Raw genomic sequence first — 72,089 nt, 5'->3', positions numbered from 1 at the left:
TGTCCAAAAATAATATAGTATATTCTTTTCAGCCATCAAGGCACTTGCCACTTCTATGATGTGCTTGTTTTTTTCTTACCGTGTGCCACTTCTGCAATGTGCTTGTTTTTCTTTGCAACACCATTCTATTGCGGAGTGTACCTACATGTAAACTGTCTCTTGATTCCCTACTTTCTCAAGAAATCATAGAACTCATTGGAGAAATATTCTCCTCCACCATCTAATCTCAGGCACTTTATTTGCTTGCCTTTTTCCTTCTCGACCAAGGCTTTAGATCTCTGAAAATGAGCAAACACCTCACTTTTCTCCTCCATGAAGTAAACCCACACTTTCCTAGTGTGGTCATCAATGAATGTAACATAATATCTTCAACCTGCAATTGTTGTAGTCTTGGTCGGTCTTCATACTCTTTCAGTAACGTCTCCATGCCCTTATGCGTAACTTTTCTCTCTTTTTCATTGTCTTCATCCTTACATCCCCATACATCTAAAAGTATAACATCTAATGGCCTTGCACTGACATGCTTTTCATGTGGGAAAGCATGTTTGGCCTGCTTTTACCCCAAGATGGCATGCTTCACATACTTTATGCATATCATCAACCTTAAACTTTGGCAAACCTACAACAACAATATTTCGGGCCTACATAGACTTCACTATATGTCCACATAACCAATGCGCTTGTGCCATATGTCAATATCTGCAATCACACATGTTCCATGCGTAAACATGACTGCCTTTATCTCAAGCATGCTCACATCCAACCTGCCATTTATGTTACCCTTTGCAACCAAGCGACACTGATTTTTGAAGTCTTCCACAAAACATCCTTGAGGATTAAACCTGACTTTTAGACCCTGCTCAACCATCTGTCCAACAAAAACTAGGTTCTTTGTAATATTTGGAACATGAAGCACAAATGCAAGTACTTCATTTTGCCATCTTTCATAGATAATGGCACTTTACAAACATGCGTAATGGGATGTGCAGTATCATCACATGTTTCTACATAACCTGGTTTTTTTCATTTTTTGCATGTCTCTAAACCACTCACCATGATTGGTCATGTGTTTAGAGGTGCCAAAATCCATATACCATGTATCTTGAGATCCTAACACATCTCCTGTTATGGAACTGAGCATGTGCTACATCACAAACAATTTCTCACTTCTGTCATCACGTGCCTGTTTACTAGATGATGCATAATTGCCTTGCTACAGCTTTCCACTTTTAATGTTATTCTGTTTTCTATAGCATCCCTTTGCCATGTGTCATGGTTTGCCACAATAATAGCACTCTATGCTATTTGCACTCTGATTTCTTTGCCAACCACCTTGGCCTCTTTGGCTCCCCCTACCTCTAGACTGGCCTCTTCCACCTGTGTATGATTGGGGCTCTATGAATCATTGGACTATTGTTGTCCAAAATTCTGATTTCCTTATCGGCCACCACCTTGGCCTTGACCACGACCTCCACATCTGGATCTACCTAAAGTAGAAGGCATGTTCTAATGTGTTCTTGCTTTGTGAAGAAGATTCCTCACCTAGTGACTTTTCTTCTATTATATCAGCATAGACGCCAAGTTTTAAAGTTGGAAATATTCTCTCTAATCGCAATCGAGGTCTTGAATGGATGTTATCTTTGCCAAGCCCATTCAAACAAACACTCACCAAATCATCATCTTCCATCGATACATTGATAGACCCAAGGGATTCAACAATGCCCTTCATCTTTAAAGCATACTCATTGGTAGACATGCTTTTCTTTTCTATAGTATGCAGCTCTTGCTTTAGCTGCAGTTTCCTTGCCTTTGTGTTGGTCTGAAATATCTGCAACCAAATTCTTCCAGACAACTACTGGAGTGATGGCATCCTATATGTGTCCTATCATTGTGTCTTTAAGACTGATTGAAAGCCAATACATGAATTTCTTTGCACCTTGATTATTCCAATCCGTGAATGCCTTTATGTCTGCTGGAGTGGCATTCTTTTCAGACAACTTAGGAGGCTCCTCATTGTCTCCTTCCACATAGTCCCAAAATCCTTTACCCACCCCACGGAAGGAAATTGGTCATTTTGAACTTCCAAGCACCGCTTCCTTTCCTACTTGCCTCCTTAACTCTCACAAGAACCGGAGCTCTGATACCATAAAGAGAATGCGGGGAAGAGAGAGAGCTTGAGTTCCTTGCACCGCTTCCTTTCTTGCTTGTTATTGCCTCTTGCTTGCCTCCTTAGCTCTCACAAGAATTAGAGCTCTAATACCATAAATAGAATGTAGGGGAGAGAGAGAGAGAGAGAGCTTGAGTTCCTTGCAACAAGCAAACACACACACACACACACACGAGACTACAAGACACAAGTGAGAGATTTCTTCTTTCTTCTTCTCTTCTCTACAACCATATAACTAAAAGATAAGAGCACATACATAAAGAGAAAGTACTCTCCTACAATAATATACAAATGGCCAATCCATAGTGTAAACCTGACTATATGAGTTGGCGCTATAACTATGCAATAACTCTAGTACTCCAAAGTGGCTATCACAGAGCTTGTCATCCACTACTAGTGGCGACATATCAACCATAATCTCACCAACCATGCCAATGGCATAAGTGAAAAAGATATCACCTAGGCGGGTCATCAATGTTCGCCATAGCACTTAGAGTTGAGCTCGATTCCGTTGTAGCACTTATTGAGCTCCATATGTGAACACTCTATGCCCAAGAAATACTACAGCACTTACCCAAATCCTTCATCTCAAACTTCTTCTTCAACATCATGTATATTAGCATCAATATCACCAGTGGTAATCAATTCCCTCTATCTATCTTTTTCACGTAAAAAGAAAAATCTACATTGGATATCAGAAATCCAATGGTAAGATATTCCTCGTTCTTGTTTGACCATGATTTGGATGCTTGCTTCAATTTTGCCTTGCGCTATACAAGGCTTTACATAACAAGTACACAAAATATACATGTGCATTACTCTTATAACCTGGTGGGTGGCTACATCATCTATATACTTCTTCTTGAAAATCACCATGCAAGAAAGCATTCTTTACATCCATTTGATGTAAATATCAACCCTTCACTCCAACCATAGCAATGAAATCTCTCACGGTTGTTATTCTCGCAATCAAGCTGAATGTCTCCTCATAGTCAATGCCATAGGTCTATGCATAACCCTTGGTAACTAGTCATGCCTTATACCTACTCACACTGATCCATATGATATTGGTGCATACCAGCTAATCATCTTATTAAAAACAACATCTCATCTTACTCGCATCTCACGAGTGTAGTAGGGTTATAATGTGTATAATATTTCTACTTCAAAGAATAACCAATGAAGATGCATTTCTCTGCCTTAGATCCAACTCTATTCTCACTTCATCGAGAACATGCACATACATAACACACCCAAGCACTTTCAAGTGAGACATCTAGTTTTATGCCTGTAAACTTCTACTCAGATATCATACCATAAATACCTATAGTGGGGATCTTGTTCATAATGTAAACAAGACCCCCATTGTAGGTATGATACCATAAACACTAGCAGTAGTAGTGGGGGTCATGTTCATAATGTAAACAACAGCAATTAGATGTTGCTTTTGCCCAAAAATAATCTGACATATTTTTTTAAAACATTTCAGATATCAAGGCACGTGCCACTTCTACAATGTGCCTATTTTTCCTTTCTGTAACACCATTTTGTTGCAAATTGTACCTGTATGTAAATTATCTCTTAATTCCCTGCTTTCCCAAAAGAAATCACTGAACTCATTAAAGAAATACTTTTCTCTACCATCTGATCTTAGGCATTTTATTTGCATATCTTTTTTCTTCTTTACCAAGGCATTAAATCTCTAAAAGTGAGCAAACACCTCACTTTTCTTCTTCATAAAATAAACGCACACTTTCATGTGTGATCATTAATGAATGTAACATATAATACATGTAACCTATAATGTATTATATGAAACATTCATTGATGATCACACTAGTATTAAATCTCTTTCCCAAGGCTTTAAAGCTCTAAAAGTGAGCAAACACCTCACTTTTCTTCTTTATAAAATAAACGCACACTTTCCTAGTGTGATCATCAATGAATGTAACATATAATACATGTAACCTATAATTATTGTAGTCTTGGTTGGTCCTCCCCATACATCCAAATCATTGAACTCATTAGAGAAATACTCTCCTCCACCATCTGATTTTAGGCATTTTATTTTTCATGCCTTTTTCTTTCTCAACCAAGGCTTTAAATCTCAAAAAGTGAGCAAACACCTCACTTTTCTTCTTCATGAAATAAACACACACTTTCCTAGTGTGATCATCAATGAATGTAACATATAGTACATGTAACCTATAATTGTTGTAGTCTTAGTCGGTTCTCCCCATACATCCAAATCATTGAACTCATTAGAGAAATACTTTCTCCCACCATCTAATCTTAATCATTTTATTTTCATGCATTTTTCCTTCTCAGCCAAGGCTCTAAATCTCTAAAAGTGAGCAAACACCTCACTTTTCTCCTTCATGAAATAAACACACACTTTCCTAGTATGATCATCAATGAATATAACATATAATACTTGTAACCTCTGTAATTGTTATAGTCTTGGGTTGGTCCCCATACATTCAAATGTATAACATCCAATGACTTTACTCTGAAATGTGTTTCATGTGGAAAAGCATGTTTGGCCTCGTTATTATTGAGCTAGTATGCTTCACACTATTTTTGCATACCATCAACCTTAAAGTTCAACAAGCCTACAATAATATTTTGGGCCTACATAGACTTCATTTGTGGTATGTATATTCACATGACTAATATTCTTATGCCATATGGTAATATCTGTAAATGACACATGTCCCATGTAGGCATGCTCATATCTAAAGTAAACATCCTACAATTTTTGTTACCCTTTGCAAGTGTTTGCAACCAAGCAGCACTGATTTTTAAAGTCTTGCACACACAGCATCCTTGAGGATTAAACCTCATATGTAGACCCTGATCAACCATATGTGTCTAATAGAAATCAGGTTCTTTGTAATATGTGGAACATGAAGTACATCTACCAAGTACTTCATTTTTCCATCCTATATAGATAATGGAACTTTAGCAACATGCATAATAATAATAAAAGACTGATAATGAGAGAGAGCACACACATAAGAGAGCAAACCCTAATCTATTAATATAACCCTAACGATAGAGAGAAGCCATATCCACTCTCACACAATGCATAATATAAGAGAACTACACACCACACACTAAATGTGTTGTGTTCACACATCAAATAACCCTATCTAATGTCCACACATTGTGGCCATCTGGATACGGCCATTTATTGCCTGTCATCGAGCTTGTAATCTCAACAAGCCCTCTCAAGCTCATGATGTACAACCATAGATGAAGAAGATGAGCTTGGACTATCAACACACCCCCTTAAACTCATTGCATATATTCCCAACATGGTACGGAAGTACTCAAACTTCTCTCTCCCAAGTGGCTTCGTAAATATGTTGGCAACCTACTCTTCAGTCTTCACATACTTCAAATCCACTGTACCATCCAACACTTTCTCCCTGACAAAGTGATAGTGGACCTCTAGTTCCGTGCATGAAAAACTGGATTATTGGCCAACTGTATGCTTCTCGTTTTGTCACAGTGTATGAAAACCTTGCCCTCCAATGGGCTCACCCAAATCAACTAGGAGTTTCTTTAACCATACGCCTTCACATGCAACTATGGCTTCTCCTGTGTACTAGATAAAGCAACAGTGGATTGCTTCTTGCTACTCCAACTCACCACAACACTCTCAAATGTAAAGGCATAACCACTAGTAGATCTCCTGTCATAAGAGCTACCTGCCCAATCTGCATCTATGCAGCCATATACATCTAAGCCTTTGCCATGCTCATAAAGAAGACCATAATGTGATGTGGTCTTTACATAATGCATGATCCATCTCACTATGTCTAAATGAGGCTTTCTAGGGCTTTGCATAAACTAACTCACAAGCCCAACAGCATAACTCAAGTCTGGTCGTGTAATAGTCATGTAAATGAGGCTGCCAGCCATCTTCTTGTACATAGATGGATCTTCCAACTCTTCACCAAAATCAGCCCTCAACTTCACATTTTTCTCCAAGGGTGTACTCATGGGTTACACCTAGTCATTCCATATCTAGCCAACATATCTAATGCATATTGACGCTGGACTAGCCATATTCCTCCATGATCTTTGACCACTTAAATGCCAAGAAAATACCTCAAATCACCCACATCTTTCATATCAAATTGCTCACTCAATGCCTTCTTGATATGCATAATATATGTAGCATGATCACCTGTTTTAGAATCAAGTCATCCATGTAGATGACAACCACAACAATCCCATGATCTATCTTCTTCATGTATAGTGAAGAATCTGCCATAGAAACCTGAAAACCAATGGAGATAAGATATCAGCTTATCTTATCACTCTAAGCACGAGGTGCTTATTTCAGCCCATAAAGTGCTTTCTTCAACCTGCATACATGAGTGGGGTACCTTAGGTGTACATAACCCTCTAGCTGCTCCATAAAAACTTCCTCTTACAAATCACCATTTAAAAATGCATTCTTGACATTCATTTTATGCATTTCCCAACCATCTGCTACTACAGCCATGGCAATAACCGACCTCACGGTTCCCATCTTCACCTCATAACGTCTCATCATAATTCAAGCCTTGGGTCTGTGCATAACCCTGAGCAATCAGCCATGCTTTATGATGCTCAATTGAACCATCTGCTGACTTGCATTTCACCTTATAAACCCATTTACAGCCAATGACATTCTTGCCTTGTGGTAAGGCAACCAAATCCCAAGTATCATTATGAACCAACGCATCCATCTCCTCATCCATTGCCTTTTCCCATACATGCTTTCCTATAGCTTTTGCATAGTATGTAGGTTCCACATGCTGTACCAAAGAAGTCATATATGCATAGTGCATAGCATAACCATGGTATGTCAACCTGTCAACTAGATAACTAACTCTCTGTGATCTCCTCAAAACCTGTGGATCACTCTGGACACCTGTCACTCTAGCATGCGGAGGCACATATCTCTCTTGCTTCACACACCTGGTATGCCAAGTTCCTCATCCAAACTCTCCAAACTAGATGACTCTTATCCTTTAATGCCAATACCTTCAACTTTCTTCTTTCCTTTTTCCACAACACTACTACTAGTGCTTGCACCATCATGCCTCAAACACCCTGACCATGGACGTACACTACTACCACTTGACTCTTGTGGCCCAAACATAGAAGTAGAACTTGCTTATGGCAAGTCCACGTGCACATCATCATCACTAGAATCATTGGCATCCTCATCTTTTGCTTTGTACCAACTAGCAAGCTCATCAAACACCACATCTCGTGAAATACTTGCCTAGTATATGGATTATAACATTTATATGCTTTGCGATCCTATGCATACCCAACAAAGATACACTTTTATGCCTTAGGATCAAGCTTCTTCCTCTTCTCATCTAGCACATGCACATAAGCAATGCTACCAAACACTTTTAGATGCCTAATGTCTGGCCTATATCTTGTAAGACGTATCTCTGGCGTACTCTCATGTATGGCAATTGTGGTGTCTTGTTAAGCAAAAACGCCATTGTGGTGCATGCTTCTACCCAATAAAAGTTTGGCATGCCTTTCTCATTTAGCATTTCCCTAACCACATCAACAATGACCTTGTTTTTCCTCTCAGCAACACCATTTTGTTGAGGTGTGTACCTACATGAAAGCTACCTTTCTAATGCCATTCTTCCTCAAGAAGTCCTCAAATGCATGTGAGGTATATTCACCACCTTCATCTGTCCTCAAGCATTTGAACAATATTGTTTTTTTGCAAATAATCATCAATGAAGGTTACATAGTACCTGCTATAATCATCATCCTGCTATAATCATCAATGAAGGTTACATAGTACCTGCTGCCACTAATGGATGGGCTTTGTGTAGGCCCCCATACATCACTGTGAACAATCTTAAGTGGCCTACTACTCATGTTGCCTTTTCTAGGGAATGGCAACCTTGCATGTGAGGTATATTCACCACCTCCATTTGTCCTCAAGCATTTGAGGTAACAACCATATTGTTTTTCTACAAATCATCAATGAAGGTTACATAGTACCTGCTATAATCATCATCCTGCTATAATCATCAATGAAGGTTACATAGTACCTGCTATAATCATCATCCTGCTATAATCATCAAGGAAGGTTACATAGTACCTATTGCCACTAATGGATGGCCGGCCCCCATACATCACTATGAACAATCTTAAGTGGCCTACTACTCATGTTGCCTTTTCTAGGAAATGGCAACCTTGCTTGCTTTCCAAACTAGCAAGCATCACATACATGCATACTTCCGTCATATTTGAATCCGGGCAGCCCACCAAATATGCCTCTTGATTGCATATTCTAGAACTTCTATATGTTCACATGCCCAATCCATTTGTGCCATATCTCAATATCTTGTACCACATTACGGATTTTAGAAAACATAGCCGACTTCAACTCTAGAATACCTGCATATCCAATTTGAATAACTTGCCTTCCTTCTTACCCTTGGCAATAACTCTATAGCCATTCTTAAAGTCCTCAATGAAGCAACCATGCTCGTTGAATTGTACCTGTAATCTTTGCTCAACCATTTGACCAACAAAAGTTAAACTCTTTGTAATGGAAGGAACATACAAAACATTTGACATAGACTTCACCTCCCCATTATGTATCACCAATGGCACACTCCCAACATGCGTGATAGCATGCTGAGTGTCATCACCTTTCTCCACATATCCTTCTTCATCCATTGGTTTCATATGCTCAAACCATTCACCATAAAAATTCATGTGATTTGATGCTCCTAAATCCATATACCATGTATCATCATTATCTATATGTGTCATCATGGAACCCACTACATGCTTCATTGCAAACAAATGATTTGCACTACCATCATAACTGTTGGATGCAAAATTACCACCATGTGATAATTGCCACCATGTGCTCTACCCCCTCTCAAATTGTGCGATTTGTGATAACAATCACGTGCCATGTGACCAACCTTTTAACAATTGTGGCAATCCACATGCTGCATAGATGATTGTTGGCCTTGCCAACAACCTCTTCCACTAGCATTACCACGACCTCTTTGAGGGGTATAACCACGACCACCTCTAGCACCGAATGACGGGGGCTGAAATTTTGTTTGAGACTTTGGTGACCTATCCTGCCATCCACATCCATCTACACGTCCTCTTAGACTGAATCTCCCCCTACCTCTAGCACCACGATAAGTGTAAAATTCTTGATCCCTTGCATTTTCATTTGTGCTAAATGAGGCACCTAATCCAAGTTTCATCTCTTCCACAATAAGAAATGAAATCAGTTCATCAAAGTCTGGGGAGTCTCCACCTCTAACCCTGATAGAGGTTTCAAATGCCTTGTACTCTTTACCCAAGCCATTCAATGTAATGGCTACCAAATCATCATCATCCATGGGGGCACCAACAATAGATGCTAGTGCATTAGCACATGCTTTGATCTCTTGCACATAATCATTTACACTTCTATTGCTGGCGAGTCACACCATGAATCTTCTACTTCAATTGCATCTTCTTTTGTGTTGTAGTCGTATCATACAACTTTATCAAAGTATCCCATGCATCCTTGGGATTATGTGTATCCTGTATATGGCATAACATGGTGTTTGTAACACATATGGAGAAGTAATACAACACTTTGAAGGCCCTCTCTATCCATTTTTGATGTGCTATAAGCTGGGCAGATGTTGCATTCATTTGGGGAACCCTTGGCTCCGCCTCATCGCCTATCACAAAGTTCCATAGGCCTTTGCCTTTGAGAAAATTTGTCATACGGTACTTCCAAATGATGAAGAAGGTATGCCTATCAAGATTCTCACCAACCATTTGATGAGGACTGTCACTTGTTTTGTTTACCACAATGTTCACTAAGGATTTCCAATAATCAATTCTGACATGCACATACATACATAAAACTCGGCACCAATTCTGTCCACAGCTCACAATTTTTTATGGGCGATAACTTCTTGGACTCAAAAACTCTGTTTGCAAAAGCTGAAAAAAAGTTTGCACCATTCACAAATTCTAATAAATGCATCCAAAACAGTCCTCCACTTTTCAAAAACCTTTAATTTACTCGTATTATGCATACAAGATCATCCACATAGCATTTGAGCTCAACTACGAACAGTCCACTTTGCCTTGTTGATTGTGACGGGTTTTGCCAAGCCTTCCAATCTTCCAAACATTGGGAAATGATCAAATCAAGTGTGTGAAAAGATGCAGGGGAGAAGAGAGCTTGAGCTCTTGCAAAGCACACACACACACACTCACAAAACCCTAAAAGAGAACACACAAGGTGAGAGGCTGAAAATCTTCTTCACACAACACTCAACACACCATATACAAAGATAAGAGTACACACTATATGAAAAGGTACTCAACCAAATACATACTAGGGTTTTCTATAGTGTGAACCCAACTAAATGATCTGGCGCTATAACTAGAATGGCTCACACAGCCTGTCATTCCACTAGCTGCATATCACCCATGATCTCACCAACCATGCCAGTGGTGTAAGTGTGGGCCTATCCCCCAAGCGGGTCATCAACAGTGTCTACCGTCTCACTAGATAAGCTCGAGCTCAACTCCATCTCATGTACACCAAGCGAAGCCCTGAATCTGCGGAGCTTCTCTATACCCAATGCTTTGGTGAAGATGTCAGCGACCTGATCCTGTGTGCTGACATAAACAAGGTCAATGTCTCCTGCCAAAACCTTCTCTCTGACAAAATGGTAGTGGACCTCTATATGCTTCATGCAAGCATGAAAATTTGGGTTCCTAGCCAACTGTATACTGCTAATGTTGTCACAGAAAATGACAACATGTCTATCCACTTATAGACCCAAATCTACAAGTAGCTTTCTCAACCAAGCTACCTCACATGCTGCCATAGTAGCACCTCTGTACTCGGCCACATGAAGCCACTAGTAGATCTTCTCACTGAGATACTGCCAGCCCAATCATCAGCATCTATGTACCCATGTACACATATCTTTGTCCCAGTTTCATAAAATAGTCCACAATGCAAAGTAGACCTCACATACCTCAGTACATCCAAATGCAGCTTCCGAGAAACCTGCATAAACTGACTCACCAACCCAACAGCATAGCTCAAATCTGGCCTGGTGATCGTCATGTAGATCCTACTATATGCCTATACATAGTAGGATCCTCCAAAATCTCTCCTGATTCTGCACTCAACTTGCCATTCTAATCCAATGGCACTGAGATAGGCTTACAGGTTGTCATACCATACTTGGACAACTTGTCCAAGCCATACTGTCTCTGCAGTAATCCAATACCATGTGGTGACCTAATCACCTCAATGCCCAAGAAATATTTGAGCTCCCCCCGATCCTTCATCTCAAACTTCTGTCTAAGCAAGATTTTTACATCAAAGATCTCTGCATGATGGTCCCCTATAATGATCAGGTCATCTACATAGATGACAATAAGCACAAACCCTCTTTCACTGTGTCACATACAGCGAGAAATTTGCATTGGCTACATGAAAGCCAATAGTGATAATATATTCAAAAATCTTGTCAGACTATGCTCTTAGTGCTTGTTTTAAGCCATTCAAGGCTTTCTTTAACCTGTAAACATGCTCGGGGTGACTCACATCCTCATAACCAGATGGCTGCAACATATACACCTCTTCCTGCAAATCTCCATGCAAGAATGCATTCTTTACATCCATCTGATGTAAAGATGATTGCTTTGATGCAGCCACTGCTATCACAACTATCACTGTTGCCATCTTGGCAACTGGGCTGAAAGTTTCCTCATAATCAATGCCATATGTCTGTGCATATCCTTTGGCTACCAATCTAGCCTTGCATCTGCTTATGCTTCCACCACTGTTATGTTTTACTTTGTACACCCACTTGCATGCAATGGCTTTCTTGCCTTCAAGCAATTGCACTAAATCCCAAGTCTCATTTCCATATAGTGCATCCGTCTCCTCATCCATAGCTTTCTCCCAACACACATTTCCAACAACCTCATCAATGCATGTGGGCTTTACAACGTGTACAACTTTTGCCATGTATGCATAGTGATGTGCCACATAACCATCATAGGTAAACCTCTGCACAGGATTCTTCACTCTCCCAGATCTTTGCAGCTTTGCATTCATGGCTTCCATATCCTTCTTTACACCAGGTGTTCTCATAGCTCTGGTATACCAAGATCCTTATCAAGGCTCATCTTTGAGCCACTAGACTCTCCATCAACATGAGAATGCTCTGCAGAAATGTCAAGCATACTAAGGGGCTCAATCACTTTCTCTTTGCCTTTATGTGATGTACTGATCACATTTGCAGGACTGGTATTATAACGTAGCCTGCCACTCCATGGTCTATCAACTGAACCACTAGATGAGGACTCTCCTGGTCCACTCAAAGAATCTGATTTGCTGACTTGCATTCTGTGCAACCACATTTCCCCTCACATCAGCCCCAACAGCTTCTTTTTCAGTAGCATACTAGCTGCTCATCTCATCAAAAACATCCCTGCTTACCCTCAACTCACGTGTAGCAGGGTTATAACACCTGTATTCCTTTTTCTCAAGGGAATACCCAATAAACACACATTTTATAGCTTTTGGATCTAGCTTAGTTCTCAGCTCATCTGGCACATGCACATATGCAATGCATCCAAAGACTTTCAGATGAGACAAATCAGGTTTTCTGCCAGTAAACCTCTCCTCTGGAGTTACATCATGTATGGCTACAGTTGGAGTCATGTTCATGATGTAAACTGCTGTAGAAACAGCCTCAGCCCAATAGCTATGTGGCGTATTCTTCTCTCCCATCAATGCTCGCGCAATCTCAGCAATGTGCTTGTTTTTTCGCTCAACAACTCCATTTTGCTGCGGAGTGTATTTGCATCATGTAAACTGTCTCTAAATACCATTCTTCTTCAAAAATTCAAAGAACTCACTGGAGAAGTACTCTCCCCCACCATCTGACCTTCGGCACTTTACATGTTTCCCTGTTTGCTTTTCAACCATAACTCTGAAATTCTGAAAATGAGTGAACACCTCACCCTTCTCCTTCATGAAGTATACCCACACTTTCCTTGTGTGGTCATCAATAAATGTCACATAATACCTGTAGCCTCCCATAGACATGGTCTTCATAGGACCCCATACATCTAAATGCACAACATCTAGTGCATTTCTGCTCACGTTTTTGTCACGTGGAAATATATGATTTGTTTGCTTTCTAAATTAACATGCTTCACATATTTTCTGCATACCTTCAACTTTAAACTTTGGCAGACCTTTCAGTCTGTATAGACTTCATTCTTTGTACGTTCACATGTCCAATTCTTTTATGCCAAATGTCTGTGTCTCCAACAATTCCTGAACCATTTGCAAACATCGCAGCACTCACTTCAGGCATGTTTACATTCAATGTAAACATTATGTCCACTCTGTTGCCTTTTGCAACCAACCTGCACTTGTCTTTAAAGTCTTCAACATAACAACCATCAGGATTAACCGAACCTGTAAACCCTGCTCAATCATCTGGCCAACTAAAACCAGATTCTTTGTTATGTTTGGAACATGAAGTATATCTGCAAGGTACTTCACTTTGCCATCCTGCATAGACAATGGCACATCTCCAACATGGGCAATGGGATGAGTAGTGTCATCCCCTGTTTCCACAAAACTTGGTCTTTCAAGGTTTTTCATCTCCTTGAACCACTCCCCATGACTTGTCATATGGTTCGAAGCATCTGAATCAACATACCATACATCATCTTTATGTGCTGCTTCAACATTTTCAAACATGGCATTAACGACATGCTACATATAACAAACAACTTTTCATTATCCTCATTGTTTCTACTCGAGGATGCATAGTTGTTTTGCTGCAATTTTCCATTTTGCAAGTCAGCCTGCTTCTTTTTAACAATCTGCGTACACATTTCCAGGCTTACCACAATAAAAGCATCCACGTGTATCATTATACTGCCTTTGCCAATTTCCACGACCTCTTTGACTCCCCCTGCCTCTGAATTGGCCTCTTTCACCTACGTGTTGTCGTCGTTGTTGTTGTGAATTCTGGGACTGTTATTGTTGTTGTTATTGGCCATAATTCTGATTACCGATTCGGCCACCTCCTTGGCCGCGTCCACGGCCTCCTATACCTCGTCCTCTTCCTGAACTTGTGTAGAAGGCCTATTGCTCTGAACTGTTTTTGTTTTGTGAAGGCTGTTGGTCTTCACCCAAGCTCTTCTCTTCTATAATAAACATAGACACCAAATCTGTGAAATTGGGAATGTTTTCCCGAGTCTAAATAGACGTCTTGAACGCTTTGTATTGTGGCTCGAGACCACGTAGACAGACTTCCACCTTATCATCATCTACTCATCATCTACTGAAACGCCAATAGATGCAAGGGATTCCGCAATACCCTTGATCTTCAATGCATAGTCATTCACAGACATACTCTTTTTCTCCACAATATGAAGTTCATTCTTCAACTGTATCTTTCGTGCCTTGGTATTTGTTTCATAGAGTTTACCAAGGTGTCCCACGCCTCCTTGGGGGACTTGGCATCCTGTATGTGCCCAATCATGGTGTCCTGTATACTGATAGAGAGCCAATATATAACTTTTATGGCTCCTTGGTTCCAATCCTTGAAGTCTTTCACATCTGCAGCAGTTGGATTGATCTCCAGTATCTCCGATGCCTCTTCATGCTCACCTTCTATGTAGTCCCACAGTAACCCTTTCCAATCAGGAAAGTTGTCAACCTAAACCTCCAAGCATGGAAGTTGTTCTTATCAAGCTTCTCAGAGCAACAATCTGTTTTATGCCATCATTTGACATCTTGCCATACACACAAATTTATCAGAAACAGCACTCTGGTTTGTTCTGCACAAACTGCTGTATTTTCTGCAGCGATACTGTACTACACTCAAATGTCACAACCAGTGACCTCAATGTGCATACATACACCCAATGGCAACTGTTGACCTCCTTGCAGCACACACAATGTCTGCACAACCAATCTGTCTTCCTGCAGTTCTTAAAATAGAGTTCTGCATAGAATCGATGACTTACCTCTGAGTGCTCGAAATTGCCTGCTTTCTGAAAAACGGAGGTCCTAACGCGCCCAAAACGTGTTTTTGGCCGGAAAAATTAGTCCAATAGGACACTATAGTTGCCCTATAGCTTTACTCTTGCAAAGAAAGCTCCTTAATCAGAAATCGTTTGCCGATGCCTCCCATAGAGCTCCCGAGGGTGTAGTCGCTAACACAAATAGGGAAGAGTAGATGAAGCTCTTACCCTCGTACCGCTTCTTGTGCTTCTCTTGCTTGCAGCTCAGCCCTTAGCATGAACCAAGATCTGATACCATGAAAAGATACAGGGGAGAAGAGAGCTTGAGCTCTTGCAAAGCACACACACACTCACGAAACCCTAAAAGAGAACAAGGTGAGAGGTTGAAAATCTTCTTCTTCTTCTTCACACAATACTCAACACACCATATATAAAGATAAGAGTACACACTATATGAAAAGGTACTCAACCAAATACATACTAGGGTTCTCTATAGTGTGAACCCAACTAAATGATGTGGCGCCATAACTATGCCAGTCTCTAGAATGGCTGTCACACAGCCTGTCATCCCACTGGCCGCATATCACCCATGATCTCACCAACCATGCCAGTGGTGTGTAAGTGTGGGGCCTATCCCCCAGGCGGGTCATCAGTGTCCACCGCCTCACTAGATGAGCTCGATATCTCAACAGTGTGGATGATATACATTGACATCCATACATCCTCCATGTAGCAGCATATAAACATCATTCGAGGTCATTACTTGCCAAATGTTATACTCTATTTTGATAAAAACCTATAAACAGTGATTTATAGTCACTAATCCCACTCTAATTGCTTCAAATGAGATCCAAATTCAGGGCCCAGGAATTCATTAGCCCTGTATGATGTTGCTCCACCTCCTTGTGGAATCGATCCAATTTTGAGTAGTGAGTGAGTAATTGATGAATTAGTAAGCTCTATTTTGCTAATTACATGCTTAATCCTCTGTTAATCTGCTCCAAATCAACTCCAAGCTTGTTGTTTCTCACAAATGAACTCCCGAAAGGCTTCTCCAAGCTCTGATGCACACAATTGCTAAGCTTCATATGCATCCAACCACATTATTTAGCTTTGGGAGGCATCAAACAAGTGTAAAATGGTTAAAATCTGCTCCTCCAAGAGGCTGTATTTCCAATGCTGCCTTCTCCTAGTAGGGTTTGGAGAGTTGCTAATCCCTAATGAGCTCATATATGGCTTAGAAATAGTCCTAGGTATGCTCTCCATACATCAAAGCTTGCAATTTGTACATAAATGGGCTCCAATGGCTTCAATTTTAGGCATGTATCCTCTGTTTTTGTGAGGCTTCCAAAATAGTGATTTACCCTCTTTTGCAATGCATTAAATGGCTTCAAATCGATGGTTGCTATACTTGCTCCCGAGTTGCTATTACATGTCACAATGCCAATACATATTTTCCTCTTTCCAATAAAGCTCTCAAGCTTTCCATTAAAGCTTGCAAAAAACTAGAATTTTCACTTGCTTTGGGCAACTCAAATCCTGCTTTGCTTATGTCAAATCACCTACAATCCGCTCAAGGGTGTTTAGCTTTGCTTACCCGTGGTCCTTGGATTTTAGATCTATTAAGTGGATCTAGTTGTCATCAAGCTTGTAATCTCAACAAATAATGGGATGCGTAGTATTATCACCTATTTTTACATAGCCTGGTTTTTACATTTTTTGCATGTGTGCCTCTAAACCACTCACCAAGACTAGGCATGTAGTTAGAGTACCAAAATCCACATATTAAATATCTCCAGATCCTAACATATGTCCTATGTGAAATCGAGTATATACTACATTATAAACATCTGCTCACTTCTATTATCACCTTCTTGTTTACTTGATGATGCATAGTTGCCTTGTAACTTTCCACTTTTGGTATCATTTTGCTTTTTATAGCAGTCCTTTTTCTATTTGCCATAATAATAGCACTCTATGCTCTAATTTCTTTGCCAACCACCTCGGCCCTTATTGCTCCCCTTGCCACTAGAGTGGCCACTTTAACTTGTTTATACATTTGATTCTTGTTATTGTTGATGTGCCCATGATTTATGTTTCCAAAATAGCCTCCACCTCGGCCTCTAGATGATGATTTGCCTCTACCTCTACTTGAATCTAAGTAGAAATCTGCTTATTTGAATTTTTAGAGGATTAACCTCCCCCAATATTCATCTCCTCATAGATGAGAAGAGAAATCACTCCTAAAAATCATGAAAGTTCTCTCAAACTCTAATGTAAAGAGAGTGCAAGGTAGAGAGAGAGAGAGCTTAAGTTCCTTGTTGTTGTGCAAGCAAACATACACACAAAAAAGAGAGATAGATAGCTGATTTTTTTCTATCTTATTCTATTCTCTACAACCATTAACATAAAGAGATAAGAGCATAACCTATGTGGGAAATTACTCTCCTACTGTAACTTACAAAGTTCAGCCCATAGTGTGAAGCTGACTACATGAGCTGGTGCTATAACTCTAGTACTCCAAGGTGGCTGTCACATAGCCTATTATCCATTGGAAACACATCAACCATAATCTCACCAACCATTCTAGTGGCATAAGTGTTGAAATATACAAGTGAATAGGGTGTGTACGGGAACAAGCCCTTGTCAAAAGGTTGTAAAAGAGAAGCTGTAAATGTGAGAGAACCTGTGAAAAGGTGAGAAGAATCTACTGGGAGAGAATAAAGGGTATCATGAGGAGATTTAGGAGGTGTGGAGATATTCTGGGAGAGGTGGAGAGAATCAAGCAAAAGAGGTGGAGTGAATCAAGGAGAAATCAGTCTCAAGCCACTTTAGGCATACATAGCTAACTCACTTATGCTCTAGCCCATCAAATCAGTGTAGCAAACCGCCTACCAGAGCTCCAGATTTTTGCTAATTTGTAAGCGTCGTTTTTCTAAGGAGAAATTGAAATATCTGCTTCATCACATGCAATGGGTCTAATTCCTCTTGACCCTAGGGTTTTCAAGGGTGCTCTACAAGCTGGTGAAGTCAGAATTCGATTTGATCAAGTCTACTGTGAGATCCAAGCTTTTCATCAAATCTGCAGGTGACTCTAGTAAAATAGAGATTAAGCATTCAATGTTTGGTCAAATCTTGTGTTTCTTGGCTTAATCCTCTACTAGACTAATTGCTATTGATGGCCTTGAAAGTATTTGAGCTCATTTGAACTCTAAGGCCTCAGATCTGGACTCCCCGCATACTCTATTTTCTGCACACAAAACAGAGGATTAATTTGCTAATCAGTACTAATCACTATTTTTTGGTGCAATAGAGGGTTCAAATTAACCATTTGGTATTTGATAACTTTAGATTGCAATTCGGAGATGGTTTGATACTCCAACCATTCCATACAAATTGGTTACCCTTGATTTAATGTAATTTTTGGTGATTTTATGCTGATAAATCTGTTGTAATTATCTCCTAAACACCAGATTGAGTTGTAAAAAGGTAGACACTGCCCTTGAATCTTGAAATTGGATCGAGGTAAGACCCCCTTCACATTATCATGAGTACGGCACAAGAAATAGCCAAATTTAATGGGGAGCAGTTTTACACGTGGCAGACAAAAACCATGTATCTGCTCATGAGGAAAAATCTGTCGGGGCTAGTTGAGGGAAGAGATGAATGTCCAGAGGTAAGAGGGGAAAATGAGTGGAAGAGCAGGAATTGAAAAAGATTGGGACATATCGCACTCAGTTTAAATGATGAAATCATTCATCACATCACAGGGATACAATGGGCAAAAGATGCATGGGATGAACTCAATAAATTATTTGGCACACAAGCTAAAAATTCAAAGATAAATCTGTTAATGCAATTTTACAAATTGGATATGAAGGAAAGTGAACTGTTAATCACACACTTGAACATATATAAAAGCATTAAGCAACAACGGCAGCTATTGGCAAAAAAGGTAGAAGATGATGAGGCACTAGCAGTGCTTCTAAAGAGTGTGGACAAAGGTGAATATGAAAACATTGTAGCAACACTAAAGAATGTACCTGAATTGAAGCTACACAAGATACTCTACTAGAGCAAGAGAGCAGAGGCAAAGAGAAGAAATGGCTTGATTTAACAGCAGCAGGAGAAGAAAAAGCATTCTTCACCCGAGGAGGATTCTCTCGAGGGACAAGGACGAGAAAGAGGCAGAGTAGGAGGAAGGACCTTCACTTGCCACCACAACTGTGGAAAGCTAGGACACATGGCAAGAGACTGCTATAGCAAACCCAGTGGAGAAGGAATGACATCAGCAAACTTCATGGAGACTCCTAAGGAAGTGGAGTCGGATCATCTTTTCTGAGAGAGAGAGAGAGAGAGAAACCCCACAACCCAATGTAACCTGCCCCAACAGAGTAAAACCACCTTTGAGCCACCGATGATGTAGGCCATGTGGTAGATGTATGTATGAGAACTTTAGTCAAGGTCATGGGCACTTGTAGTAGCCTTGGACACATAGAGAGAGAGAGAGTGTGTCAAGGACTACGAGTTTAGGGACTTGAGGCACTAGTCGCAGACTATCAAGTAAGAGGGAAACTTGGTATAGGGTCTAGGTGTGCTAGGAGTATTCACTTGAGGGGAGGTGTTGAAATATATAAGTGAATAGGGTGTGTGCGGGAACAATCCCTGCAAGAGGTTGTAAAAGAGAAGCTATAAATGTGAGAGAACCTGTGAAAAGGTGAGAAGAATCTACTAGGGAAGAATAAAGGGTAGCATGAGGAGATTTAGGAGGTGTGGAGATATTCTAGGAGAGGTGGAGAGAATTAAGCAAAAGAGGTGGAGCGAATCAAGGAGAAATCAGTGGGATTGGATGCTTGGATGTAAACTCTATAAATTGAGGCATTGGCCTAATGAGAATTTGCTGGTTTTTGATTATCCATGCTTACATTAAGCTATCAGTTAATTGCTCACTAATCACATCTTAATTATCGTCTAATCTCTTTGTCAATGATGTTGATTCTAGCATTTGATCCACCATAGCTCATCACATTGCTGTAATTTTAACAATAAGTGTAGAAGCCATCACCCAGGCAAGTTATCAATGTTTGTGTAGTAGCACTACTTGACCTTGATATCCAACACTCCCCCTCGAGATCAACTCTGTACACTACACCTCCAAGTTAGCCCCTAAACCTACAGACATTCTCTGTACCAAGTGCCTTTGTGAAGATGTCAGCTACCTAATACTCTATGTTAATATATACTAGATCTACATTGCCCGCTATAGAACCTTCTCCCTCTCATGAAGTAATAATGTACCTGAATGTGCTTCATCTTAGCATGGTATATTGGGTTACTGGTCATGTTGTCATAATGAATGACAACAACCCTATCCACGGGCTCACCCATATCACCACAAGTAGCTTTTGAAACCAATCTACCTCACAAGCTAGCATAATAACACCCATGTACTCTGTCTCTATACTTGACAAGGCAGCTATTGGCTATTTCTTGATCCTCTAGCTCAGCAAAACTCCCTATAGAAAACACAAAGCCAATAGTAGATCTCCTACGTGACACTACCAGACCAATCAACATATGTGTACCCATGTAGCTGTATCTCTATGCCAACCTCACAGAAGAGTCCATAATCAATTATGGACTTTATGTGCCTCAGAATCCATCTAGCCATATCCAAGTGTGGCTTCTTGGGGGCCTGCATAAATTGACTCACAAGTCCAACAACATAGCTTAAATCTGGTCTAGTAATAGTCATTTAGATCAAGCTACCCACTGTACATAGTGGTGTCCTCCAAAAGCTTACTTGTATCTATAGCAAGCTTTGATGAACTGAAATAGGCTTACAACCTGTCATACCATACTTAGACAACATGTCCAAGACATACTTCTCTACAAAAACAAAATGCCACGAGGTAATCTCACCACCTCTATACCCATGAAATACCATAGAGCTCACCAAAATCCTTCATCTCAAACTTTTACTTCAACATCCTCTTGACATTATGTATGTTAGCATCACTATCACTAGTTATAATAATCAAGTTATCCACATAAATCACTAGCATGATCCCTCTATCTACCTTTTTTACATAAAATGAAAAATTTACATTAAATATCTAAAATCTAATGGTAACAAGATACTCCCTAATCTTGTTTGACCATGCTCTGGGTGCTTGCTTGAAGTTATACAAAGCTTTGCATAACTTGCACACAAAATCTAGGTGTACATCTCTCTCATAACCTAGTGGTGGTTGTATCACATATACTTCTTCTTGTATATCACCATGCAAGAAAGTATTCTTTATATCCATCTGATGTAAAGATTAACCCTTAGTTACAGCCATAGCAATGACAACTCTCATGGTTACCATTATTTTATTGTCGTTTTCAGCTTTTTAGATCCTAAAATTAAGATTTTTCCCTAGCCATGTAATAATCTTTTTTAGGAAATAAAAGAAATCTTTTCTTATTATGTTGCCAAGCATTAAATTAAGATGATTATTTATTTCATGAGAATCATGAGACATGGGCATTAAGCTCACAACATTGTAACCCAAATGGAGCCCTTGGATAATGATGTTAAAGGATCACTCCATCTCAAGACACCTTGGAGAGGTAGTGTTAAGCTGGACAGACTCTATGGATGAGTATTTCAATATCAAAGGGTACAATGATAGGAGTAAGATGGCTCTTTCTAGGCTAAAGATTACTACTATGGCCAAAAGCATTTAGAGAAATTATCTTGAATCTAACCATCTTAACTAGGACCAGCTAAGATGGGAGGACATAAAGGACTCTATTCACCCGAGATATTTTATCCCCCTGGGTTTCAACAAGAAAAGATGAATGAATTCTGAGAGCTTTCCCAAAATGGCAAACCCACCGATCTTACGTGAGCCTTGTGTCAAATATGATGTCCTAATGATAATAAGTCTTTTCTCTAAGAGAGCCCCCTCGGATTTTGGTATGCCCAAATCTAAGAGGAATAAAGGTCAAGATTGTAAAGGTCAGGACTTCCCCCGCTACCCTAAACATAATCAAATTTATAATTTTAGCTTAGAAAAGAGTGTAAGTGCTTTAGATACAAGCAACCGGGACATTTTAGATACAAGCAACCGGGACATTTTATGAATGATTTCCCCAATGCTCCAATTGTTGTACTATCCAACTCCCTCATTCTAGGATCTCATTTCTAGAGGCTTGCAGTCTCAATCTAGAGTAATCAAAGGACCTCCCCATCAAAATTAGAGAAACAAGAGGAGGCCCATTATAGCCAAACCAATCGCCTCCAATGTTGTGCTAGTTGTTGTGACCAGGAAGGAGAAGAGAGAGGACAATCCATGCCGTAGTTATAAACCAGGGATTCAGTAGTTCTTAGTGATTTAAGCTCTCAGCAATTTCTGTTGCCATATATATAGGCAGTGATGTGTGTGAACATACTTAGGACCGCCGGGGCACTTTTTCCCTCTTTAGGAGGTTTTTTCCCCCCGGCTTGTATATACGCCCATCATTCTAGGGCTAACTTATCTTTTGTACATTGACACAATCTAATACACTTTGTGTTGTGTGCATTCTTGCTTCTTCTTCTCCAAGCTTTGTGTGCTTTCCTGCAACCCTAATTCCAACAATTGGTATCAGAGCAGGCATCGGCTCCCAAGGCCACGCCGCTGGCACCCTCCGACTCACGTTCTCCGATTGAGGTGAGCTTTCACGAGTGCTTTGCAGGTCCCTATACTCTGTAAATTAACCCGTAGGGCTTTGTGTTCTCAGAAATCCCATCTGAGGTCGTTTCGGGCTCTGTTTTTGCATTGCAAGTTCTACACAGGTGTTTTCGTCATTTTCTACAGAAATTTCGACAGTGCAGTTTTCTGCAAAACATGCATACATATTCTATTGTGGACCGTGCTACATAGCATGATTTGTTCTCTGTTCAGTCTTTGCTTCATTACAGGTATCTTTTGCATCAGTTTCAGTCAGTGGCCATGGGTGGCTGATAACAACAATGATGTATTTTGCATGTTGTCTGCTGAAGACAAACTGGATGGAGACAGCAACTACCCACTTTGGGCATACATGATGCAGCATGTTTTGGTTGCAAAAGGAGTGTGGAACATTGTGCAGGGTATGGATGTACGTCCAGGTTCTGTGGATGTAGGATCTGTTTAGGATGTTGCAGGTTCTAGCAGCTCTACTGTTGCTACTGTTTTACCCACTGCTGAACAAGCTCGTTGGGATGGTAAAGATGCACAGGCTCATGCCTTGATTGCACTTTCTGTCAAACGTAACATCACCCCACATATTCGTTCAGCTAAAACAGCAAAACAAGCTTGGGATATTCTAGCTGGTTTGTATGCAGGTCGTAAAACGAGGCAAAAATCTCTTACCTGCGTAAAGAGCTGGAATCGAAGATTATGCAGGAAGATGATGACATGAATGTTTTTCTTGCTGAGATTAAAGATCTCAAGGAACAGTTGATTTCTGCAGGTGAGATTATTCCTGATCATTCTCTTGTGTAGACTATTCTTGATGCTTTACCAGAGTCATATCAGACTTTTGCTTCCACGTGGAGACTTGTTACTGAGGACAGACCTGATGTTGTCAAGTATGATAATTTAGTCAACAAGCTTTGCAAGAAGCGGAGTCCAAGCAAAACAGGGCTAGGCAGTGTGTAGTTGATCAGGCATTTATTGCTGCCCAGCAGAGAAGAAGTGGTAAGGCAGCCCCTTCCACTGTTTCTTCTCGTATTAATAGGTCTGCAACTTCTTCTCCTTCCACAGGTAGCAACAATAAGTCTGAGAAGGCTCTTGATAAAGGCAAGAAAAAGATCAGGTGCAACTATTGTAAGGCAAATGATCATGTCATTAAGAATTGCCCTAAGCTAAAGGTTAAAGAGGCAAAGAAGAAAGAGTCAAATGCAGCCACAATAGCGAATGCTTCTACAAATGCAGATTCTACAAATGTTGTGCAGGATACAGAATGGGCGTTTAGCGTGTATTGCCAGTATGACCCATCTGTACATGATGCATGTTTGGCAGTTTTTGTTGACTCTCATGTATGGTATTTTGACAGTGGTGCTACAAAGCACATTACCTCACATCGTGATATGTTCACTTGTCTTGAGGCTGTCCCTAATGGGAATACTGTCACATGTGCCAATAATGCTTCTTACCCAGTGAAGGGCATTGGTAAAATTATGCTTACTGCTGCAAATGGCAGCACTTTCACACTTTCAGATGCTTTGTATGTGCCAGGGATAAAGAAGAATCTATTGTCTGTCTCTGTGCTTGCTAGACTTGGACTTGTAGTCAAATTTGTGGATGACAGATGTACAGTTCATGATTTGACTTTTGGTGATACAATTATTGTATTTGGCACCTTGTTTCGTGGGCTGTATAGGCTCAATTCTTATGACAAGTGTGTGGAAGATTCAGCAAATGCAATTTCTGATGAAAAGGCAGTTTCAGACGCAAAACTATGGCATGCTCGTTTTGGTCATCTAAACTTTGCTAGTTTGTTGCGTTTGCAGAAATTTGATATGGTTGCTTCATTGCCCCCTCTTGAGGCACCATTGAAACATGTTTGTGAAGGCTGTATTTTGGGCAAAATGCACCGTTCTGCGTTTCCAAAGGATGGTTCTGTGCGGGCCACTTGCAAATTGCAACTTGTACATAGTGATGTATGTGGGCCTGTGCAAACTTCATCATTTGGTAAACACTTGTACTTTGTGACTTTCATTGATGATTACTCAAGGCATGCATGGGTATATCCACTGAAGGCAAAGTCCGAAGTGTTTTTGTGCTTCAAACAGTTTTTGCTTATGGTTGAAAATGTATCCAATTGTATAGTGGGCACCCTCCGTTCTGATCGAGGGGGGGAGTACATGTCTAAAGAGTTTGATGCATTTCTGGCTAGTCGTGGGATAAAACACCAATGTACAGTGCCATATACCCCTCAGCAAAATGGTGTTGCTGAGAGAAAAAACAGGTCACTTATAGAGATGGCACGATGTATGGTCAAGAGCCAAGCTTTGCCACATGCATTTTGGCTTGAGGCTGTCATGTGTGCTGCATATGTACTCAACAGGTGTCCCACTCTAAGGCCTTGCAGTCTATTACTCCATACGAAGCTTGGCATGGTAGGAAGCCTTCTATTGGTCACTTGCGTGTCTTTGGTTGCTTGGCCTATGCTTTAGTGCCTATGCAACAACGTAGAAAATTAGATGATAAGGCTGTCAAATGCATTTTTGTTGGTTACAGTGCTGAGAGCAAGGGTTACAGATTGTATCATCCACAGTCAAAGCGTATCTTGATTAGTTGAGATGTTGTTTTTGTGGAAGATGCTATGCAGCCTTTGTTATCATGTACCAAAGAGACAGGTGTGAGCTCACGGGATGTATTTGATACGTTGTTGCCTCTATTTACAGGTGGGAATTCAAATGTAAGTCCTAATGAGACAAATACTTAGCCTATGCAGATTTCAAACGACATCATAGATCAGTCTATTTCTGATGCAGATTTACAAGATGTAATCTATGAGGATAGGGCTGAAAATGAGTAGGCTAGAGGTATGCCTAAATGGCTGGTGCAAACCTTGCATGATAGTAAAATTGATGCACCTATGTCTAGTCGTACTCGTTCAGGTTTTTAGCATGCCTCTTATGCATCAGATTGTTATGCTTTAGTTGTGTCTAGTATGTGTGAAGAGGAAGAACCTCTTTCATTTGATGAGGCACAAAAATCAAAAAATTGGTTGGCTGCAATGCAAAGTGAATATGATGCTATAATGAAGAATGGTACATGGTCTTTGTGTGATTTGCCTATTGGTAAAAATGCCATTGGATGTAAGTGGGTTTTTAAGTTGAAACGAAAGCCAGATGGCAGTGTTGATCGCTATAAAGCTAGACTTGTTGTTGCAAAGGGTTATGCTCAAGAAAAGGGCATTGATTTTGATGAGACCTTTGCTCCCACTTGTCGTATGACTACCATTCGTAGCATTTGTGCATTGGCAGCTCATGATGGTTGGAATGTACATCAGTTGGACATAAAGACTACGTTCTTGAATGGAGATTTGCATGAGGAGGTGTATGTATCGCAGCCTCGTGGTTTTGTTCAAAGAGGACAGGAAAATAAAGTGTGCAAGTTGAAAAAGGCTTTATATGGTTTAAAGCAAGCTCCACGAGCTTGGTATGAAAAGATACATGCATATTTGACTTCACATGGTTTTCAGAATAGTCCAACAGAAAGCACTTTGTATGCTAAACGTGTGGATGATGTACATCTAATCATTGCTCTCTATGTCGATGACATGCTGCTCACAAGACCAAATGAGAGTCATATTGCTGATTTTAAGGCTGATTTGAATGCCTCTTTTGAGATGTCAGATTTGGGGCATTTTCATCATTATTTGGGGATACAGTTTAAGCAGTGTGATGGAGGTATTGCTTTGTGTCAAACAAAGTATATTGAGACATTGTTGCGGAGATTTGGCCTTAAAGACTGCAAGCCTATTGCTACTCCAATGGAGACAGGTTTGAAGTTGAGTCTTCATGATGCTGGAGATCACTTTGATGTCACACTCTATCAGACAGCTGTTGGTTGCCTCATCTATGTATGCATTACGAGGCCGGGCATTCAGTTTGCAGTCTCACAGGTGAGCAGGTTTATGCATAGCCCAGGGTCTCAGCATTGGAAGGTAGTTAAACGCATCTTTTGCTACTTGAGTGGCACCATACATCTTGGGTTGTTTTATCCCAAGGGGGGATCGTTGCCGCCAGATTTGCATGCTTTTTCGGACTCTGATTGGGCTGGTTGCTATGACACAAGAGTGTCCACAAGTGGTTTTTGTTTCATGCTTGGTAGCTCATGCATATCTTGGTTGAGCAAGAAGCAACCTACTGTGGCCACTTCGAGTTGTGAAGCTGAGTACAGGAGGGCAGCTTTCACAGCTACGGTTGAGTGTGTGTGGCTCAGATGGCTTATGGTTGACTTGGGTGTTGGACAGGAGTCTGCCACCTCTATCTTCACTGACAGTCAGAGCGCATTGGTAGTTGCGAGAAACCCAGTTTTTCATGCTCGCACAAAGCACATTGAGGTGCATTATCACTATGTCAGGGAGAGACTCTTAGCAGGAGAGATCAACTTGGCCTATGTGCCAACACAGGACAACCTCACCGATCTTTTCACAAAGGCGCTTCCTCGTGAGAAGTTCGAAGCTTTCCGCAAAGCTTTGGGCTTGCTCCCCTTTGTGGATTGATCTACTTTGGGCATGGCACTCCCCTATACGTGAGTGCCAGCTCTCGTTCACACCATCACTCCCAGGGGGGATTTGTTACCATATATATAGGCAGTGATGTGTGTGAACACACTTAGGACCGCCGGGGCACTTTTTCCCTCGTTAGGAGGTTTTTTTTCCCGGCTTGTATATGCACCCATCATTCTAGGGCTAACTTATCTTTTGTACATTGACACAATCTAATACAGTTTGTGTTGTGTGCATTCTTGCTTCTTCTTCTCCAAGCTTTGTGTGCTTTCCTGCAACCCTAATTCCAACAATTTTCATGGTGGTAACGTATTTAAGCTTTTGGTTGATTTAGCCAACACTCGTTCTTTCATTTTTCCAAGATGCATACATAAGTTAATAATCAACTAGACAATGTAAACTAATGCAAGTGGAATTGGCAAGTGGAAAAGTTCTTTTCACATGCCATGAAATAGATGTAATTTAGTTTTCCTTTCAAGTTTAGAGTTGCCCCTTTAGTTGTGTATGATGGAATCCTTGGGATAGATTGGCTCATGTATAAAACCAAGTTGATATTCATATCACAAAGGGACCACCTCTTTCTCAAATCTCCAACACAAAAAAAAAAAAAGTGTAAGGGATTTGAGTAACTAGAACTCCCACCCTACAACTTGACAAGGCATCAAAGTCGTTGAAGGGAGTAATAAATTTATGTTGTGAAGCTCAATCCTATAGGCATAGAGTCGGATACGAAGGAATCAAAATGGTTAAGTGAGTATACTAACATATTCCTTGAGGATTTTATTGAAATGCCTTCATTCATAAGGTTGATCATGAGATATAATTGATTCTCGGAGCTAATCAACTACAAAAAGATCTTATAAGATGGTTATTCTAGAAGCAATTGACCTCATGGAGCAATTGAGGTAATTTTTGGATCAAGGATTCTTTAGGCTTAGTGTATCCCCTTGGGGTGTACTAGTTCTTTTCCAAAAGAAGGGTGGACACTAAGATTGGGCATTGATTATTGTGGGTTGAATCGGCTTACTATCGAGAATACGTATCCTATTCACAGGATAGGTGAGCTATTAGACCATTTGCATGGAGACCATATATTCACAAAGATTTATTTGAAGTTCGAATATTATCATACCAGGAGAAAGGAGCAGGATGTTTCCAGGACAGCTTTCAATACCCAATATAGACATTATTAGTTCATAGTAAGGCCATATGGATTAACAAATGTCCCTACTATCTTTAATCAATTGATGCAAGAAATCTATATCTTGATGATTTTGTTTTTGTCTTCTTTGATGATATTTTGGTTTTCTCTAAGAATGGTATTAATGATGAGAAGCATGTGTGTAAATATTTGGAAACTCTTAGAAAGCACAAACGTTTTTCCATGAAGAGTAAGTGTACCTTCTTTACCAACCAGATTGAATATTTAGGGCTCATAGTGTACCTTCTTTAATAAGATTGCATATTTAGGGTTCATAGATTAGTTGATCCCGCAAACATTGATTGGCCAAAATCAAAGACAGTAAAGGAAGTCAGAGGATTCATAGGACTGACAGGGTGGTATTAGATTTTTATTCCTCCATATGCCAAGGTAGCTTCTCCATTAACGGCACTTTTGAAGAAGGATATTCTGTTCCATTAGTATGCAATGTACCAAAGTTCTTTTGATAAGCTAAAGATTACCTTGATGACTAATTGAGGAGAACGTAGTTGCAGATGCACTTTTAGCAAGAATGATTCCCAATATAACACTGATTTCTAACCCTTTACCTATTGAGATCAAGGAGAAGATCGAATCACATAATTTTTTCACCCAGGTTGTTAAGCGTCTACTAAAGACACAATGGGCCTATGAGACCAAAGTGATACAATAATTTCCATGGAATATTTCATCATGGAACGGAAAATAAAATAGGAACAAAACAAAGCTATCTCACCAGGGTGGTACAAAACTATCCATGGGGGGGATATATATATATATATATATTCTACTAAAGACCCAATGGGTCTATGACACCAACATGTGTTACAACAACGATTTTCCTCTACCTCTACTTGCTCATGTGAATTTTTATTCATCTCATGGATGAGGAGAGTAATCGGTTCCTAAAAATTAAGAATGGAGGAAAGGTTATTCCGTACTGAGACCATTCAAGGTCATCAGTTATCCTCGATACCATATCATCATCATCTAGTGATTTAATAGAAGAAAGGGTATCTACAAGATCTTTAACCTTCATCGAGTAATCATTTATACTTAGCTTCTTCTCTCTGGTCACATTATATATCTCTTGCTTTAGGTGCATCTTTCAAGCTTGAGTGTTTTTATTGTACATCTTCATAAGCATTCTTAGGCATTTGTGCATCTTAAAGATGCACAATCATAAAGTTTGTCACACTAATAGACAACCAGTATAATACCTTTTTGGATCTTTCATGCCATGATTTATATGCTTGTATCTGTTGTGGGGTGGGGTTTTCTTAAGCAATCTTTGGATCCTTTTCAGCACTCCCAATATTCTTTTCACATAAGGAAATTAGTCATCGTAAATTTCCAATGCTGGAAATTTACAATTGTAGATTCTTGCTCACACTACACCCCACCCGCTCATAGGATCCTTTGGCCCCACACACCCGTGGCATCACTATAATGAGAGAGCGTGATCTCTCCTAGAGATATATGCCTTCTACCCATCAGTATACAGATCTATGATATAATCTATTACCATGGAGAGGCCACTCCCAGCCATTATTGTACCTATTGTATGGCTCTTTTCAAACTGTTTCTCTTGTTGAATCACCTTGTACGGCTATTTCTCCTGTTGTTCCACATGTACTGTTGCATATCAAGGCTATATAAGGGCTGGAAACTATATGGCAGCACGTGGACAAAGCATTAATAGTAGGTCAATTCTATTTTGAGGCATTTTTAAGGCATATACAAATGTTGGTCAGCCATTCAATCCAGGTCGACTTGCTCCAGAAGGTTCTCATGATACCCGGCTAGGCATAGCATCCAAGCTGATTATGAACATTGAAAGATTTTTTCAAAGAAAATTAGTTATTCTGAACTTCCATGCATGGAAGTTGTTCTTGTCAAGCTTCTCACAGATAATGGTGGTGGTCGATTTAGAAACCAAAACAAGAAACAACAACAATAAGAAAATCAATCTCATATAGATGGAAGAGGCTACTGTAGAGGCAGGGAAAGCCACAAAGGTTGTAGTGGTTGTTGGCAAAGAAATCAAAATACAAATAGCATGGGAGTGCTATTACTATGGAAAACTAGGGCACATTGCAAAGGATTGCTATAAAAATCAAAAGTGAAAAGTTACAACACAAGACCACTATGCATCATCAAGCAAACAGGGTGATAATAAAAGTGAGGAGCTATTTGTGATGCAGCTGTTGGAATTAGGGTTGCAGGAATGCACACACAACTTCAAGAAGATGAGGAAGCTTGAACACAACACAGTAGTGTATTATGAATGCCAAAAATGAAAGATGACAAGCCCTAGAAGATAATGGGCGTATATACAATGCACGGGGGAAAAAACCTCCTAGTAAGGGAAAAAGTGCCCCGGCGGTCCTAAGTGTGTTCACACACATCACTACTATAATATGGTAACAAATCCCCCCTGGAGTGATGCGGTGAACAAGAGCTAGCACTCATGTATAGGGAAGTGTCTAGCTATGTGGACGAATCCACAAAAGGGAGTAAGCCCAAAGCTTTGCGAAAAGCTTCGAACTTCTCACGAGGCAGAGCCTTTGTGAAAAGGTCTGCAAGGTTATCCTGTGTTGGCACATAAGCCAAACTGATCTCTCCTGCAGAGAGTCTCTCCCTGACATAATGGTAGTGCACCTCAATGTGCTTCGTACGAGCATGGAACACTGGGTTCCGCGCAACTGCCAATGCGCTCTGACTGTCAGTGAAGATGGTGGTGGCAGATGGCTGCCCAACACCCAAATCAGCCATAAGGCGTCTGAGCCACACACACTCAACCGTAGCTGTGAAAGCTGCCCTGTACTCAGCTTCACAACTAGAAGTGGCCACAGTAGGCTGCTTCTTGCTCAACCATGATATGCATGAGCTTCCAAGCATGAAGCAAAAACCACTCGTGGACACGCGTGTGTCATAACAACCAGCCCAGTCAGAATCTGAAAAAACATGTAAATCTGGCGGCAATGATCCCCCCTTGGGATAAAACAACCCAAGATGCCGAGTACCACTCAAATAGCGAAAGATACGCTTCACTGCCTGCCAATGCTTAATGCCTGGGCTATGCATAAATCTGCTCACCTGTGAGACTGCAAACTGAATGTATGGCCTCGTAATGCATACATAAATGAGGCAACCAACAGCTGTCTGATAGAGTGTGACATCAAAGTGATCTCCAGCATCATGAAGACTCAACTTCAAACCTGTCTCCATTGGAGTAGCAATAGGCTTGCAGTCTTCAAGGCCAAATCTCCGCAACAATGTTTCAATATACTTTGTCTGACACAAAGCAATACCTCCATCACACTGCTTAAATTGTATCCCCAAATAATGATGCAAATGCCCCAAATCTGACATCTCAAAAGAGGCATTCAAATCAGCCTTAAAATCAGCAATATGACTCTCATTTGGTCCTGTGAGCAGCATGTCATCGACATACAGAGCAATGATTAGATGTACACCATCCACACGTTTAACATACAAAGTGCTTTCTGTTGGACTATTCTGAAACCCATGTGCAGTCAAATATGCATGTATTTTTTCATACCAAGCTCGTGGAGCTTGCTTTAAACCATATAAAGCCTTTTTTAACCTGCACACTTTGTTTTCCTGCCCTCTTTGAACAAAACCACGAGGCTGCGATACATACACCTCCTCATGCAAATCTCCATTTAAGAACGCAGTCTTTATGTCCAGCTGATGTACATTCCAACCATTATGAGCTGCTAATGCACAGATGCTACGAACAGTGGTCATACGACATGTGGGAGCAAAAGTCTCATCAAAATCAATGCCCTTCTCTTGAGCATAACCTTTTGCAACAATCCTAGCCTTATGGCGATCCACTGTGCCATCAGGCTTACGCTTCAATTTGTATACCCACTTAGTGCCAATGGCCTTCTTGCCAGGGGGCAAGTCACATAAAGACCATGTACTATTCTTCATAATAGCATCGTATTCTGCTTGCATAGCAGCCATCCAATTTTCTGAACTTTGTGCCTCATCAAATGAAACAGGCTCACTTTCATCGCACATACTAGAAACAGCCAATGCATAACAATCTGACGCATAAGAGGCACCATGAGAGCCAGAACGAGTGCGACTAGACAAAGGGGCATCCAACTTGCTGTCACGCAAAGTCTGCACCAGCCATCTAGGCATGTTCCTAGAGCCCTCAATCTCTTGTCTCTCATCCTCAAGTGCATCATGCACATCTGCATCAGATATAGGCTGATCTGTGCCATCATTTAAAACCTGCATAGGCTGAAAAACTGCCTCATGAGGTATTGCACTTGACTGTGCACCACTGAAAAGAGGCAACAATGTATCATAGACATCACGTGAGCTGATATCTGTCTCCTTAGTACATGAAACCAAGGGCTGAACTGCATCTTCCACAAATACAACATCACGGCTAACCAAAATGCGCTTTGTCTGTGGATGATACAAACGATAGCCTTTGCTCTCAGCACTATATCCAACAAAAATACATTTGACAGCTTTGTCATCCAATTTTCTGCGATGTTGCACAGGCACTAATGCATATGCCAGGCAACCAAAAACACGTAAATGGCCAACAGATGGCTTGCGGCTATGCCAAGCCTCATATGGAGTGACAACCTGTAATGCTTTGGTGGGACACCTGTTTAGTACATAAGTGGCACACATGACAGCCTCAAGCCAAAAACCATGTGGTAGACTTTGACTCTTAACCATACATCTTGCCATTTCCATGAGAGACCTGTTTTTTCTCTCAGCCACACCATTTTGCTGTGGTGTATACGGCACTGTACATTGGTGTTTTATCCCACGCTCAGCCAGAAATGCATTAAATTCTGAAGACATATACTCCCCCCCTCGATCTGAACGGAGGGTGCCCATCTTACTTTCTGACACATTTTCAGCCATAACCAAAAACTGTTTGAAGCACAAAAACACTTCGGACTTTGCCTTCAAAGGATATACCCATGCATGCCTGGTAAAATCATCAATGAAAGTCACGAAGTAAAGGTAGTTTCCAAATGATGGAGTTTGCATAGGACCACAAACATCACTGTGAACAAGCTGCAATCTGCGTTCAGCTCTCACTGATCCATCTTTGGGAAAGGAAGCACGCTGCATTTTACCCAATATGCAGCCCTCACAAACATGCTTGACAGGTGCCTCAAGCTTAGGCAAAGAAGACACCATTTCAGATTTCTGCAGGCGCAGCAAACTTGCAAAATTCAGATGACCAAAACGTGCATGCCACAGTTTTGCATTTGAAATAGCCTGCGTATCCATAATAGCACATGCTGAATCCTCTACACATTTGCCATCCATATTGAGCTTATACAGCCCTCGACATAGTGAACCAGATGCTACAATGATGTCACCACAAGAGAGATCATGAACAGTACATCTGTCATCCACAAATTTTACAACCAAACCTGTTTTGGCAAATGCGGAGACTGACAGCAGATTCTTTTTGATCCCTGGCACATACAATGCATCAAAAAGTGTAAAGGTGTTGCAATTTGCAACATTCAGCACAATCTGTCCAACTCCTTTAACGGGATAAGAGGAGTTATTGGCACAAGTGACAGTATTCCCTGTGGGAGCAGACTCAAGGAAAGTGAATAAACTGCGCTGCGAGGTGATATGCTTAGTGGCACCACTGTCAAAGTACCATACATCTGAATCTACTGCAGACATACATGTGTCATGCAAAGATGGGTCATAACTGCACTGCGCATTGAATGCCCATTCTGTATCTTGAACAACATTAGCAGATTCATTGTTAGAAGGAGAGGCATCTGCAACAGCCATACCAGCCTCTTTCTTCTTAGCCTCTTTCGCAGCCAGCTTAGGACACGCTTTGATGACATGATCATTTCCCTTACAGTACTTGCAAAATGTCTTCTGTTTGTCACCCTTCTTCTCATCTTTGTCTTCCTTCTTTGGTTGCGCAGCATTTGCAGATTTCTGCTTACTAGAAGAAAAGCCAGCTTTACCTTTCCCGCTTCTCTGACTAGCAACGAAAGCTTGATCTGCGACACGCATAATATTCCTGTTTTGCCTTGACTGGTCTTCTTGCAGCAAAACAGAAACTAACTCCTCAAATGATAAGGCATTGGGATTGCCTTTCATCATCAAGCGAAGAGTGGAAGCAAAACCCTGATAAGAATCTGGTAAACCATTCAAAACAGTCTGCACAAGTGAACTGTCTGACAGGATTTCATCTGCAGAAATGAGCTGCTCTTTGAAATCCTTGATCTTTGTCAAAAAGCTATCCATAGAATCACCTTCGTTCATATGCTCACTCTCCAACTGTTTTCGGAGGTAAGCAACACGAGCCTCATTTCTTGCCTGATACAATGTGGCAAGTACATCCCAAGCATCCTTAGAAGTCCTACAGGAGCGAATATGTGGGATAATGGTACGTTTGATAGACAGCGCAATCAAGGCATGAGCCTGCGCATCTCTACCATCCCAACGAATCTGCTCTGCTGAAAGTGGTGGTTCTCGAACAGCTGCTACAGCACTTGTGCCTGCACCATCACCAACAGTACCTGTTTCTGATGTGTTTGCAGCATTCCCAGCCACAATAGGACGTGCATCAATACCCTGCACAATGTTCCATAACCCCTTTGCTACCAATACATGTCGCATCATATATGCCCACAATGGATAGTTGGTGCCATCCAACTTATCCTCAGCAGCCAACATGCGGAATACATCATTGTTGTCAGCCATGGCCAATGACTGTACTACTAGATGTAAATGCTGTCTGTAAGAGGTAAACCTGTATAAAATCGACCTGTGCTATGTAGCACAGCCCAAAACAGACGAATGGGCACCTGTCCTGCAGATTTTAATCTTGACAGAAAATCTGCACAGTAGGACGATTTTGCCTGCGCAGTACTTGGAATGCAAAAACGGAGGGCGAAATGACTTCAGATCAAAATTCTGAAACGAACTAAGCCCTACGGGCTTTCCCACGGCATATACTAACCTGCAGACGCTCGTGAAACCTCGTCGCAATCGGAGGAGATGAAGCGGCAGGTGCCGGTGATGCTGCCCGGGAGGAGGAAGCCTGCTCTGATACCAATTGTTGGAATTAGGGTTGCAGGAATGCACACACAACTTCAAGAAGATGAGGAAGCTTGAACACAACACAGTAGTGTATTATGAATGCCAAAAATGAAAGATGACAAGCCCTAGAAGATAATGGGCGTATATACAATGCACGGGGGAAAAAACCTCCTAGTGAGGGAAAAAGTGCCCCGGCGGTCCTAAGTGTGTTCACACACATCACTACTATAATATGGTAACAGCAGCACATGCTCAGTCCCACGACATGAAAGGTATCAAGATTAGGAGAGATATGGTATGTGGATTTTGGTGATAAAAGTGAGAAGCTATTTGTGATGCAACATGTGCTCATTCCACAATAGGAGAGATATTAAGATCGTGAGATATACAACAAGTAAAAAGGGTGATGGTAAAAGTAAGCAACTATTTGTGATGCAGCACATTCTCAATTCCACAACAGGAGAGATATTAAGATCGAGAGATATTTGGTAAATGATAATAAATGCTAAATAAATACTATAAAATATGGAAAAAAATACCAGATAAATCCTAGTAAATTCCCTAAGACTTCTGGGATGTTCTAAATGATGCACAGGCATATGAATGCATATTATGCAGGATGCAGTGATGCAAACCCTAAGGCTTCTACTACTGACTCTACATGCATGAATGATTCTCTCCAAGTGGTGGGTTAAGGGACTTGACTGACTGATTGACCCGCTAAGGCTGAGGAATGACCTACGTAGCTCGTGCCTGACTTATCCTGGACTGAGGATATACAATGGGGTGACGGCGTACGACAATTATCATCCTACAACACTATATTCGTGAGTTTGGGAATTTCCCAACTCCCATTTTTTGAATACTAAAAAGGTGGGACCTGGATAACATGCCTATAAGTTTCTCAAAACCATATCATGTGACCTATTGTTGGAAAGCGCTTGGAAAATGGAATCTAGTGAGCTATAGAACGCTCAGTTTGGAGTAACGGTGTTCAAGTTATGATTAATCCAAAGATTTGACCACGTGTCCCAAACTACTGGGAAATTCTCATATTCCCCAATATGGTGTTCTACTGGGTTCTAGTAATGTACAACTGTTGCACTGGTGATGATGAGCCATCTTGTCACCATGCACTGAGTGTGCAAACTGCATGTGACATTCCCTCCTGCTTAGCTTGGTCGCAGGTTCATGGCTTCCAAGTAGTCCACCACTAACTGGGGGTACTCTTGGAAGAACTCCTCGTCGAGCCATACGGCTTTGTGGGTGCCTCGATCTCGTAATTTTGTATAGAACTGACATATCCGTCGACCGGAACCATGCTTCCATCGATGAAGAAGGATCTGCTCAGGCTCAATAACTTCTGCTTCGTCTACCCGTCTGGCTTGCTGTTCATCTGAAACATCAAACACTTCTGGACCAACATATGGTTTTAGCCAAGAAACATGGAAAACATCATGCATTCTGGTAGGCAACTTTAACTTCATGGAGACATCACTTAACTTCTTTACTATTGGAAAAGGGCCAAAACTATGGAATGAAAGCTTGGGACAATGTTTGCCCACTTGTTTTAATCTTTGTTTCATGATGCACTGAGAGACCCAATCCCCTTCCTTGAAGTGGATATCTCGTCTAAACTTACATGCCTGTCTGTGAATTGAATGATGACCAGGCTCAAAATTCAGGGCCAAACTGGGCTGAGTTCCAAACTCTGCGGAATCGACATACTGATCTTCTAAGTCTTTTCCAAAGATGTTGAGAATGGTAGACTCCTGACTGGTCGGGATGCTGGTCTTTCTACTAAGAACATCTGCTACTGGGTTATGTTGACCAGGGATGTACTTGATCATTCCTCCAACCTGGTGTGGAAGAGCTGACCCTATCTAGTGTGCTGAGCACTCCACTGGGCACTTGGCATCGTCGGGAGCCACTTAAGTGCTTGGTGGTCTGTGGTGACTATGAAAATGTGTCCGTAAGGAACATGTTTCAAATGTTTGAGGAGGACTGACTGCTGTTCTAGCTTGCCCTTGAAAGTCTTGGAAAGACAAGAAGGAAGCTTGCTAGGAGGTTCTACTAAACTGTGGGATACTGGGTAGGAGATCATCCTTAAAAATGTCTGAATGAGAAAGGAGATCTGCTAACTGAGGGACTGAAGATGATGAGACAGCGATTATTGATGAGATAGAAGCTGTGTCTGAGCATAAATTAATGCTCCTTCTGCTCCCTTGCATATAGCTCGTCGGGCCTAGAGATGAGAAATCATAGGAACGCCAAGAATGCTCCTATCCCCCCGAATCATGATAGGCTCAGGAAAACCTTTAGAGATAATAAAGGTGTCCTGCCCCCAATTGGGAATAGGTTCATACTGATGACAAAACCACTGAATTCCTAAGATCATGTCACATCCCAAAAGAGGAGAGACAATGAATTCTCGCTGGAATGAGGTCTTTTGAACTTGAAAAGAAAACTGTTGTGCCTTCTGAGAGATGTGGGTGCGGAGACCAGGTGTAAACCCGTCTACCTCCAAATGATAGGGCACTAAGGTACAGCTTATGTTGGTAGCCAACTGGGGAGAGATGGCGTCCTCAGAACTGCCCATGTCAAAAAGGATTATGAACTATCAGCCCTGGGCAGAGCCATAAGCTCGGATGAGGCTCTTATGAGAAGCATCGCTCTCACCCTCCTGCTTAGCATCAAATACCATGGATGGCATAGGATGCATGGAAGTTAAAAGTTGAACTGCATTTGAGGTAGGAGGCAAGGCTGGAGGAGCTGGGGAGGCTGTGGCAACTGTGGCAGAAGGAGCTTTGGTGGCTTGTGCCGCTTGCCATTTGTGGCAATCCTTCTTACCATGCCCTATAATATGACAGAAAAAACATCTAATTTTTGACTGGTACTTCCTTTGCTCCTCTGGAGGAAGATAACCTCCAGTAATGCCTGCTTTAGCCTTTTCATCAGGGGTTTTCTTAGGTTCTTTATCCTTCTTACCCCGTGAACTGAAGCTATTACTGATGTCCTTCTTAGCATCTTTAGAAGACGCGTTACCTTTCCCTGTCTGTGCAGCAGCAGCAGCAGCAATTGATTGCTGCTGTGCTGCTGGGGTTTGGTACTGGACTGAGATGACCGCTTGGGCGGCTTGCCCCCCATTAAGCTTCACAGCGAGAGTCAGAGCCCGGTCATATTATGTACTTGGCTCAAAGTTACGAAGTGTGAACCGAATGTTAGAGTCCAATCCACCACGAATGAATTGCTCCATCTTAGCCTGCTCTGATAACCCTAACTGATGTGCTAAAGTAATAACCTTACAGGAAAACTGAAGCACTAGGGATCCATTCTGTCTCTGAGTCCATAGAACTCGTCTTTCAGATCGGTCATGTACTAGGGCAGGAGAAATGTGGTCTTCAGGTCATGGACAAAGATGTCCCAGTCAAAGGCTGTGACACCTGTGGCTTGGTCTATATGAATACTAGACCAATGCTGCCACCAAGTGACTGCCTCACTAGTGAGATGGGGAGCCGCTAAGTGGACTTTGTCTTGAGGGTTTGTGATCCTAGCTAAAGGAAAATAAGCATTAAATTGATGAATAAATTGATTAACTGATGAATGATCACACTTACCATCATACTTACTGAAGTTTGGTTGACTCTGCGAATGATGGTAGTTGATGTTGCTACGGATTGCTGGGCTGGTGACACCTATGAGACTGGGGAGACTGAGGAGAGCTGCTGATACCTCAAGTGTATGGCCTCCTTTTCCCGTTGGTGTTCGAGTAACATACATTCTCGATCAAGCTCATGTTGGTGTTCCCGAGCGGCAAGTTCAGCCTGACGCCGATCTTCGTTGATCCTATGTTGGGCTTCCTCATAGTCCTGTCTTTCTGCTTTTTCTCTTTTCCTTCGGGCCTCATCCTCTCTCCTTTGTTGTTCCATCTGAAAGAAGAGGGAGATGTAGTCGGGTGCTACTGGAGGTGTAGAAGGACGTGCTGCTACTACCTCCAAGAGTTGATGTCCATGAGCAGCTGGTTCTGAGCTTTAAGAAGAGCTATGATGTCTGCTATAGGCGGAAGAACATGGTCTCCTTCGGGGGAGACGTCTTTCGGATGAGTACTCTCTTCTGTGTAGACATGATGCTGAAGTCGGTGGTCGTGCCGGAACGCAATCTAACCATCCAAGGGTGCCCCCATGCTAGGATACGGTGTGTGTGGACAATCTGAATCTGATACCAATGTGATATGCAACGGAAGTCTTTGTATTGGAAGATCCTGTTCACACAGATGCTCACACCGTCTTCTGTATCCTGAGTTTCGTGAGTTTAGCAATCCATTTCAATACTTCAAACTTTAAAGAGATATGAGAGAGAGAGATGAGAACTGCACACCAGATTGGGTCCTGAATTACCCAACTGAAGGGCCCCCTATCCCAATAACGAGATAGTATTTTCTTTATTTCTTTAGAGACAACGACTATGGACTGTAAATAAGCCAAACGCAAGATCTCGGAGGATCGGAGATTTGGCTGAACTGTACACGGCTGTAGAAACATCTCGATGACCTGATCTCGAGCCTATGCACTCTTCCCAAGGGCATGAGGAAGGGCTGCACACCTAAGGCTGAGAAAAGAAGATGGTGGACTGTTCTACGCTATGTTAGAATGCTGTAAATGTTTATGAATGCTGTGTTACCTTCACCAGATGACTGCTGCATGTATGGATGATGCATAGAAGGCTGGATACTGATGTAAACTGATGATTCAGGGCTGAGAACTGCTGTAGACTGAAACGCAAACCTATAGAGATGATGCTGGACTGAAACGCAGGTGTGCTGCTGCATAGAAACGTAGATTGGCTGTACGGCTGGTTCACATGCATAAAACAACGCAGGCTGTATGCTGATTCAGGGACTGAAGTGATGCTGGTTTTGCAGGCACCTAGGGCTGTAGGGAGTGCTGAACTGCATGCGTTGGAGAACCAGGGCTGGCTGAAGCAACCTCAAGCACTCCAAGGGCTGGATGAGACTAGTCTAGTGCTGAAGGCAAGGGAACTCCTAGGGCTGAGGAGGAAAGCTCTTAGCACACTGAAGACTGAATGAGAAACTAAGCCCTATGCAAGCCTATTTATACTAACTAGAGGTTGGTCAAGTTGGCTGGTCATTTAATAAAGTTTATATTTATAAATGATAATAAATGCTAAATAAATACTATAAAATATGAAAAAAATACCAGATAAATCCTAGTAAATTCCCTAAGACTTCTGGGATGTTCTAAATGATGCACAGGCATATGAATGCATATTATGCAAGATGTAGAGTGCTTTCTGATGCAAACCCTAAGGCTTCTACATACTGACTCTACATGCATGAATGATTCTCTCCAAGTGGGTTAAGGGACTTGACTGACTGACTGACTCGCTAAGGCTGAGGAATGACCTACGTAGCTCGTGCTGCCTGACTTATCCTGGACTGAGGATGTACAATGGGGTCACGACGTACGACAATTATCATCCTACTAGGTTCTAATAATGTACAACTGTTGCACTGCTGATGATGAGCCATCTTGTCACCATGCACTGAGTGCAGAGTGCATGTGACATGGGGGATAGGTGCCATCTCATAGATATTAACATATGGCACAAGCACATTGATCATGTGAATATACCATTAACTCAAGTTTATGCAGGCCCAAAATATTGTTGGTGTGCAGGTTCACCAAAGTTTCAGGTTGATGGTATGCACAAAGTATGTGAAGCATGCCAGCTTATTAATCAGGCTAAACATTCTTTCACACATGAAAAGCACGTCATTGTAAGGCCATTGGATTTTGTACATTCTAATATAGGTATCGACCAAGACTGTAACAATTACAGGTTACAGATACTATGTTTCATTTCACTGATGGATCACACTAGGAAAGTGAGGGTTAACTTATGAAGCAGAAAAGTAAGGTGTTTGCCTACTTTTAGATATTTAAAGCCTTGGTTGAGGAGAAAAAGGAAGTGCAAATCAAATTTGTGAAATCGGATAGGCAAAAATATTTCTCCAATGAGTTCAATGATTTCCTAGAGAAAGCAATAAATCAAGAGACAATTCACATACAAGTACACTCCACAATATAATAATGTTATAGAAAGAAAAAACAGGCACATTACAAACGTTTCTTGTGCCTTGATGTCTAAAAAATTTAAGCTAGATTATTTTGCACTAAAGAAATAGTAGCAACTGCTATTTACATTATAAATAGGACTCCACTATAGCTGGTCATGTCATGACACCTGAAAAAAAGTTTACAAGCATAAAACCAGATAGGTCTCACTTAAAAGTGTTTGGTTATAGTGTCTTTGCATAAGGCAATTGGATATAAGTGGATCTATAAGATCAAGGATAACTCGGATGGATCTATGAATAGGTTGCGCAAACATATGGCATTTACTCTAAAGAGACATTTAGCCCGATTACATTAGATGGATATAAAGAATGTGTTCTTGCATGGTGATTTACAAGAAGAAGTTTATATGATGCAACCATTAGATTATGAGAGTGTTGCACATCTAGATTTTGTATGCAAGTTACATAAAGCCTTGTATGGCTTAACACAGCCGTCCAGAGCATGGGCAAACAAGAGCAGGGATTAACTTGCTACCATTGGATTTCTGATATCCAATGCAAACTTTTCACTTTATGTGAAAAAGACAAATAGAGAAATCATGTTGTTAGTTATTTATGTGGATGACTTGACTATCATGGATAATAGTGATGCTGACATACATGATGTCAAGATGCTTTTGAAGTCGAAGTTTGAGATGAAAGATTTGGATAAGCTACAAAATTTTCTTTGTATAGAGATGGTGAGATCACCTAATGGCATTTTGTAGTTTACAAAGACAATATGCCTTAGACATGTTGTCTAAGGCAAGTATAACAAGTGCCTGTAAGCCTATTTTAGTGTCATTAGAGTAGAACACTAAGCTTTGCGCAGAGACAGGTGAGTTTTTAGAGAGCCCACTATGTACAGGTGCATAGTGGGAAGCTTGATCTACATGACTATTACTAGGCCAAATTTGAGCTTTTAGAGAGCCCACTATGTACAGGTGCATAGTGGGAAGCTTGATCTACATGACTATTACTTGGCCAAATTTGAGCTATGATATTAGACTTGTGAATCAATTTATGCAAGCCCCTAAGAAGCCCTGCGATTGGATGTGGTTAGACAAATTCTCACATATATAAAGTCCACTATTGATAATGAACTTTTCTATGAGGCTGGCAGAGAGATACAGCTACATGGGTATACAAATGATGATTGGACTGGTAGTGTCTCAAACAAAAGCTCTACCTACGGCTTTATGTTTTTGTTTTGGGAGTGCTACTATGAGTTAGATCACCATGAAACCACTAACAGTAGCCTTGTGTCGAGTACATAGGTAGAGTACAAGAACGCTCTAATGACATCTTAAGAGGTAGCTTACTTTCAAAAGCTACATGATGGTGATATGGGTGAGTTCATGGATAGGGCCGTTGTCATTTACTGTGACAACATGAGTAGTATACAATTGACCAGTATTCTAGTATATCATGCTAGAACAAAGCACATTGAGGTACATTATCATTTTGTGAGGGAGAAGGTTCTAGTAGGTGATATGGATTTGGTATATATCGGCACAGAGAATCACATGACTGGCATCTTTACAAAGACATTGGGTACACAAAAGCTCCACAAGTTTAGGAGCTTACTTGGAGTACAATATGTGGAGTTGAGCTCAAGGGAGGGGTGTTGAGATGTCAAACTCAACTAGTGATTCAAACATTGATGACCCACCTGGGTGATAGCTTCCGCACTTACACCACTGGCTAGGTTAGTGAGATTATGGCCGATATACCACCATTGGTTTACAAGTTGTGTGACAACCATCTTGGTGTACTAGAGTTATGACATAGTTATAGTGACAACTCATGCAGGCGGGTTCGCACAATGGACCAACCTTTGTATGTTATATTAGGAGAGTACTTTCCCTTGTAGTATGTACTCTTATCTCTTTATGTTATGATTGTAGAGAAGAGAAGAAAATTCACCCATCCATCATGTGTGCTTGTCTGCTCTTGTGTGTGTGTGCTTGCTTGTGTAAGGAGCTCAATCTCATCCTCTCTCGCATTCTTCCCACCTAGCACATGTAAATTTTGAGTACATGGAATTGGAAGATATGATTTATCACCAAAACATGCATTCATTCATGCTTGGTTGATTGTGTACACATGTTTTTAATGCCTGCGTGTGTGGTTTTGTGACATATGTGTCTCAAAGAGTCAAGGATGCCCAAGAAAGCCCAAGGATGGGAGTGAAACATTAATCTAGCATGAACGGGAGACTTTTATGAGTTTTGTCAACTTAGATGTGATCACGTGGCTTAAAACCATAAGTATTCGCATGTATTTATAAGTGGGACCACACTCTCCCCTTACACTGTCCTAGATCTTGTCTTTGAGTGCCCACCACTAGACTCCCTTGATGTGCCTTCTTCCACCCCTATCTAGCTGCATTTGAAGCACCAACATGCTATCTTGCTAATTTGTTCTTTTTGCCAACTACTTGGTGCATTTAGCTCTCTTTCTTGCCCTTTGGCTAACCGCCCCTTCCACACGAGCTATCTTGCTAATTTGTTCTTTTTGCCAACTACTTGGTGCATTTAGCTCTCTTTCTTGCCCTTTGGCTAACCGCCCCTTCCACACGAGCTATCTAGTATGAAATTTGCAAAACGCAACCTTGATGAAAATAATGCGAACCTGAGTGAAAATGCTAACAACAATGGGGTTCTTCACACTGGATCTCCACATCCTTATGAAGAGAAAAAAAAATCAAGCTTTTCTTTTGGCAAAACGTGACGCTCTACTACCAATGTAACATGGGTGTTTGCGGAATTGTGTTTATGAATTGATTGATTTTTCATTAACACCTAATCAAAGACTTTAACCCATGCACAAACTGCTTATTTATACTCAATACACAGTAGAGAGAGATGACTTGATCTACCATGTATTACTAACAAGAAGTATATACAATGTTGCATAGTGATATTCATTGTACAATGTTGCATAGTGATACTCATGATAGCATTACTCCTAAGCTCTCAGTGTCTCAATGATGACTGGTAGATCAGTGATTGAATATGGCTAAAGCCTAGACTCCTATTTATATTAGTGAGTTGGATACCAACTCTACCAACCATAATAATAATGTCCAACTAACTATTCACACAATAATCCAATAACTATGTTCTGGGTGCTCGTTGGGCACCTGGATAATATTACAATGATCTGGCACAATAACCCTTACAAGCGCATTAATCCAACCATGTACTCGACCTCTGAGGTGGCCAATGGATAGAAGCATGTCCACGTCACACGCGGGAGAGCGTGCACATGACAGCTACACTGTACGACCACCTACATCATCATTGCTGCATGCCTACAAGTATATTGTATTGTATTAGAGCTTGCTGATCTACCCGGACAAATACTAAGGCCACTCCCACCCCTACTTCATCGTGCAAGGATGTTCCCTTTATCACCTACTTCATCGTGCAAGGATGTTCCCTTTATCACCTACTTGAGCACACAAATGTTGATTTGGTGGTTTGCTTTTGTTGGGTGGCACTCACAAGAATCTCATTGTTGAGAAGACCTCTAAAGATACAGAGTTGTAAGCGAACAGTTGACTAGACGTGATTCCTCACAAGCCTTCAAGTGAGTCAGAGCAAGCAAGAGACCTTTGTGTTGAGCCCAAGCTTTTGGATCCTATGGGCCACGAGACCGTCTACAATCGACGACCTTTGGAAAGCTTTGGGAAAATTGGAATCTTGTACTCAAAAGAAATCACTCCTCCTAGATTGTATTTGGTATTAATAAATCCTTGAAGTTTGGGATGTCATGTGCATGGCAACATGGACATGCTAACCTAGATTTGTAGCCAAGATTTAGAATTGGTTAGGGATGTTGTAAGCTCCAAATGGCACAAGAGCAAGTCCAAGGAACTGGACAACAGTCAACCAAGAGGACCGAACCACACGTGTGAAAAGTCGACAACATATAAATGATTTATTATCTCATTTTTGCTAACCGACAACAAGACGACCTACTCCAGGACATCTTGTGATACTATATAAGGCTTAACAAATCATTGTGTTAACCATCTAGTTCCCACTGGGAGATAGGTCATAGACTAGCATAGAATAGGACTTTTCATAGTCAAGACTCCTTTTAGGTATGCTTCGAGCCACCAGATTTGTATGAACATATATACTCTTTTTTATAATATAAAGATATTGTAGATTAGATGAAAACTCTACATTTTCTTGTCTCTTCTCTCCATTCCTTCTACATGGTTGCATCTGTGTTCCTATGAAAGGTGCTTAAGACTGAAAGAAGACTCCCACAACTTCCACATGCGACATTGGTATCAAAGCTTCAGATTGATTCTGAGATACTATTTCTACCCATGCCCCACCCAACCTTACTGCATGTGCCACCAACCCACGTACCCACCACCCTTCTCCATCACACACAGATGAAACCATCGCCCGCATCTTGATCTTTTAGAGGTGTCAACAAGGCTAAGCACTAATGGTGTCCTAGATTAATGTGCGCATTCCAAGGAGCATAACACGGACATGGAAGAAGATGCCAAGAGATTGGTTGGTGGTGTTCAACAAGACCCAAGGGTTGCCACAGATGGCTTTGCAGACAATCATAGAAAGCTTTCAAGAAAACGGTTCCAAGGGATGATCATCCAAGGGGTGGAGTGAAGATGCTAGACTCAATAGTTAAGAATACCAAAGAAGTGTTCAAAGATGGGGCATAAAGAACAAGGGACAAAGTGGAACCGATGCACAAATCTACACCAAATTGTGGAGTGAAATCAAAGTAGGGTTTTTAGTAGAAAGGTTGTAAGGCTTTTAAGGATTATAATGTGAGTTTTCATGAAAGAGCAAAACGGATAATGACATCATCCATGGTCAAGGATTTGGAAGCCTGTCATCAAGTTTAGTAAAGGGGGATGTCGTGCATGGCAACATGGACATGCTAACCCAAATTTGCAACCAATATTTAGGATTGGTTAGTGCTTCTGTAGGCTCAAAATGGCACAAGAGCAAGTCCAAGGGACTCAACAAGAATCAAGCAAGAGGACTGAACCACACGTGTGAAAAGTCGACAGCATATAAATGATTTATTATCTCCTTTTTGCTGGCTGACTTGCTGTTGGCTTGCTCCAGGACATCTTGTGAGACTATAGAAGGCTTAACAAATCATTGTGTTTACTATCTGGTTTCCACTTGAGGATATAGACTAGCATAGAATAGACTTTTGATAGGTCAAGATTCCTTTTAGGTGTGTGCTTGAAGCCACCGGGTTTATATAAACATATACTCTTTTGATAATATAAAGATATTGTAGATTAGGTGAAAACTGTGTGTTTTCCTCTCTTCTCTCCATTGCTTCTACATGGCTGTATCTATGTGTTCTATGAAAGGTGCTTAGGGGTGAAAGAAGACGCCCATAGCTTCTGCATGTGACATGCGGGGTCGGCCCAAAGCATTATTCCAGCCCCTAGTGTTGTCTTCTCTCTTTGTGTTGCTATTTGTTTGTTAATTTCTGTGTTGTTAAGTGAATTCCGTTTTAAACACACCCCTCCTGCTCTTAGATCTGAAGATGTTGACCACAAGTCTCAGCTCAAATACCTTGTAGATTCTCCTTGGCCACCTCATACTCTAGAGAAATGCTCTGTAGGCTTCAACCCTTGAGAAACTCTAGATGGGAATGCCTGAATATATATGTGCATGCTTATATAGTATCCCCCTGTGGTGGTCGGCCTGTTTGCATACTGTCGGCCTACTGGGACAAGCCCACGACTGTGTATTTGCTGGCCGACTTGCTCTTCTGCTGTTCGACTGCCATGTAGCAGTGTGACACCTGCACTGACCCAGATGCCTGACTGCTTCTACATCATGCTAGACTCTTCGGTGTGTCACAAGCAAAAACCACTTTGCTTTTTTTTTTTAAAGCTTATTAAAACCACCACAAGCTTTGCTGAGTGGGTCAAAACTAAGGTCGCCTTCCCCTTAGGCTGACTTATTACTGCTTGGCTTGAATGAGAAGAGAGAATGCTACTTTTTTCTTTGAATAGTAGGTTTTGTACACCCTGATCCTTATTCCTTTCTAACCTTGTGTCAATTGTTGTCATACTCCAAAGTTTGCAAACTCAGCCATGAACCAAAGCAGAGCAGAAATCAACTCTAAAACCACAAGAAGAGGCATAGAAACTGCCCCAATCATTGGGCACCTCAGTGACTGTAGTGATGAACTACCTTACATCATTACGGGTAGATAGAACTTCCAGCCTGAAGAGCCACCACGACAAAGGAGATAGAACACACATTGTCTCGCTCCCTGAGCCTAACAAATAGCCCTCGATGCTCTTCTTCTGAAACTGCCTGTATCTTTTGGGAGAAAGCACTCCACCCACAAATATTTGTAGCAGTGCACTGGTCTGCACAAATCCTCATGTGCAGTACTGGAGTTTATTAAGTTGGATTCAGATGGCCTGCCCGCTAGCACATCCTGAAAAAAATTATAACCTGTCCAGGGAGACAGTGGGCTCAAGAGCCTGCCCATTGCAGAAGTGGGCCCCAATACACTCCGCATTTCTGAAGTTCAACCTTTAAAAACTTCTTTCGTACCACCAGCTTAGCTTGCTTTGAGCAGCCGAGTTACCACACACATAATCCAACTCACTTTAGTTGCACTACCATCACTAGCAAACTTCTCACACTGCCTCGTACGGTCGTACCACCGGCTTAGCTTGCTTTGAGCAGCAGAGTTACCACACATAATCCAACTCACTTTAGTTGCACTACCATTACTAGCAAACTTCTCACACTGCCTCGTAACACATCTTCCTTTGTGTTATAAAAAATGACCAAGCCAACTTTAAGGCATAGCAATCCATCACTTTGAGAGACTGATCTGCTTGACTTGCAAGAATGTTTTTGCTTTTTGTGAGTCTTTTATAATTGACCAAAGAAATGCCCAACTCCATGGGCATCAGTCCATCAATTATGTCATGGCTTCTCCCAAACCATTCTCATTGCCTCAACCTTGTTCACATCTTCCTGCATGTTAGCATCTGCACAAATGTTAGACAAGCACACATATGCAGTAGCGTCCTTTTCATCCAGCCACACTGCATGTTCAAAGGCCTGTCTTCCAACCTCCACATTGCCCCACTTTTGACAAGCCGCCAACAAAGTATGCCACATCACAATACCAGGATGGAATGGCATCTTCTTGATCATCACTATTGCCTTGTCCACATGGCCTGCACGGCCAAGGAGATCAGCCATGCAAGTGTGGTGCTCAGGAGTTGGAACGATGCCATAATCTTTGCTCATGGCCTCAAAGTACATCTGGCCCTTATCCACTAGACCTGTGTGATTACATGCATTAAGAACATTGCCAAAAGTCACCAGATTTGGATTCATACCTTCTCCTACCATTCTATCAAATGTTTGGAATACATTTTCACTTTCTCCATGCTGGGCATATCCTGCAATTAGTACAGTCCATGAGACAACATCTCGAACAGGAAGATTGTCAAACACTTGTTGTGCTTCTGTAAGAGAGGCACATTTAGTATACATATCAACCAATGTGCTGCCAATAACAAGATCTCTTTCCAACCCTTTTCGGGCAATCTCAGCATGTAGTTCCCAACCCTTTTCTGTAACTCCCATTCCACCACAAGCTTTCAAGGTGCAAACAAAGGTGACAGCAACTGGAGAGATGCCCTCCTGTTGCATCCGTTCGAAACAGTTGAGTGCTTCCTCACACTGCCCCTGTTCCGCATATCCTGTGATCAGTGCAGTCCAAGAGACTACATTTCGAACTGGAAGCTTGTCAAACACTTCCTGTGATTTTGCAAGCAAGCCACATTTAGCATACATATCGACCAAGGTGCTGCCCACGAAGAGGTTTCTCTCTAACCCTTTTGTGGAAATCTCAGCATGTATTTCTCGACCCCTATCTGTGGCACTTATGCTACCGCAAGCCTTCAAGATGTAAACAAATGTGGTAGCATGCGGAGAGATGCCCTCGTATCGCATCTGCTGGAGACAGTTGAGTGCTTCCTCACCATGCCCGTTTTCTGCATATCCTGCTATTAGTGCATTCCATGAGACCACATCTCGAAATGGGAGCTTGTCAAAAACTTCTTGTGCATCTGCAAGAGAGCCAGATTTAGCATACATGTAAATCAAGGTGTTGCCAATAAAGAGGTCTTTTTCCAATCCTTTTCTGGCAATCTCAGCATGTATTTCTCGTCCTTTTTCTGTAGCTCCAACACTGCCACAAGCTTTCAAGCTGCACGCAAACGTGACATCATCTGGAGAGATGCCCTCATTTTGCATCCGCTCAAAACAGTGCAGTGCGTCCTCACCACACTTCTCGTCAACATAACCTGTGATCAGAGCAGTCCACGAGACCACATCCCGAACTGTGAGCTTGTCAAACACCTCTTGTGCTTTTGCAAGGGAGCCACATTTAGCATACATATCGACCAAGGTGCTGCCTACAAAAACGTCTCGTTCTAGTAACCCTTTTCTGGCCATCTCAGCATGTAGTTGGCCACCTGTTTTAAGGTCTTTTAGCTTAGCACAAGCCTTCAGTAAGGCCACAAAAGTATATGGAGTAGGATGTAGAGAATCATCCTCTCTCATTTTCTGGTACAGATTGAGAGCATTCTGTGCCTCCCCGCATTTGATATAACCTGTGATGAGTGAATTCCAAGCAAACTCACTTTGATGCACCAGCCTGTTGAAAACCCGCTGGGCATCACACATGTTTCCAACTTCCACCAACATCCAGACGAGGTCATTTCCGAGTGATGTGTGGACTTCCAGCCCTTTTTTTTGCATGTAGGCATGCAATCGTGCCACGTGCACTAGGGTTCTCTCCTTTCTGCACTTGTGCAAGAGGGAAGCAAAGTCCTCAACCGAAGGCAAGGGCAGAGTTCCTTCTTCCAAATATGCAAGCGTCTCATCTAAGCTAGACATATCCCAACTAGTGTTGTTTTGCCTCACTTCTTCTTGTGCTGGGTGCATGCCTTTCATCGCATAAGGCTCTTCTGCTTTTTCGAGTCTTAGCATATCTTGAACCCAACTTGGGTTGTACGAGCCATGATGCATCCATAGGGAGTCCTTGGTGAGAGGATGCTGGAAATCCCGGTGCCTCTGCAACAGGCCGAGACTCAGCCCCAATCTTCTAATTGAAAGAAATCGAATGGCAAAGGCCCACTTACTTTGGTGTTCCGGTTGTCCCGCCAGCAGGAGGGATCTCTGAAGAAGTCCTTCCATAAGCGCTCGGAACGTGCTCTTGATGCTGCCATCCCTTTATGTCTGCACACGAATGGCTACACGGCTTCCTCCTCTGATGGCCGTCTCTCTATACTTCGGGATGTGCACGGGAGTAGCCCTCATTGTGTGGGGATGCCGGGTTGGCTTTGGCGACTCCTCGATGCTTGTGGGCGCTTCAGTCAAGCCCTACCAGCGCATAAACTTGGATGAAGGTTTTCAGCGTTCCACCTGCGCTTTTGATTATAAGATCTTGAGAGTTCACAATTCGCCTTAAACTTTAAAAGTTAGCAAAGGCACAAGGGGCAAATGAAGGAATAGAGGGGAGACAACTCCAAAAAGGAATTGGTGCACCTCTCAAAGTGGTTTCAGAGTGGAAGGCTGGGCATCACATCCCATACCGTGCCCATTTAGATCTCATGCTAATTGTTAAACCAATCAGTTGTTCAAGAACTTCTAAGATTGACTTAATAAAAGTTAGTCCATCTTGACGGACTGAGTAAGATCGGTGATTGACTACTAATGTCCTTGTTGGCAAAACATGGAAAGATTTGAATGAGTTGTGGCATACAAGTGTACTCATTCAGCGACATACCATCTTGATGTTAGAGATTGCCAACATTTCAAGGAGCAATTGTTTTTAGTAGATTTTGAACCGTCTCAACCTTGGGTCAAACGAGATTTGATGCATCAAAAAGTGACAATACTAAGCAAAGGCTTGAGAGGATGAACGCAGACTACTAGACTACAAGTCTGACAGAGTTTAAAAATTAAAAGTCGGTGGGCAAGGGCTCATTGATCAACCAATGAGAAGAGTGTGACGATTAAAGCAGTAGAGTCGATATGTTTGGCAAGCTCAACATCTAAAGAGTGGCTAAAAGAGAATGTAGTACCAACTTCAAAAGTCATAGCTTTAGTATCATCTTGTGGAAGGTGTTTTGTAACAATGAAGCAACACATTATTGTCTTTTGGAAGGTATTTTGTAATGGAGCACCACATTAGCATATTAATAATAGGAAGAAAAATTTGTGAAGCTTTAGATTTGTACTTTTCTATCATATTATCTTTCAAAGAATCATGTTTGTGCAACAAGACGAGATTTAGAAACACAAGAAATAATAAAACCATGTAAAACCATGTACACTCATATAAGTACAAAGCAATTAAGTGCATCAAAAAAACTCTATTAAAGATTTTTTTTAGCATGATCAATATCACCAAAAAAAACCTTTTTGGCATAGCATGATCAAATCACCTAAAAAAATCCTTTTAGAATTGAATAATTAAACATTACATACCTTGTTGTTGTTGTAATATAGCATACACTTGTATCATGCCATACACCTAAATCAATAAGCTTATGTAACTACAAGGCCACTTAAATGGCTTTCTTGGCCAATTTTTAAAGCTTCAGTCTATTGCTTCCATGTTAAAGATTTTGGAATAAATTTGATTGAACATTTTCTTCATGTGTCAAGGAAGTTGAATAAAAATATATCTTACAAATATGATTCATCTACCTCATCTATTGACTAGATAAATGTAGTGTAGTTTAGTGTGTTACCATAGTGCATACATTAGTTATAAAAATATGGTTAACATAACAAAGATTGTAGCCATTTATATGGTAGTGATGTGTGGATGTGGGCTAATGATGGGCCGAGGCACCTCTTCCCTCTTTAGAAGGTTTTCCTCCCCAAGCATATGTATGCACTCTTATAAGTGTGTGTAAGTTACCTTATCATGTCACTTCACTTGTACTTCACTCATTCTCATCAATCTAATTTGAGTGTTATGTGCTTCCATTTATCTCTTCTTACTTGCTGCATCTATGTGTGTGTTGCTACTTTGATCTGCACTCCAACAATCGGTATTAGAGCAGGTTCTCTTGGCTCTCATGCCCTTGCCATCTTCTCCTCAAGTTACTCTTTTAATTATTGAGCAGATTGAGCTATCCTCTTAGGTAGAGGAGGTATACCATATAGTGTATTGTTAACTATGTTAACATATATTTTAACATGTTTCAAAGCATTTTTGGTATCCCTAGGGGGATTGTTTGTTCAACTTTGGGTTTTCTGCACCGTAGCACCAACATTTAGTATATAGACAGGGCTATCATCATCTTTGACATTGCACCTTTCAAGCTCATCTTCAATACCTTCAGCAGCATCATTAACATTATCATCGATTTCTACATTTCTACTAAGTATCATTTCCACAGTCTACACTCCGCAATTTTTCATACACTTTAAAGGTTTACATTATCATTATTGATCTTCTAGCAGCCATTTTGGTTACATTCACAGTGGCCATTTTGGTTACATTCAGTGGCCATTCATAGTACCTAAAAGTAATTAGAATATTTGCATTATGTGTCAGATATTAGTTGTTTGTAGACAAAATGGCAGGCACTGATATATTTGATATGCTTTCCACTGAGGATAAGCTTGATGGAATAACTATCCATTGTGGTCCTATATGATGCACCATGTATTGGTCGCCAAAGGGCTTTAAAATGTTGTTGGCATTGAGTTATGCCTTATCTTGCTAGCATAGTAATGGTGATATGAGTTCTAATGTAACTGTGGCATCTGCCTCTGCACCTCTCCCACAGTAGAAGTGGGATGGCAGGGATGCACAGGCACATGCATTAGTGGCACTTTCAATGAAAAGGAGCATTATTCCTAATATTCGCTCATGTAAAACTACGAAGCATGCTTGGGATGCACTTGTTATGCTTACCATGTGCGTAACAAGGCACGAGTAGCCTAACTTGCACAAGCAGTTAGAGTCCCAGCATATGAATGAGGGAGATTTAATGGATGAGTTCCTCTCACAAGGATTAAAGATCTTAGAACTCAAATTTAGGAATTTTGGAAAATATGCACAATTTTGGGACAATTCTTTGTTAGATCCAATACAATGTTTACTGTGCGATATGCAAGATTTATTATTGGGATGTTCTCAACAAGCATTTGAATAATGCAATATGATTTATATACTATAGTACATTTGTAACAAGTATATATGATGTTGGTGGGATGTAAATTTGCCTGCACACACACACACACATGCACACCACGAATTAAGTTTGTTTATATCACATAGCCTCTAGTTGACCATCAAACACAGAAACTTTAACAAAGAAAGGATATTCAATGTAACTTTAAGTTGTAAGAAAGACTAGGTGATAGAATTAAAAAGATCACCATCTGTATTGAATCAAAATTCTTGAACAATGGGTGAACCATAAATCTAAAAGCTTAAGAAAGCCTTACAATCTGAATAATGATTGAACTATGAATTTGGTAGCTTCATACAACATTGCTAAAAGATTACAAAGCTAGTTGCCCATGTGCTAACAAATCATTCTTGCTCAACCGCACTGACGTGTGATGGTGCCTCACTTTCATGTTGATTCAATTGATTCTATTTGGCCTTGAGTATTATAGCCTTTGGAATCTTGATTTTCTCTTGAAGTCGTCCACCCTTGGGCTTCCATGCCCAAATGATGCAGCTAGTGTCTTCCCAGCGCTGAGGATCATTTCTATTCTCTCGCTTGTTCCAGCAATCCTTATCAACCTCCACATCACTTTCATTCTTCTTCTTTGAAATTGGTGCCCAATATTGTATTTGAACTTGTAGGTAGTTTATCGAGTCGTTGTTTTGATCAACATCACTTGTTGTCACTCCCAACCATATTGGGTAATTTGCATCATAAGGTTGTACAAGCACAAAATCTCCTTTAGACACATCAAGAGTCGGGTTGAACTCTTCAGCAGGTCTGTTGCGCATTGGACCACAATAAAGGTCCTCATTTACATCAAACCCTTCATCTAAATTATTCTCCACTTGAAGGTTAAGAGGCTCAGCTTTTTCGCATACACTCCTTGGCCAAAAGTCATGAAATCCAATGTCTTCCCTTGCACTAGGGGTTTGCATGTTTAGCATAAGATTCTCCCAATAGGCAAGGACCGGACTGATCCACTTAGCATAATCACTTTGGTCTCCTTTCTCTTGCAAGTGCTCTTTCCACCAATTGACATGTTTTTTTAACCCCTCTTCAACCTTCTCATTTTCCTTAACATACTCAAAGGGTGGCAATACTTCAGGAAGCTTGGGTCCTCCCTAGTCATTTCTCTTCCATAACTCTATACCGCTTTCTGGTAACCAATCAACATTTTTGGGGTATACTTTGTATTGCATCAAAGGTATTCCATCACTCATATAAAACCTGAATTGCAATGGCTTTGAATGTCCAATCAAGCTATCGGCTCCATCATGTAAGCATCCCTTGACAAAGCCTTTGAAGTCTGCCACCTTTTGTAGGAGAAAGGGTGCTGGATGCATACTAACACACTCATTAAAGATCTTCATCAAATGTGGAAATGTGAAAATGGTTTGTTTCCTCAACTTCTCACAGAAGAGACTAAACAATGCATCAATATCTTCATGAGTATGACCAACCATAAGAAAACCAAGCTGCACCCTCGTGCAACCAATAGGGATAGATAGGCAAATACATAACGGTTCTTATTTTCAGAACCACAATTGTCAAGTTGCAACAACAACGTCCTTGGCAATCTCTTAAAAAATGTCCTCAAGTTTGATGGCATCAAACTTGAGGCATTTCCATTGCCCCTATCCTGCACATGTGTGTTAGTATGAAAGACTGACTGCATATGTAAAGAACAATTTCCCTCTGTATCCACATTTGTTTCTGTCTCTGCATCTGCATCTGCATCCTCAATGCTCTGCTTGTAATATGCATTTCTCTCCTTCAGCACTTCCATATGCTAATACAGGGTTCGTGGTTCAGCATCTGAGTTTTGTGAGCTCAAGTCACCATACATGTGTTGCTCTCCTCTTTCTAAGTTTCTTAAACATTTTGAGAGAGATGAAATTGTGAAGTTGGGATCACTTGGCCATAACCCCAAGGCAAAGTGACCATAAGCTGTTTGTCCATGTTCATGAGTGAGCATTCCTCAACCCCATTGAGAGATTTAGGAACTGGTTTAATTTGTGGTATGGCAGTCTTGCTCTGGTCCATCTTATCATGTATAATACACAAATACCTATTTGGGTTCATTTCGGAAGAGCTCCTCCAAGCATAGTATAGATTTCTACAACTCATTTGTTGCAACATGTGTGCCCTTCTTTGTGCCATGTATCTGGCACGCTCCTCTTGATTTTTTGTTGATTCCAACTTGACCTTGATTGCCGTACAAATGTCGCATTTTGAGAGGGTGCTGGTTTTTGATAAACTAGCTGTCTTGAACTCTGTGTTCCACAATCTTGAGAATGATGGTTGTGATAGTGAGCCGATATTCGAGTGAGACAAGTGTGTCATTCACTTCATGCAATATGTCCACCTGTTTGTACATTGCTGGTAGAACACGTTGGGTCTCGCGGGCTCCATGCATAGTTGTCCTTGACCTATGTGGCATTTGATCGGTATTATTATCTATGAAGCCCTGTATGATTGATTTTGCCATCTCAACATGTGTCATGCCCTTCCGTATTATCCCACTGTTGCCATGACTGACATTACATGCACCATTCAAGAATTTCTTTCTGAGCCTACAGAATGTTGACTTACCGATGCCATGCATTACATACCATGCTTTACTACAAACCTTCTTCCCATCAAATGTGAACTCAAAGCACTCGTCATCTTGTCCTTGTCTATAGGCCACGCCCATGCAATCTAGTACAAATATGTATCGTGTACTATAGCTTTGTCCCCAAAAGTGTACCCTAGCTTGCATGATTTTGGATCTATCTCCAAATTGATAACATCGGTTCTCATAACAATCAATGGTTGCGACATTGTGAATGTTTGCAACATCACATTTTTTGGTAGCTCCATGGGTTTTATCGTAATTTTTCATTACCCTTACCCTATGGACATAGCTCCTTTTCTTATTTGTCCCTTTAATGATATCATAGTCAGTGATCATGGCATCATGGTGTCTGTCATCAGAACTATCGCCATCATTGCCCTCTACATCATCATCCTCTTTTTCATCACTTGAATTGTTTAGGCTGTCAATATTTTTTGCATGAAGTGTTCTTGAATACCCTCATCAATAGAAGAAGATTCTGTGTCCTTCACTAATGGTTCACCATTCTCAAATGTGAGTTGCCTGATCGACCAACTAACCAAATTCAGACCTGAAACACAAGTTGAACTTTGATGCAAAGATCCTTCTATAATGACACCCAAGCTACTCTCCCCTAGTTCTCTACAATTTATAGCCTCGTATGGGTGGACCAACAATACTACTCCATTGCCAAGTTTTGTAGATCTGTTGTCATCCCCCCAGAGGATGATACTTTTCTCTTTCCAGCTCTCCCTATCTATAAAGTGATCTTCTTGATCAACAAGAAGTTTCGCAAAATTATCCTCTTTGGTATTAGTAATGTCTCTGTCCATAACAAGGTTGACCAATGGCCATTTGATGATGCTTCCAACTGCTTGAGACATTATTCTTGCATCCATTGTGGCAAATGGAATGAGAAATGTGTCATCAAAGCTTTGTTGAACATGTATTGCTGCACATGTCTCACCAATGAATTGAAAACCACGTGTTTGAGATGCATCAATGGAATGAATAACCCCGCGTGCCTTCCTTGCAGAACCATCAATGAGAAACACTGAAGCACCTTGTTTTAGACCCTGCAATCCCTGAGAAAATCAAAATCTCAATAAGAAAGATTGAAGCGATGTTTTTGCGGTAGTACACAAAACTATAAATGTAATTCAATCTTAACATGAGTTCAGGCTCCAACCAAAGTTTGAATCTCACCTGTCAATGCTAGTTTGCTAGGAGGCTAGGCTCCATCTAAAGCTTGAGCCTTTGCCTGCATATGCTAGCTTGTTAGTAGGAGGCTCCATGAGCCTCACCATCATATGTTAGTTTGCTAGGAGGCTCCAGTTAAAGTTATCATCCTCACTTGCATCATATATTAGTTTGCATATGTTAGCTAGAAGGGTAGGCTCCTCCAACAAAAGTTTAAGCCTCACCCGCGGATGCTAGTTCGCTTCTAGGAAGCTGAAAGTAAAGTTTGAACCTCACCCACAGATGCTAGTTTTCTTGGAGGCTCCAACCAAAGTTTGAGCCTCACCTTCATATGCTAGTTTGCTATTAAGAGGTTCCAATTGAAGTGATAATCCTCACCTCATGTATATGCTAGTTTCCCAAGAGGTAGGCTTCATCACCCTCTGCATCTGGCCACACCGTTTCATTGGGATATTGAGTCCAGGTATGGTCTCAATTAGCCATCAATGTTTCATAGCTACAAAAGGCAAAGGTGATGAGTGGTTACAACAGCAGCAAAGGCAAAGAGAAAGCAATAGAGAGAAACAATATGCTAGTGAAGAGAATGTGACATGGAAATGAGCAAATGGACATTGGATTTGAGACTCTTCTCCTCCGTGAGACTCAAACTCAAGTTTGAGCCATTGTACATTATATAGATTTTAGTTGAACTTTTAATCGCATAGTTTATAAGTATATTTGGGTGTATGGGGAAAGAGGGAAGAAAAGAAGAAATCTCAAGCTCAAGGCTCAAACTTGAGTTTGAGCCTTGTCTATTACACAAGTAAGTAGGAATAGAGAGGGAAGCTAGGATAATCCCATAGAACAAAAGGGGTGTGGGTGAAGATGGGTATATAACCAAAAGTGAAAGTAACTATAATCAAAAGACCTGGGACCTGGGCCTGGGCCTGGGCTTGGGCTTGGAAAAGAAACCGAAACCGGAATTTCTGCCATGCTCCTCGGGCATTGCCGCGCCTCGGCCCCCTCCCTCCGTGGGCAATGCTCGGTGCCCCTCTCAGCCTCCTCCTGCACGATGTAGCCCACACGCCCCTGCCTCTCCTCCTCCGTCCAGTGGCGCAGCCCATGCCCCTCCTCCATCCAGCACCCGCCCCGCTCCTCGGCCCCAGCCCCCTCCCTCCATGGGGTAATGCTCCACGCCCCTCTCAGCCCCCGCCTCTCATCCGTCCGACGGCGCAGCCCATGCCCCTCCTCCATCTGGCGCCCGCCCCTCCTCCCTCCGTCCGGCGCAGCCCACACCCCCCCTGAATTCAAATTCAAAAATTTCCCCCCTTCCCAGAATTCAAATTTCAAAATTCAAAAATTCCCCCTTCTCGGAATTCAAATTTCAAAATTCAAAAATTTCCCCCAACAGATCCAAAATTTTCGCTTCTGCCTTCCCCTCACAACGAGATTTCCGTCACGACCGACCAACAGATCCAAAATTTTTGCTTCCGCCTTCCCCTCACACAAAATTTCCGCGCGGCGGCCAACCTTGCGTTTGGACCAAATAAAAGAAACTTCTGCCTTCCGCCTTCCTCACACGACCTCGCATTTGGACTAGCTCTGTTTCTTGCCTCTGAAGTCCCCACTCAGCCCTGCGTTTCAAACAGTTTCTTTTCCTCCTGCAGCCGACGCGTCTGCGTTGGTTCCAACCTCTGTTTCCTGCAGAACCATCACGCCCACACAGAATTGGATACTTCAAGCATCCGTCACTTCTGTGCGACATCGGAGACTTTCGTGCGCCCATCTGCGTTTCGTGTGTTCCCTCATCTAATTGAATACTTTACGCAGCAAGTAAGTCTTTCTTTAATTGATTGTCTATATCAATATAAACGCTTACTTGATTGCACGCTAAGTGTGCCATTTGTCAATCGTTGCTCGTCGTAGATGGTTTGCACTTCTTGCTGCTCTCTTTTATATCTTCACATATGTCGAGAACCTATGCACATTATATAATCTAAATGACAAGGGTTCTCTATATAAACATAGTATATGTGTCACATATTTGAGTGCACAACTTGGATATAGACTCCACCTTAAGTTCGAGCCTCCCCTACATAGAACTTATGTGTTGATGCTCGACCTAGATTGAGTCTTTGTTCTCCATGTTAGTGCACTGGCCTTAAGGCTCGAACTCGAGTTTGAGCCTTTGCTCGAACTTTAGTTTGAGCCTTTGCTCTCCATGCTAGTGCACCCCGGCCCCTTAAGGCTCGAACTTTAGTTTGAGCCTTTGCTCTCCATGCTAGTGCATCTTGACCCCTTAAGGCTCGAACTTCAGATTGAGCCTTTGCTCGAACTTCAGATTGAGCCTTTGCTCTCCATGCTAGTGCACCCCGGCCCCTTAAGGCTCGAACTTAAGTTTGAGCCTTTGCTCTCCATGCTAGTGCACCTCGGCCTTAAGGCTCGAACTTCAGACTGAGCCTTCGTTCTCCATGCTAGTGTACACCGGCCTTAAGGCTCGAGCTTGAGTTGGAGCCTTGGCTCTCCATGCTAGTACACCCCGGTGTTAAGGCTCGACCTTCAGATTGAGCCTTTGTTCTCCATGCTAGTGTACACCTGCCTTAAGGCTCGAACTTGAGTTTAAGCCTTTGTTCTCCATGCTAGTGTACACCGGCCTTAAGGCTCGAACTTGAGTTGGAGCCTTGGCTCTCGATGCTAGTGTACACCGACCTTAAGGCTCGAACTTGAGTTGGAGCCTTTGTTCTCCATGCTAGTGTACACCGGCCTTAAGGCTCGAACTTGAGTTGGAGCCTTGGCTCTTGATGCTAGTGTACACCGGCCTTAAGGCTCGAACTTGAGTTGGAGCCTTTGTTCTCCATGCTAGTGTACACCGGCCTTAAGGCTCGAACTTGAGTTGGAGCCTTGGCTCTCGATGCTAGTGTACACCAGCCTTAAGGCTCGAACTTCAGATTGAGCCTTTGTTCTCCATGCCAGTGTACTCCGGCCTCAAGGCTTGAACTTGAGTTTGAGCCTTTGCTCTCCATGCTAGTGCACCCCTAGCATCTGAGTGCACAACTTGGATATAGACCCCACCTTAAGATCAAACCTCCTCTACATGGAACTTATGTGTTAAGGCTCATTCTCCATGCTTAACTTTACATGGAACTTGGCCTTAAGGCTCCAACTTGAGTTTGAGTCTTGCCTATCTATGCTGGCGTATCCCTAGCATGTGAGTGCACAACTTGGATCTAGGCTCCAGCTTAAGTTCGAGCCTCTCCTACATAAAACTTGGCCTTAAGGCTCGAACTTGAGCTTGAGCCTTGTCTCTATATGCTGGTGTACCCTTGTCATATGAGTGCACAACTTGGATCTAGGCTCTAGCTTAAGTTCGAGTTTCCCCTATATATGGAACTTGGCCTTAAGGCTCCAATATACTAGTGTACCGTAGCATATGAGTGCACAACTTGGATCTAGACTCCAACTTAAGTTCAAGCCTCCCATACATGGAACTTCGCCTTAAGGCTCAAACTTGAGTTTGAGCCTTGCCTCTCTATGCTAGCGTACCCCTAGCATATGAGTGCACAACTTGGATCTAGGCTCCAGCTTAAGTCGAGCTTCTGTATGGATTTAGTAAATGCAAGTGAGGCCCCCGCTATTCAAGAAAACTAAGTGAAGCATCAGTAATTGTAGCATGCATTAAGTTTGATAGGTTTTGATTTGATATGTAGCATCTTTTTCTAAGGTTTTGAAACTTTTTTTGTGCTTCACAGGAATGGAAGCTAGCAGAGCGCCCGCTACCTGGCAACCACAATGGTGCACCAATCTTTACTCTGGATGCTCTTGAAATAACAACTCAAGCTAAAAGTGTCACTCCTAGAATTAAGGTGGATAAAACCTTCGAATTGAGTAACAAAGAAGGAGTAAAATGGTTTGTGTGGATAGCTACGATGCTAGTGCAAACTTCAAAGGAGTCCTCCATTTGTTTCTGTCTCAAGGTGATACATCATATGGAGATATGGGAATTGTGGGGCGCTAAGGATGATGTGGACGCAAGAGCAAACCCATGCTTCACATGCACTGTATTGCCAGAAGAAGAAACTACAAAAGCAAATAAGTTTTGCTTATCATTGGACACTTTTCACCCAGCAGACATGACTGGCAGTAAACTAGGAAAGGACAATTCTATTGTAAAGCTAGGATTGAAGATCATTGACTTTTCCAATCAAGAAGACTCAGGGGTGGATAATGTGGAGGACCTGATGAAAGCGGTGAGGCATGCAAAGAAGGCTTTGGATTCACGAAAAAAGTCCATACTTGAAAAGGAGACAACAACCACTCAAGTTAGGAAAATTGTGGAGAAAAAAGGTAGGGCCATAGTGAAGAGTGCACTTGAAGCATCTACAAATGCTGGTGCAACTTCTTCAAAACATAAAAAGGAGGTTGACAAATTAAAAGTCCTTGATGTAAGCACAATAGCAGCTGAAGACATGGCAGGCTCTCAGGTGCAAGAAGAGGAGCAAGAAATTGCAAAGAAGAGAAAGGCAAAGTACTCTACAAAGGTTCAAGAAATCTCTTCAAAGAGGCAAAGGACAAAACCAGCAAGTGGTTCAAAGGAGATAGATGCGTCCGATGACGAGCTAATGGAGGTTGAGACTCTAAACAAGGGCAGCAAAGCAATTATCTCATTAGAAATAAAGAAGGGATATTATCCCTTTGGTCTAAATGAGGTCTTCAGCATTGATGTGATGAAATGTTATCCTGCTCCTTCATTGAGGACCCAAAGCAAGAGGAGATACTTGCAATTTTGATGCCGTGTAATCGTGCTACGAAATAACCCCTTGATAAACTCGCAAAAGAAGATATTCATAAAGTTAAATATTGGATTATCTCTGGTCAACGCTCCATTAGTGCTGCAAAAAGCTTGCAGGCTCTAAATATGGCTAAAGTGACCCCTCAACTGCGTCAACAATTTAGGTTCAGGAGATCAAAGATAATTGTAAATTGCCCGCCCAAGATTTCTCGTGACATTTCCAAGGATGCAAATTTATCTGTTGCAAAGTCAATGCAAAAGGAGCCATTCCTCGATCAACTTCTACAAGCTCGAGCACAATGGCATGCAAACGGTCGTCCTAGTAAACCTTTGCCTGGTGTCAATCAACCCAAGATGGACGAGTCTTGGAAGGTACTCTTTTGATTCTTTGCTATATCTTGGTAAATCATAGACATACATTACTTCTTCTTTACTTTTCATAATATCTTTTACGGATCTATAGTTTCAAGTGTAGCAGTAGCATAAGAAAGATGCATGTGAGGCTTCTTCTCAAACTGCATAAACTTAATAGTTTGGTTTGAAATTGAACTTCAAGCCTCACCTCTCTGTGATGGTGTAGCACTTGCATATCTAATTGTGGCTCGAACTTAAGTTGGAGTCTCACTTGCAAGTGCTAGATTTGCATACGGAGGTGACGCTCAAACCTAAGATCGAGCATCACCATTATATACTAGTTTAGCAGTGGCAAGTGAGACTCAAACTCAAGTTTGAGCATAAGCTCCATAGATGCATGATTCCTCCTAATATTTTGTGATATCTATAGTGAGGGGGCTAACTTCTTACTTTGCAACGTTGTAGGCCTTTGTGGAGACCACGGAGCACACACTACATAAGAATTTTATCAAAAATGATTTACACTTGCTTCTATGTGATGATAATGTATGGCAGAATTGGGATAAGATCATGAGGCTATATGCAAAAGGCTTGCTACCAAATACAAAGGGTGAAACTCAAACTAAAGGCCTTGATCAAAATCCCAAACTTCCAACTTTGAAGAGTGGGCAAATTCGGCAGGCACCAGGAACAGTCACACTAGGCCCAACGTTGTTTAGGTGCATTTTAGGCCTTCAAAAGAGTGAAGTTTTGGACATTCAAACAGAACTTCTTGACAAGAGAATATTGCTTAAAAAGGGAAAGCAAACCCATCAAAGAATGGATATGGAGGAGATGGCTTGGAAGCTAAAAACAGATCGAGTTCTTAAAGATGCATCGCCTTCTATTTTGATCTGACAAGGGAAAAGATGACTTGGGAACAGGTGTGTGAGACATATAAGCTAGGGGAGTATGAGTATAATCAATTGAGGAGCTACAGCCAGTCCTTTGTTAGGGATGCTCTCAATCGTTCAAAAAAAATTCCACTTTCAAAAAGTGTAGTAACTTTACTGAATCACCTATATAGAGCATCTATGGGTATTGTATCTCAACAAGAGTCTATTCTTTGGACAATTAGGGGGGTGGGTTTTGATATGACAAAGATTATAGCCTTCTGTAGTGAAGAGCATGTACCATTTCAACTGGCAATCATGGACCTACATGGTACAAAGGAGCAGCTCTCGTCAGAATTTTTCTCCAAGTTGGCACTTGCTTTGAACACACTAAACTCACAATATGAATATATTCTTGTGTGTTTTGTTGATTTCATCACCATTGGAATGCTTATCGAAGGGATTTCTAGCCAATCAACAAAGGTGCACTATGAATTTGGCATGATCCACACATAAGAAGATGATGCCTGGACATCTGGAACAGTTGAGATTGCAACTGTTATTCTTTTCATCATCAAGGTTGACAAGTTTGAGGCCATTGATAAGGTTCTCACAAAAAATGTATTCATCTCAGGCTCTAGTGGCCAAAATAGAGAATTCATTGACAAAGGCTTTATTGACGGTCTCATCACAGGGTTTTGTCTTGAGAACAGAGCTATGTTGTAGAGATATATTGTGGTGGAGTTGTGCTAGAGGAGAGCTTGCTAAAGAAGAGACAATGTATTGCTTTATGCAAAGATGATTTGGAAGTGATGGCATTAGAATCAAAGTGCTCTGCTCTTTTAGACGGTCACCCGTCCTTGCAAGAGTGGTGTGGTGCAAGTGGCGGCACAAAAAAGCAAACACTAGATGATGCAGAAAAAGAGAACCTTCAAAATCTTCACATCGTTGATGACCCACCAAGTACAAAGGAGGAAGACAAAGGTGATGATATTGACAACAAAAATGACACAGATGATGATAAAGAAGTTGGGGATGCTATAGACTTTGAAGATGCAGGGCAAAGGAATGAAGAGGACCAAGGGAATGATGCTCTATTCAATGAGGATGCCGAAGACAATTTTGAAGATATTGGAAGGCATGAAAATGATGATGAAGGTTGGAATGGTGATGATATAGTGGATACTGCAAAAGCCATGGAAGCTACAAATGTTGGGGTTGCTATAGCCGTTGAAAAGATTGGGGATACAGATGTCAACAAGGCCTTCCATGCTCATAGCCCATCAAGCTCTCAACCAAAGAAAGGTAGAAAAGTGCATTGATAGTGCTTATTATGAATATACAACGAATGGTGATCATTGAAAGGAGCTTATCTCAACAACTAACATTAGAATAGGTTTTGTTCAAAGTGTGGATTTGTTGAAATAATTATTAGTCTTTTGATTAATACATTGGTTTTTTTGGATTCACTTTTAACATTTTTTAATTAAAGTGAATATTTCTATTCTATTTATCCTTTATTTCATGCCGATGTCTGGTACAAATGATGATGCACACTTACTATTAAGAAATTACTCCATATCCTAGTGTAGCAGTGAGGCTCAAAATTAAGTTTGAGCCTAATACAAATGATGACGCACACTTACTATTAAGAAATTACACTTACTCCATATCCTAGTGTAGCGGTGAGGCTCAAACTTAAGTTTCAGCCGTACCTCCACTTATGTCCAACCTTGGGGATGTCTTCCCAACACAAGGCACAATCTCAAGTTGAGCGATCTTTACGTTGCCCTTGTAAGTGAGGCTCAAACTCAAGTTTGACCCTTATGTTATGTTCCTAATTCATTATGGTACATCACTCGAAGTTGAGTAATCTAAGTTTGGATACAAAGTATATGTGTAGATATAAAAATGACTAGTATTGTATTAGCCTTGGTGTATTATTTAAATCCTAAAAGTAATAGCATTTTATTTTAATCTTACAGATATATACAAAGAAGGGAAAGACGAAGATAACATTGCTCAACTAGAACATCATCATGAAAGCCCTACTAGAGAGATCAACTCTCATGATTCAAATGCTAGAAATAACAAAGACAACATGGTGGAGGTAGATCACATCGATGATTCAGCTTTGCAAACATCTTCAAGGCCTTCAAGTGATAGGACTAAAGAGACTAAGGACATTCCTGATTTGCAAGTTAATGTTGAGGCTAGTGAGAATAAAGATAAAGTTAATGAAGAGCTTCAAGAGACTTTTGCAACACCAAGGAGAGACAAGAAGAGATTGTCGAACAAATTGATGAGGCTACATATGCTATGAATAAAGGGAAAATAGTTGAAATCAAGGACTCTATGGCAGAGGGTGTTGAAGAAATTGACGAGGCTACATATGCTACGAATAAAGAGAGAATAGTTGAAATCAAGGACTCTGTGGTGGCAGAGGGTGCCAAGAAAACTAAAGGTAGATCTTTTTCAATAGGATGTTATTTAAGATGATTTATTCAGCAATTTTGTGTGTTAAAAAGTATGTTTCTCAGCGAGAGTTGTTTTTGTAGGTAGTACAGCTGCTTCTAACAATCACAAGTTAAGTGCGCAATAAATAGAGCAACGTGTTGAGGAGCTACGTTCCGATACACAAAAGAGTAGGCCTCTAGGAAGTTTATATTCTTTTGAGAGAGATGGAGATAGATTAGTATTTCAATCTTCGCCAATCAATAGGGAAATGCAATCAAGTCTAGGAGCTTTCATCATAGATGAGTATGGGAGCATGAAACGAAAGTAAACTTGTGGATGTTTTGTTGTAATTAGCTCTCATTGATAATATAGGATCACTTGTTTTAATATTGTTAAGTATGTAAACACATTAAAGTGTTATCATTCTTCTGTATTGTATGCAGAAAATATTTCGCAATCACCATAAAGAAACATGCACTTATACTTGATCTTAATGGAGTTTTACTAAACAAGGAAGAGAAGAGGCATCCACAAACAAATTGTATTCAAATTGATATTGGTCGCACCAGATTTGTTATTCGCCCCGGGTGTTTTGACTTTTTGGATGAGATTTGCCAGTACTTTCATGTTGGTATTTGGTCCACCATGCTACACAAGAATATTTGTGCCTATGTAAACACTCTTGAACAGTATGCACATAAGAAATATCATTTCTTTATGGTGTGGGGACAAGAAGAATGTTATATCCATAATCTTCGAAAAGTGTATAGGCCAGATAAGCCTATTGTTGAGGCTATGTTTAAACCTTTACTCAAGGTTTGGAATCAGTGCCAAGATATTTGCAATAAGAAGAATACATTGCTTATTGATGATAGCCCTTTCAAGGGATGTGTTAACCCAAAAGACAACTGTCTCTTCCTTGAAAGTTTTCAAGGAGGGCACGACTACGTACTGTGCAATGACCTTCTACCCTACCTTTTAAATCTAAATAATACAAATGAGATTAGGTCTATTATTTTGCTTAATCGGTTAGGTCAATCTTCTATCACACATGGCCATAATTTATTTATTGATTTTCAAGATGTACTGGAAGAATGGCTCCAATTCACCTCCCTATTTTTGCGAGAAGAGCTCAATGAATATTCAGATGAAGTGGAAAACTCATCTTCTGCATCTTCACACTTACCATTGTATGATGATAAGCTAAAGTATGTCCAATCAAGAGGGGAAAAAAGAGAAGTAGAATCCATAAGCAAGGGTCTAGCAATGTTGGCATCCAAAGCTAGAGTACCATTACTATCCAAAGACCAGCTAAGCTTGTTAAAAGTGTGTTACAAAAGAAGGATTTTGAGTGATCAACATGCTATTGCTTATGCTACTCGCTTGGGATATGATCGTGGTCATCTCATAAGTGGAGTTGCAGCAAAAGCATACATATCAAGGCTACAAAAGGCGTACTTGAGCTTATGGGTAGGATAATGTCTGGTTTCATTAAACATTGAGTGACAGTATAATCAGATTCCAACCTAACCCATACTAGTTGTTGCTGCAGGTCGAAGGAAACCATTTCTGAGGTCTAAACGTGCAGTTTGAAGTATGGGATCTGCACAAATATCAAGACTTGTTGGGTGCAGAATGTTTGGAGCCATTTTGTACTAAACGCCCATAAGATAGACTTAGGCTTTGGCCAAAACAATTTGCTTGGATGGGTTTAATTTTTGGATTATATGAGCCAAATCTTTACACTATTGTATCAAGAAATCAAATGCCTCCAAACTTACTATCATTTGATTATCTCTTTTGTCATCAATATTTGCAATTCGATTGCAATATTTATAATTCGATTGCAATATTTGCAATTCGATTGCAATGAAGATGTGTGTTTTTTATTGAAGATATTGCCTTGTCAAGGTGTAAGGCTATGAATATCATAATTTAATTTGGATAGACTCAATTATCTCAACAGTGAAAATCTTTTATACATCATATTCAATAAATTTGATGAAATTTAGCATTGACAATATACTCACTCTTTTATTTTTTTGGTTGAACTAATGAGGTATTGGAGCGTTTGTCTATGAAGGTTTAAGACCATCCATATCATGGATGAATTTATGTTGTTGGCACATAATATATTTATTCAAAATTTTGAATGTCCATTAACCAAACATTTTGTTTTCAACAGGATATGTTGAAGCATATAACTTTGATTTCAAGTGTACAGAAAACTTACTATTGAGGTGGCACCAATCATTGGTGACTCATGTACCTAGAAGATTTTTGTCTGCAATGGTTTGAGGTATGGATTTGGAGTACTGATAAACTACAAAGGACTTGACGCATTCTTGAGTTGTGCTTTCCTCGGCACCATCAAAAGTTTAAGGTCGTAGCAGGGCAGGCAGCATGTCAAAAGACGGATCTTCTAATTGGATATCGATTTGTATACCACAAAAACTTGGATGTAGCATGGAGAATTTTTCATGACCTGGATGGAAATAACACGCTAATTTTTGATGATACCCTCTACAATGTAATGTGGAATATGCCCGGAACCTACTTGATTTTTCCAAAGATGTGGAATCAAAATATAGAGGAGCTTCAAAGTTTTTTGGAGACAACAATCAGCGCATGGTTACTTGGTTGGATTTATGCAAAGAACAAACGGGAGTATACTTGCAACACTTTAGTAAATGAAGCAGCTTATGATAGAGAAACTTTGTATGTATTGGAGCAATACATGAGAAAACGCTATGTTTGAGATACAATTTGTACTCAATTATTATCTTGACAAAGTGTCTAATGAAGGGTTTTTGTCTTCGGATGAATTGTAAACTTGAATGTAACAATCTCATTGAATGTAACAAGTGTTCTTTGGCATTATCATCCCATGTTTTTACTTCAATGTCCCTCAAATTTGAGCATATATATCATGATTTATAATCTTGATATAGTGTCCAAGATGGGTTTTTATGTGTGGATCAATCGTAAACTTAGCACATTGTTACTATCATTGAGATTTACTTTTTGTTTTATTATTTCTAACACCACACCCTTTAGAGATTTCTCATTTCTAAGGTTCCTTTTTTAATGATATTTAGAATTCTTTTGGCAAATTAAATAAACCTTATGTTTTTACTTCAATGTCTCAAAGTGGAGATATTATTTAACATTATCTTCTTCATATGAAAGGTGTTGTATAATCTCAATTAAGTTTAGTGTCATGTTTCCCTTGTCCTTCAATATTGTTGCATTGACGTATGTATCTATACAACTACAAACAAATACGCCAAATAGTTGTGTCAAGATATAATTTAATGGCACAAAGAGTGCACCAACAAATAGATGTTAGCTCAAACTACACAAAAATATCGAGTTTCCAACCAATCCTATAAGAAATGGGACTCGAATAATTCCCTAAATTTCTAAATTTATCTTTTAGGGAGTAGCTGGCATGTATTGATGAGGCCTATCTAGAGTTTGCATTTATACTTAGGCTTATGATGAAGGGTAATCCGAATGACCTTACTTTTGATGAGTTGATTGCGGTGCTCTTGTAAGAAGAGAAATCTCAACAAATTGAGTTAGTATGTATGTATCACTATGTATAAGCTATAATTTTTGTATAGTCCTAATTAATCCATCTTTCGAGAATGATTCCATTGCATCTTGTCTAAAATGCACTCCTCACATACACGTTTAATAGGGACCTCAAGCTTTGGCAACTCTAACACCATCACTTGTTTTTTAAGGCGCAACAAACTACCAAATTCAAGTGACCAAAGCGGACATGCCATAGCTCTACATCACTCATAGCACGTGTGGTAATTTAACAAGCATTATATGCTAAGCTTTCATACCTATCCAACATGTAATGCCCATGTTTTAGAGTACCAAATACCATAATGATGTCTCCATCACTCTAGTCATGAACACCTATCATCAACAAATCTGACCATTAGGCCTACCCTAGCAATGATAGACATTGACTGTTGTAAGTTCTTTTTAGTGTCTAGCATAAACAAGACTTCTAAGAGAGTGATTATCCCACGATTTGTAGTATTGAGAATAACCTCTAAGAGAGTGATTATCCCACGATTTGTAGTATTGAGAATAACCTCTAAGAGAGTGATTGTCCCACCATTTATAGCAGTAATAATAACCTTACCAACTCCTTTTATTGGATACAAGGAGTATTTTACACATGTGATTATGCCTCCTCGAGGAGAAATATTAAGTGAGGAAAATAAATACGTTGAGAAGTAATGTGCTTGCTAGCACTAATTTGATAGTGGTGCTTGCTAGCTATCAAAGTATCAGACATGTTGATTTGTTATTGCAATGCATACATAGATAGAAGGATCATAAATGTAGTGCACAATGAAGGCCCAATCATCTTGTGCATAGTTTGCTAATTTTTTTTTCAACACTTCGTGCTGATGTATCAGCCATCCATGCTTGACTTTTATTGATGAATACTCCAAGAACACCTGTGTGTATACATTGAAGGCAAAGTCAAAGGTTTTTACATGCTTTAGACACTCTGTTTCTATGGCTGAAAATGTGTCTACATGTAAAGTTGGCACCCTTTGTATAGATTGAGAGGGGGAGTATATGTCAAAGAAGTTTCATGTATATATGGTTGAAAGAGGCATAAAACATCAATGCACAGTTCCTTATACACCTCAGCAAAATGGTGTGGCTCAGCGGAAGAACAAATCTCTCATGGAGATGGCATGTTGCACGATTAAAGGCTAGAATTTATCTCTAGTTTTTTGATTAGAGGTAGTTATGTGTGCCACTTATGTGCTAAACAAATGCCCCACCAAGGCATTGTAGATAATTACCCCTTATGAGGCTTTGAATGGTAGGAATCCCCTCATGGCCCGTTTGCATATTTTTGGCTATCTTGCTTATGCTCTTGTACCTAAGACAACAATGTCATAAGCTAGATAATAAGGCAGTAAAATGTATTTTTGTGGGATATAGCTCAGAAAGCAAAGGCATAGACTCTACCATCTAGTCCAAGTTTGTCTTTGTTGAGAACTCACTTCAGTCCATGCTTTATGCTCACACAATATCTTTGATAACTCCTACCTTTGTATAATGTTGGGCAGCCATATATAAAGAAAATGAATGCTCAAAAAGTTGTTGTAAATCAGCCCATACTGGTCGAAAATCAGCTCGAATTTCAGCCCATGGATCAACCTTTGTGTTACAAATGATTATGCTCCAGAGAAGGGCATAGAATATGATGAGACCTTTGCATCCACATCTCATATGACTAAGTGATTATTGCATTCGTAGCGCATCAATTGGATATCAAGACTGTCGTCTTAAATGGTGACTTGCATGAGGAGGTTTATGTATCTCAACCTCATGGTTTTGTTGAGAAGGGACATGAATCTAAAATGTGCAAGTTAAGAAAAGCTTTATATAGCCTTAAGTAAGGTCCGAGAGCATGGTATGAGAAGTTAAATGCATACTTAGTTGCAAATGGTTTTTGCAATAGTCCAATTGAGAGTACCCTCTATGTAAAAAGGAGTAAAGATTATTGTTTGGTCATCATTTTACATGTTCATAACATGTTGCTCGGGCCCTAATGAAGAGAGGATTTCAGCCTTCAAAGCTTAATTACATGTC

At 40.9% G+C, this 72,089-nt stretch overlaps 1 protein-coding gene across 1 annotated transcript; it reads right to left on the bottom strand.

Moving 5' to 3' along the window:
- Window positions 1–48,637: 48,637 nt before the first annotated feature.
- On the bottom strand, window positions 48,638–51,497 carry LOC147636426 (pentatricopeptide repeat-containing protein At1g03540-like). Its single transcript, XM_086801866.1, has 2 exons — window positions 51,143–51,497; window positions 48,638–51,074 (listed from the first exon to the last, which is right to left on the bottom strand). The coding sequence occupies exons 1-2, from the start codon at window positions 51,227–51,229 to the stop codon at window positions 48,909–48,911; spliced, it is 2,253 nt and encodes a 750-aa protein (XP_086657992.1). The 5' UTR covers window positions 51,230–51,497; the 3' UTR covers window positions 48,638–48,908.
- Between the last annotated feature and the right edge of the window lie 20,592 nt (window positions 51,498–72,089).

This window comes from Cibotium barometz, chromosome 8 (assembly GCF_041138505.1).
Source record: "Cibotium barometz isolate CiBa-2024 chromosome 8, ASM4113850v1, whole genome shotgun sequence".
NCBI classification, from domain to species: domain Eukaryota; kingdom Viridiplantae; phylum Streptophyta; class Polypodiopsida; order Cyatheales; family Cibotiaceae; genus Cibotium; species Cibotium barometz.
Note: the sequence above shows the minus strand (reverse complement) of the source record. Positions and strands in the feature narration are given on the sequence as shown.

Bases quoted from the DNA above. Each gene is read 5' to 3' on its own strand.
- LOC147636426 (XM_086801866.1), bottom strand. From the start codon at position 51,229: ATGGCAGCATCAAGAGCACGTTCCGAGCGCTTATGGAAGGACTTCTTC. The intron at 51,075-51,142 runs GTAAGTGGGCCT...GGCCTGTTGCAG, and splicing joins GGGACAACCGGAACACCAAA to AGGCACCGGGATTTCCAGCA.